General features: G+C 45.6%; 2 protein-coding genes across 6 annotated transcripts; both read left to right on the forward strand.

Annotated features, from left to right (window-relative positions):
- The first annotated feature begins 5480 nt into the window (after positions 1 to 5480).
- Znf746 (zinc finger protein 746) lies at positions 5481 to 30619 on the forward strand. Of its 2 annotated transcripts, none has more exons than XM_021164621.3 (7): positions 5481 to 6167; positions 8869 to 9168; positions 9300 to 9381; positions 10205 to 10318; positions 25484 to 25675; positions 26288 to 26413; positions 27892 to 30619. In XM_021164621.3, the coding sequence occupies exons 1-7, from the start codon at positions 6144 to 6146 to the stop codon at positions 29001 to 29003; spliced, it is 1950 nt and encodes a 649-aa protein (XP_021020280.1). In that variant the 5' UTR covers positions 5481 to 6143; the 3' UTR covers positions 29004 to 30619. The 2 variants fall into 2 exon arrangements, with proteins under 2 accessions (XP_021020280.1, XP_021020279.1); XM_021164620.3 differs by having other exon boundaries at positions 5483 to 6167; positions 27889 to 30618.
- Positions 30620 to 44357: 13738 nt separating this feature from the next.
- Positions 44358 to 69329, forward strand: Znf777 (zinc finger protein 777). Of its 4 annotated transcripts, XM_085840634.1 has the most exons (7): positions 45195 to 45328; positions 47714 to 47816; positions 48624 to 49481; positions 51323 to 51449; positions 55793 to 55906; positions 64100 to 64351; positions 67595 to 69327. In XM_085840634.1, the coding sequence occupies exons 2-7, from the start codon at positions 47763 to 47765 to the stop codon at positions 68782 to 68784; spliced, it is 2595 nt and encodes an 864-aa protein (XP_085696760.1). In that variant the 5' UTR covers positions 45195 to 45328; positions 47714 to 47762; the 3' UTR covers positions 68785 to 69327. The 4 variants fall into 4 exon arrangements, with proteins under 4 accessions (XP_029334793.1, XP_021020274.2, XP_085696760.1 ...); XM_029478933.2 differs by lacking the exons at positions 45195 to 45328; positions 47714 to 47816 and adding an exon at positions 44358 to 44650; XM_021164615.3 differs by lacking the exon at positions 47714 to 47816 and having other exon boundaries at positions 44679 to 45328; positions 67595 to 69329.
- The last annotated feature ends 1931 nt before the right edge of the window (positions 69330 to 71260 follow it).

Below are 71260 nucleotides of genomic sequence, written 5' to 3' on the forward strand. Positions count from 1 at the left end.
TACTTGCAGTTTCTCTGGGCCATATGGTTCTGTTCCATCTTCCTTCCACCTCCTCTTCCTGTCTTCTCTGTCTTTCTCTCTTTCCTCTCTTCACCCCTCTCTCTAAAACCTCCAGCCCCACCTTTCCCTTCCACTGCCCAATTACAGGCTCCAGTCTTTATTTGACCAGTTCAAATGGGGAGAAGGTTCACATGAAATCATCTGAGAACATGATCCATTTCTTGTCGGGGCCATCTCTTGAGGAAGCAAAATTAACATCAGAATACAAACAGCACCAGGGAAACCCACAACATTTTCCCCTTTTTGTCCAATTAAAGGGCTCTTTCATTTCAGATATAAAATGAGCACAATTATTATCTTATATTATATTTATCCATATTATTGTATGTGCAAAATGTTTTGTCTACATGTATGTATGTGTACCATTTGTGTATCTAACACCCAAGGAAGTCAGAATACAGCATCAGATCCCCTAGAGCTGGAGATAGAGATGGTTATGAGCCACCATGTATGTGTCGGGACTCAAAGCTGGGTCCTCTCCAATAGCAACAAGTGCTCTTAATTACTGAGCCATCCCTATATACTCACTTTTCTAGTGCACTGGCATAGAATGCTTCCTAGCTACACAGCCACAGACATCACACCCCCAGCCTCTCAGATCCCTATAGTTTGGAGATTAAATGTCCACTAAAGGCCATGAAGTTAAAGGCTTGGCACCAGAATGGTCTAATTGAGAAATGGTGGTGCCTTTAAGAGGTAGAAACTAGCAAGCTGGAAATTTTAAGATCAAGGGTTACTACAGCACCCTAGCTCTCTCCTCACTCTGATTTCCTTGCCATGAGGTGAATGGATTTACTTCTCTGTGAACTTCCATTTTGCCTAAAGCAGCAAATCTTCCCAGTCATGAAGAGAAACTCTAAAATTGTGAGCCAAAGGACCAGAGAGGTGGCTCATCTGATAAGAGCACTTAATTGTTTTTGCAAAGGACCAGAGTTTGATTTATAGGACCTGAAAGTTCAGTTCCATGGAATCTGGCACCCTCTTCTGGCCTCCACAAGCAGGTGTATGCACATACATAAACATACAAACATACATACATACATACACACACATACATACAAATACACTCATACATATATACATGTTTGTGTGGATATATGTATATATTTGTGTGTGTATATGTATATATTTTTATGTGTTTTGTCTGTATATATATACATATATATGTAAATATATATAGCACACATATATTTCCACACAAACATGCATACATAATAAAATTAATTAGGACAAAATAAACTTTTTTCTGTGATAAGTTCGTCTTTTCCAGTATTTACTTATAGTGAAAGTTATCTAGTGGCCCATATCCTCTATTGTTCCAGTGTTAGCCACCCTGGACTTTTCCCCTTTTCTAAAATACTTTCTTTCTTTCTGCCTTGAGTTTTTCCCAGGCTCCGACCATTATTAGCACCCTCTGGTCCGAAACTCTTGCTACTAAAACTCTGCCTATCCTACAAGATACAGTTCAAACTTTATCTATTCTATAAAGTCTTACCTACCATTTTGAAGAAAAAGATATAAAACCTTCATTTATTTTTAATTTTTATTTTACGTGTGTAGGTGTTTTGCCTAGATGTATGTCTGTAATACCACATGTATGCTATGGGGTGAAAAGAAGGTGTTGGACCCTTTCCAACTGGAGTTACAGATGACTGTGAGCTGCCACGTGGATGATGGGAACCAAACCCAGATCCTCAGAGAGAGCAGTCAGTGCCCTGTACCACTGAGTCATCTCCACAGCGGCAAGACATAGTTAAACTCGTACATCTCTTACGTATTATCAGTTATGCTATACAGTTGGCTAGTCTTGGGAGATAAAAAGATAAGCACGTTGTGGTTCTTCCATAACTTAGCGAAATATCCATCCTCAACAGGAGAGAGTGAACCATGGGTTACAAATTGGAGGAGGTCTGTGAAAGTTAAAGGATTCCCACGCCCACGGCTCCCTTTGAAAGAAAGTAATTTAAGGTAATTTTCTCTATATAAAGTTACTGACCATGTATGCAAAGTACCTGACTGCTATTCTGGCCTCCCACCTGTTGAGGACCTTGCTTTCAACTGCCCAACTGCCCTGCACTGGTTGGCAAGAACTGACCCAACCAGATCCCCTCCTCCATAATTCCTTTGGAGGACTCAAAAAAAAAAAAAAAAAACAAAAAGTCTTTTAAATCCAAGCAACAGCCTATCTGGATGCTATGTCCTCAAGGAAGCAGGCAATTACTAAGGAAGCAATGGGATGGAGTCCTTAGACTAACACCTCTTTGTCCTTAAGCAGAAGCATGGCCTTTTCTCCAAGGCACTATGAGCAGTTACTTCAGGCAAAATGAACTGGACTGGCCTACCAGGAATGATGGTGTACCAAGCCTGTAATCTTAGCACTTGGGAGACTGAAGGAGGAAGATCATGAGTTCAAGACCAGGCTGTACTACACTGGGGCAGGGCTGGGAGGGAACATAAGATTATGAGCAAATAATCATACGGAGTGACCACAACTGGGCCACAGCTTCCTAAAGAACAGATATGGACTCTCTACACGGTTGTCACTGACTGAGAGGCTCTTGAAACTCAACGGGAGGTGCTCAAACATTTGGCAACAATGAAAGGTCTCTGAGAGCTTGAAGACAAAAAATTAATTCAGAGTCAAATGTGCAGCCAAGAATACTGGCCTGTAATGCCCTCTTCTGGCCTTCGAAGGCATCAAGCATGCAAGTGGTGCGCAAATACACATGCAGGCAAAACACCCATATATGTAAATAAAAATGCTTTTAACTTTTAAAAGTTTAAGAAGCCCTGAATTAAGCCACCATAGAAGGAATGAAGTACTAGGCTTCAACTGGGCCAAGTATTAAAGCAAGTTTGTATCTCTTGAGTGTGGTGACATAGCCTTTAACCCCAGAACTCTGGAGGGAGGCAGTGGATTTTTGGGAGTTCCAGTCCTTCATAGAAAGACTCTGTCTCAAAAAGAAAAAAAAAAAAAGCAAGGCGTATCAAGTATGTTTCTAGGGTGACATCTTACACATGAGACAAAGAGACCCCTGGGAGACTGGCTGACTTGATCAAGAATCTCTGGCAGTTAACAGCAGAAGCTGCAGGTTTCCAGGCTCTCGGGTCTCCATGAATTAATTTTTTGGTCTTCATGCACTCAGAAACTGTTCACTGTTAAAAAGGTTTCAAGATCCCCACATTCAATTACACAACCCCATAGAGGTTTGCTACCCACAGTTGAAGCTCTTGGTCACTCTGTGTGGTTATTTGTTTACATTCTCATAACCACTGTGAGACCCTTGGACTTTACCTCCCAGGCTAACGGGGCTTGTTCTAAAATATTTGCTGACTTTGGTTGCTTTAGATTTATTCATTTTATATGCATGAATGTTTTGCCTGCATGTGGGTATGTGTACCATGTGCACACCTGGTGTCTTTAGGTAGGAAGATGGTATCAGATCTCCTGGAACTGGAGTTATAGACAGTTGTGAGCCACCATGTGGGTGCTGGGAACTAAACCCAGGTCCTGGAAAAGTGCAGACAGTGCTCTTAATTCCTGGGCCATCTCTCTAGCCCTGGCCCTTTGTTTGTTTATTTGTTTGTTTTTTAAAAAGAGAAGAGTTGGAGTTAATAAAGATATTTAATATCAGCTTAGACACAAAGGTTAGCAGAAGGATAGATGCTCAGGAAAAAGCAAACCACAGCTGAGAGCGTGGCTGTGGGCTTCTCCAAAGAAAAGCTGAAGAAAGTAAGAACCACATGTGGGCGTGGCTCTTCAGTGGAGAGGTGTCTTGGCTTTTCTTTTTTAATCCAGGACTTTGCAACAAAGCTAACAACCATAGGCCCTGATCGCCTCCTTTGTGCTCACCTCTACAATGGTACTCTTGCCAGGTGTTTTCCTTAAAAACATTCCTCTAGATCATAAAACCGGTTCCACTTATGGGCTCACCCTAGCAGAGGGGATGCGTTGGGGTGTGTGTGTGTGTGTGGAATTCCTCCTTGGAAGAAGTACCAAAAGAAACAACAGGAAAGGAGCTGGGGCAGATGCCAGAGCTGTTCCCTGTAGTAAGGGTAAGAGGTGGACTTCATCCTTTGAAGAACGGACTCTATGTCAGGGGATCCAGGTAATTCTTTTGAGAGGCAATCCCAAGACTTTGGAGATCTCAGAACACAGCTGAGCTAGCAGGAAGAGAAGAAAATTAGATTTGGGGAAGCAGCCTCCTCAAATATTAAGAGTAAGTGCTCATCCAGGGCAGTCCCCGGGGTAAATTCAATTTTTACACAATAAGAAGGATGTATTCTAATGGCTCTATCTCTTCTCACACCCCTTACAGACCATGCAGGCTGAGGAGAGGATAAAGGAAGAGTTAAGATCTCAGTCCGTGACTTAGAGTTTCTCTTGCCACGATGCAACACACCATGAGAAGAGCTTGGGGGAAGAAAGGGTTTCTCCTCCTTACACTTCAAAGCACCATTCACCATTGAAGGAAATAGTTCAAGAACTCAAGCAGGGCAGAAACCTGAAGGTAGGTGCTGATGTCAAGGCCATGGAGGCATTTGTTTTTCTCAGTTAGGATTCCCTTCTCTCAAATGACTATAGCTTGTGTTAACATAAAGTTAGCCAGCACAGTCAGGGAGCTGGGGAAGGAGGGTCAGTTATTAAGAGTAAGAACAAAACTTCAGTTCCCAGGTTGCTCCCAGGACCTGCGACCCCTGACCTCCTGCACATGAGTACACATATTTGCATACATATGTGTGCATATACATAATCAAAAATAAAAGTAAATCATAAAATAAATAACGAATGGCAACAACAAAAAAGATCTCAGGCACTGGTTTTGCAGGCTCCCGCTAGGGGGTGGCATGGAAGGCGATTCTGAAAGGCACTACATCTTCTTTGCCACACGGGGCTCCACACTAGGCTTCTGGAGAAATTTTACATTTTGACTTTTTTTCTTCCTTTCCTTTTTATTAAAAAACAAAAATATGAATTGAAAAAAATTAGGAAATCCCCCCCAAACAGTCTGGGGTCTACTGGCACCACGTTAATGGACATGCTTCCAAACCTACCTAAACTTTGTTAGACATAACCTTTTATATGAACATGAATAATACACATGATAACACACATCTTGTTATACATTTGTTACGCATTTTAACGCCAAAATGGAGTAGTTCTGGACTACTCTCATTCAACATCATTCCACGCTTACTTGATATATCACAAGAGGGCATTGGATCTGCGGTAACTACAGCTTGTTGTGAGACGCTGGGAACTGAAACCCAGCCCTCTGCAAGAACAGCAAGTACTTTTAGCCGCTGAGCTGTATCTCCAGCTGCATTCAAAAAGATTTTAAATGATGGCATTTTAACCCATTTTTCATGTCATTAAAATGTTTATTATAGTATACATACTATAGAAAACCCCACATTTTTTGTGTCATTAAAATGTTTATTTTAACACACATACATAATCCTACAGAGACCCTACTGTGACTTATCAAGCCATATTTCTATTGTTGGAAGTATTCATTCCATTTCAAGGCACAAATAGGCGTACTACAGCTGGCCAGCTGCGGAAGTGACCGTGCCAGGGGTGCGCACTGCCTGCCGAGGCCGTACCCCCAAGTTTTATACCGCCAAACCAGGTGGCCACTACTGCGTGGACACTGCTGGTGAGCACTGGCGCCGCAGGGGGCGTGGCGACATGCGGGGGCGTGGTCGGAGGTCGGGCCAAGGCGGGGCCTCGTGAGGAGGGCGGGGCCAAGCGCGGCGGCAAGCGGGTGCCTGCGCTGCCGTTCGCCGCTCGAGCTGCAGGTGGAGCTGTGCCGCCGCGCTGCCTCCAGGAAGCCTCACGGGCCTTCGTCGGCCTGGCCGCGGCACCGGCTCCCAGGATGCAGTGTGGAGCGGCCGGGCGCTGACGGCGGCGGTGCGGCTGCGGGCGGAGCGGCAGCAGGCCGGCCTGCGAGGAGCGCGGCGGGGAAGGTAGCGGCAGGCCCGGGCGGCGCTGCCGGCGGAGAGGACCCGGCGGCCGGGCCTGCGTGGGGCGCGCGCCGCGGCGTCGACTTCCTCCGCGCCGAGCAGGACAGCGCAGGGCCATGGCCGAGGCGGCCGCGGCTCCGGTAAGAGCGGCCCGCGCGCTTGGCCTGCGCGGCCTCGGGCCCCGGAAGGCCGGGGCCCAGCACACTATGCCGCAGGCCCCAGGAGGGCTTCCGGGCCAGACCGGGCCTGCGGGTCCTGTGGCTGCGTCGAGCGGCCGCGAGGTCCTCCGGGGCCTACCCGACCGGGTGGAGCCGAGCGCAGGGAACGGCCGTCCGCGCCCGGGAGGCCGACCTGCGCCAAGTTCCCGGTCTGCGCGTCCCCGGGCCGGGCTCCTTCCTCAGCGCCGGGCCGGTGCTTCCCTCCCCCAGCTCCCCCCAGCGGCCTGGTGGCACCTGGGAGGTGTCCGACGTCGATTCTGTAGACTGTGAGCACCCACTATGTGCCCAACCCTCCCTGGGCGGCACGCAAGGACTGCTCGTATTTGTCCAGCCAGGCTGGCGCTGCACTCAGCCCGGTTTAGGCACGATTTTGTCTGCACTGCAAACCTGTGGGGTAGTAACTATTATAGTTATTATTTCGTACAAAAGAAAAGCCGAAGGCCTAACGAAGTTAACTTGCCAAGAATCTCAGCGAGAAAAGTGTGGGAAGACAGTGCTCTCACAGTTCAATGTCTGTAATAAGGAAAGCAGTCCAGGTACACGAGTAGCCTATGGTCGAACAGAAAGAGGTCGTAGCCAGCCTGGTGGAAACGAGGTTCGAATGCAGGTGCTTAGCAGACTCTGGTGCTCCTCCCGCCCGGCCAGGTAATCTGTGCTCCTGTGAGTTGAGTTAGCTAGGGTTTCTATGGCATGGGCAAAGAGAGGCAAGGGCCAGACACAGGACAGTGCAAAACTGGTCCACAAGCCTGGAGATATGGTTTTGGATATGAGGCTGCAGAAATGGAAGGGGCTGGGAAGGCTTGGGCTTCGTCATATGGGTAGGAAAGAGTTGAAGGAATTGGCATCAGTGACTCCGCTCTCAGAGTTCTGGCTTCCCTGGCTGTTTGGCAATTGACTATCCCACCTTCGCTTTAAGTTAGCAAGGTGCTAGGTTTCAGCAGAGCACAACCCCTACTTCCAACTACACAGGTCAAAGACCATGGACCCCATTTAAAAAAAAAAACATTAAACAAGAATGACATCAACAAGATAGATGTTTGTGCAAATGTCTTTCTGTAACACACAGATTGCAGCAGAGAGAATGGGTGGCAACGTACAAGGATACGTCTGAAATAGTCTCTAGTCTGGGGTAATCCCAGTCAGGGCTGGTCCTGAGGAGTAAGAGACCAGAGGTGTCCTCCACAGCACTTGTTCCCTCTAACAGTTCTGCCAGTCAGAACCCATCTGAGACCCACTGAACGTCCCAGAGCCAGTGTCCTTCCTTCTGTACAGCCTGAGAAACTCTTGAGCACCACCCAGGCAAGCTTTTCTGCCTCTGGTCAAGCTCTCTTGTCCCCATTTTCTCATGTCTTCCCACTTTCTGGTTCTCAGCAACTCAGATGAGTCCACACTAGTTTCTAGAACTTGTTTGGTTTTGGTTTTTGTTTTTTGTTTTGTTTTGTTTTTTGCAAACAGTCACCAATCTCTTTTGTTCAAGAATATTCTTATATTCTTCTAGAATATAAGAAACATCCATCTTCAGGCACTAACCAGAAATGGCGCCCATGACAGGATCTCTGATCTACCCTGTGGGTTGCACCTTAGATGTACATGGAAGAGCTCCTCCCATTCCCTACCCAAATGTGTTCTTTATCCCCAGTAGGTAGTCACTAAAGCCTCTATGCCACTCCCAATGACAGGGATGCATCAGTCTTGTGATTGTTGTTGCACATGTGAAAAGTATGACTGTCTATCTGCCTTCCTTACCAGATTATAGTTTATCCCTGATCTCAGGACAGCTCATGTCTGAGATGATTCTTACTTTACAGGAAGTTCAGGTGGTGTAAAGAGTCCAACTCAGTGCCAGGCATAGCAACACACTTGTCACCCCAGAACTTGGGTGGTAAAGGCAAGAAAAACCAAGGGTTCAAGGCCATCCTCTGCCATTTAGTAAGTTCTAGAGCAGCCAAGGCTATGTGAGACTTCATCACAAAAACCAAGCAAAATACTCAGTTCTTTGATTGGTTAAAATCGGCAGTAATGGTAATTTTAGCTCATGGGGGAGGGGCAATTAAGAAAGGACCAAATCAGATTGTCCCAGAGGAAGGGGAATTAGCCATTGAGCTTATCTGTCTGTTAAGTGGGGACATGAGATGCTTTTTTAAAAAAGCAGTTGAGCAACCCCCTTGTTTGTGCCTCTCAGTTGAGCAGCTGGAGTTTTTGCTGGGTCATCATCATGCAGTTCCTGTGCGATTGTGACAGGAGTGCAGGCTGGGCTCTAGTAAATCTGCAGTGTATCGTTTATCCACGAAAACACCCCAGCAATGCTAAGTCACTGTTTATTTTGCAAAAGTGCGCTGTGTGTTTACCATGTGTTTAGCACGGTGCTATGAAAAGACACAGTGCCCACCAGAAGAGATGCTCACTGTAGCGACATACAGGAAATGACTGAATAAGGTGGAAAGCACCAAGATAGGAATCTACACAGTGTGCTCTGCGGTCCTGAGGCAAGGTACCTGCCAGACTTCTGTTATACCCAAAGAGGCTATCACTCCCCTATACGTGAGCTCCCCTAGGCCTAGGGGTCTTGAAGGCTCAGTGCAACAGTGCAAAGAATGATGCTGGTCTCTCTTCTTTCTCAAAGATTTCTCCATGGACAATGGCAGCTACAATTCAGGCTATGGAGAGGAAGATTGAATCACAGGCTGCTCGACTGCTCTCTCTAGAAGGTCGAACTGGGATGGCAGAGAAGAAGCTGGCTGACTGTGAGAAGACAGCTGTGGAGTTCAGCAACCAGCTGGAGGGCAAGTGGGCCGTGCTGGGGACCCTGCTGCAGGAATATGGGCTGCTGCAGCGGCGGCTGGAGAATGTAGAGAATCTGCTACGCAACCGGAACTTCTGGATTCTTCGGCTTCCCCCTGGCAGCAAGGGCGAGGTCCCCAAGGTAGCTTTTGGGAGCCCTGGGGTGGTGAGCCTGAGGGTCCATGCCTGAAAGTGTGTCGGTGAGCGAGCGTGACACTGTGGTTTCAGGTGCCTCTGACCTTTGATAATGTGGCCATGTGTTTTTCTGATCAGGAGTGGGGCAAGCTGGAGGACTGGCAGAAGGAGCTCTACAAGCATGTGATGAGGGGCAACTACGAGACACTGGTCTCCCTGGGTAAGCATAGTATACACCTCTGTAAGGTGGGATTTTATGAGTCCCAGACCTCTCATTGTGACATGGTTGTTGTCATGTCAGTGGTGTACAGACCCCTAGGTAATCCAAGCAGGAGACTCCTCTTCCCCGACCTTCCTTTCTTGCCTCCTCATGCTGTTCAGTAGAGTCAGATATTCCCTTCTGCTTATCGGAGTAGCAGACCAAGGAAAGCGGTGACCTCTGTCCTCACTAGGCCCGGAGTACTGACATCTCCATTTTGGCTGAGACTGGAGTGCAGGTGTGCTGGCAGCTCTGTACTGTATTTTTAATCAACTCCACTGCAGCAGAGGAATTGTTCTCTTATCATGGATTGGGTGGCTTTTATGTGACACAGCACAGGGTCTGTGAGAATAAGAGTAGGAGACTTTGCCTCTCAAAGCAGATATTCTTTCTCTGCCCCTGCCCCTGCCCCTGCCCCTGGAGCTACTGTTCTGAAAGACCCTCTTGATAGTGTTCCTTCCTGGACAAGAGTATTTGGTGCAATTCTGCTTTGCAGACATACTGCTGCTGCTTAATGAGGCCTTGTCCAGCACCGTGAGCTCTGTGGACAGATGAACAGTGGGTGGGGTCTTTTACTTGCATTGTTGAATGCGCAGGAGCATCTCTCCCACCCTCTGGACTCTACACAAGACTGTTCAAAGACTTTGAGCAGAATGCCTACCATTGACAACTGCTGTTCTGCACCAGTCAAGACATTTAGTTTCTAGGCTGTTAGTGATTTTACAAATGCCTGCCCCAGCTTCTGATGAGAATGTGGCAAGATTAACCTCCTGTCTTTCCTCAGACTATGCCATCTCCAAACCTGAGGTCCTCTCCCAGATTGAACAAGGCAAGGAGCCATGCACCTGGCGTCGCACTGGGCCCAAGGTCCCGGAGGTTCCTGTGGACCCAAGTCCAGGTGAAGGGTTGGGAAAAGGTCAGGGACACACCAAGTGACCAAATGAACACATCAAGAGTAAAGGTCCAGGGGTGGTGTGACTCTTCTTTCTAAAGAGACAGACAGAAAGTTTCAAATCTAAATCTCTCATGGTTGAGTCATAATTCTGAGTTACTCAGCTATGTTGTAGAAACTGGTAATTTTCATCCTGGACATTGATAGCAAAGCCAGAAGCAGGGGCACAGAATTAGAGGATGAGAGAAGAGGGAGTGAGAGAGAGTTGAAGACAAGCTTATTCCGAACTGTGCAAGGAGTCATCCAGCCTTAAATACACTGGGAGTTTCTGAACCCGTTGGCAAGCTGTATGGGCCAGTGTAATTAGAGTCAGGCATTTATTTCAGCTGAGTGCATACACTGAGCAGTGTCTCAGATTTCCCTGGAGCCAGCACCTCGATGTGCTTAGGAAGGACTGGATGCTGCAGGGAAGACCTTGTCTCTGCTCAACCTCCTGCCTCCGTCTTTGCCTGTCCTTGACGCTGTCACTCAGACTTCCTGTGGTTAACTCCTGTGTTGTACATGTGCACTTGATGTGAGTTAGGCTTCGTCTCAGTTAGACAAGGCCAGAAACAAGACCAGAGCGGAGCACATGGCCACTTTTCATACATCCACCAGTGTGATTCAGCAGATGCATTTTCAAAGTCTTGTTTGTACCGAGAACAGTGTGCTCGCTGAATGGTGGAAAGGTGCCTGTTGAGCTCGCTTCCTGGAAGAGATGGGAGACACACATGGCCTTGACTTCCAAAGCCAAGGGCGAGAGGTTGCTGGTATATGCTTTTACTTAATGTTTGTAACATGAACCAATAAGGTCCAAGAAATGGCTAGTTGCTAGTCCTCATAGCCCATTGTTCATTGGAACCTGTCATCAGGCTCTTCTTCCCTCCTCAGTCCAGTCATCTCGGGTTCCTGCCCTCCTCTCACTCAGGATAGCAAAGATGGTCCATGCCCTTATCAGTCCGCATCTCTTCTCTTCGCCTCCTATGATCTCCGTGGTGCTTTATAGGACCTAACATACAACAGTATCCTGGGCCCAGGGTATTCCCATCTGTCTTGCTCAGGCTGAGCCTTGGCTCTTCCCAAGTGCTGCGCCCAGCAGCTGTTTTGTCCTCTTTCCCATGTCCTTTTGACATTGGGTTTTCAGGTGACCTTACTCATCACTGACCCTTGCTAATCAATAATCTCTCTCTCTCTCTCTCTCTCTCTCTCTCTCTCTCTCTCTCTCTCTCTCTCAACCCTGCCTTAAGAGCTAAGACTGCTATATCCATGTGGTGGCTTTACTCCCTTCACTGTCCTGGCACTGTTGGTTTCCTTATTCCTTCCACATTTCTAGCATGGACTCCACAGCTACTTCCTGCTCCTGATTTTTCCAGTCTTTAGAACCTCCAGTCCAACAGGTCTTCAGTCTATAGGATCTTCAAAGCCTTCACACTCTCCTCATCCTCCTCTCCCTGTGGCCATCATTAGTTGCCCCCTTCTTATACACTCTCCTTTCCCTGTATTCACTGTACTTGGCGAAACTGTAATCCCGAGAAATTGACTGTCTGCTCTGCACCTGCACCCAGACAGCTGCCAGTGGCAAACCCATAAACCTACAGCCACTCACCTGGTGTTCCTGACCATTTAGTGGGAGCTCATTATCAGCCAGTAGTCACCAGAGCATCAGTTCCCTCACTAGCTCAGAGGTCGACAAAGTATGGCTCCTAGGCCAGACCTAGCCCTGTTTATATTGGGCTCATAAACCAAGAATTCCAGTTTAGTACTAAAAGACCATTTTTAATTTTAAAAACCTACTCTCAGGGACTGGAGAGACAGCTCAGTGGTTAACAGCATGTGTTGCTCTTGCAGAGACCCCAGGTTCTGTTCCCAGCACCCACATGGTGTTTCATAACCATCGGTAACTCCAATTGTAAGAGATCTGACACCTTCTGACAACCTCAGGCATGAGACACACATGTGGCACACATACATACGTATGGGCTGAACATTCACACACACAAGATAAAATAAATCTGCAAGGTGACAGTGGTGTGTGCCTTTGACCCCACCCTCAGGAGGCAGAGGCAGGCAGAGTTCTGTGAGTTCATGGACAGCCTGGTCTACACATAAGTTCCAGAACAACAATATTCTTATGGCCCTCAGATTCCTTTTTTTAAAAAAAATAACTTTTTAAAGATTTACTTATTTTATGTGTATGAGTACACTGTACCTGTCTTCAGACACCCCACAAGAGGGCATCAGATCCCATTACAAATGGTTGTGAGCCACCATGTGGTTGCTGGGAATTGAACTCAGGACCTCTGGAAGAGCAGACAGTGTTCTTAACCGTTGAGCCATCTCTCTAGCCCCAGCCCTCAGACTCCTATTCTGGCTGTTCTGTGTCTGCTGCTCTGCAATCATGCCTGAAGCTCTGCTTACCTAGCCAAGGACATCCTTTCTGCCTGGCCCTAAGCTCTGCCCTATGCTACCTTCTCAAGGGCAGCAGACATTCCCTCCCTTGACCCCACTCCCCTCTCAAAATGGCCTCACCTTTCTGGCCTCCATTTAGGCTCCAGAGAGAACATGTACTGTCTAAGTCGTCCCTTTAATCTGGGTGCCTCTTCCTCATTAGGAGTTTGTCACCATCCTCAGTGTTTTAATCTATTTTCTGTTATTACTGAATACCACTGACTGGATCATTTTACCCTATCTGGAGGCTGGAAAGTCCAGGTCAAGGGACCATACATGGTGAGATCCTTCTTGCTGGACTCAACAAAGAATACTCTGGGAGCAACAAGTCTTCCTTCTCCTTGTTAAAAAGCCACTCAAGTTATTATGGGGGATCCCATGCTCATGACCTCATTTAATCCTGATTGCTTCTAAAGACTCTGCCTCTAATACCAGTAACAGAGATCAAGAGATTAAATTTACAACCCAGAGCTTCCAGGGACACACCCAGTCATAGCACTGCTTCCTGAAGTTATGTCTTTGGATACACAGGACACATTCCTCTCCTGGGATTCCTGCTCCACTCCTGTTGCCCTTCCCTTGCTGTTTCCTGTAGCATTGAGGCCTTTCCAAAATAGTGTGCCCTTGATTCTCACAGTCCCTTTCTCCTTCATAGCAGGTTAGGTCTCAGTACCCTTGTCTAGGTGTGTGCCCCACCCCTGACTTCTGCCTGAATTTTTCACACCCCATAGCCATGGCCAGTCCACTCCTGATAGGGAGGCTATCAGGTAACCTCCCTTTGAAACCCATTCTTCCCTCATTCTCCCTGGCTGCTCCATCTGTCCTGCTATAAGCCAAAAACCCAAGTTCTCTAGTCTTCTACACACACACACACACACACACACACACGCACACACCTTATCTCTTCCTAGTCCTCTAACTGAGATATCTAGACTCCTTCCACACCCCAGTCCCTTGCTGAGATGGTTGCCATCTTTGGTCCCGTCCTTAGCCCCTAGTCTCCTTGAACCCCTTAAAATATACTTCCTAACTTTCCATCTCATCTCCATAGCCCAGTCATCCTCCCATGTTCATGTCTTTCTGCTCTGGTCCCACTGTCCTCTAAGCTATTTGTTTAGCATTTGGGGCCTTCGGAAAAGTGCTCTTAACCACTGAGCCATCTCTCCAGCCCCTCAGAATATTTAATAACAGATTAGGATTTCAGGTGGTATAGAGTGTATGCTCAGTCTTTTAAGATGTGTCTCTAGTACCTTTGTAGACTCAGCCCCATTCCTCATGCAGTAACCTTGCTTGCCCTTCATTGCTCTTGCGTTTTTGAAAATCAACATAAATGTCATTGTATTTTTACTCTGTATTTCACATTTGTCTACTAACTCAGGGGGGTGCTGCTGTGGGAGACAGAGCTGCTCTCTTAGTGCAGGCCTCAGTTCTGAGGTTAAAGGCGGGGCCTGGTGCACCTGGTCTAGGCTTTTCAACAGGTGGATTGATACTTGAAAAAGAACTATATAACTGGGTATGACACATGCCTGTAATCTCAGCATTTGGAACACAGGAAACTCTTGAGACAAGCTAGAAGTACAATACTGAAATCCTCTCTTAAATATGATCAAAGAAAAATCCATATGTAGTAATATATGCTAGTGTTTTGGAGGCTGAGGCAGATGGAATTGCTATGAGTTCAAGGCCACCTAGAAGACATAGCAACTTTCAAGCCAGCTGGGACTACACAGTAAGATCCTTATCAAAACAAATCAACAATAACAACAAAGAAAGGAGAAGGAAAAACAACTGTTGTAGTTTATTTTCTAGTAATGTGGCAGCAGCATAGGGCAGACCCTAGGTGCCTCCCTGTGCTGGGCCTGAGTGTCACCACCTCTGCCAGCACTACCACTCTCCCAGAGTTAGAAGCTTCTCCCATCAGCATCGTGAAATGTTTCTGGTGTCTTTTCCCACTTTTCATAAGAAACATCTGCCAATGAGGCAGGGAAGAAATGGTATCTCAGTTTAATTTCTATTTCTCCAATAGAATATTTTATCATACATAGAGGAAAAGTCTGCTCGCCTCAGAGCAGACAGGAAGCAGAGACAGATACTGTCTTAAATATTTTTTCTTGAAAAGATTTTTATTTTATGTATATGGTTGTTTTATCTGTATTTATGTAAGTGTGTCATGTGTTTACAGTACCCACAGAGGCTACCATGAACACCCTAGAACTAAAGTTGACAGAGTGTGGGGAGCCACTGTATGGGTCCTGGGAACTGAACCTGGTGACTCTCCAAAAACGAGTGCTCTTAACAGCTGAGCCATCTCTGCAGTTCTTTTAAATATAAATATTTTTAAATTACACTTTAAATGTAGGGACGTGTGTATGTATGTATGTATTTGTTCACATACATATATGGAGGTTAAAGGACAGCTTGTAGGCAGCTGGCACATGTTCACCCATCTCACTAGTCCATACTATATGTTTTAAATTCATATTTTAAAGGTTTTTTAAAATTTTTAATTTGTTGATCCATCTAGAATTAATATTTATATAGGCTGCAAAAGAGAATTTAAAGTTTTTCCACTGGGCATGGTGGCACACACCTTTAATCCACTGGGGATTGGAGGCATGAAAATCAGAAACTCAACATCATCCTTGACTGCAAAGCAAGATGGAGGGATGGCTTAAAAGCCCCTTCTCGAAAAGCACTCACCACCAAGACTGATAACGGGAGAGAACCAACTCAGGAAAGTTTCCCTCTGACCTCTGCACATTTGAGCCCTAGCGCTCAAACACACACATACACAATAATAACAAATGTCTAAAAAACTAACTGGAGACCAGCTTAAAACACATGAGGCCCTGGCCGAAAACATATTAGTAAATACTCCTGACTTGGCTGGTTTGTAATGTCACCTCCAGCTAGAACCCATTTCTGCATATACTGGAGGCTGTTCCCAGGCTCTTTGTTCTGTTTGTCTCTACCAAGGCCACACAGTTCAGCTGCCTCACAGCCTTAATGCCTCGTGTATCTATCAAACCTGCCCTTCTTGCGATTTAAACTGTTCTTTGCTATTCTTGGATCTTTGCTCTAAAGTGTGCATTTTGGAATCTCTTAAGTTGTTGATGGAATCCTGTTGGGAGCATGGATAAATTGCACTCACTTTATAATTAAACTATAGAGAACTGCCATCATTACAACTCTGAGCTTTTTTTGTCCACAGAAAGATTCATTTATTGGCAGTTTCTTAGGTGAGTAAGTAAGGATTTTCTTTCAGACTTAAATTTTGTGTTTTATGTACTTGTAACAGGTATATGTGTGGTATGCTTTGACTTCAGTTCAGGCTTTTAAAAAATGCTGCTCTCTTTAGGTATGGTGAGTCATCTGTTCAAACACCCTTTGATTTTTTTGATCCTTTAAAAAAACAAACTCATGAGTAGCCCTTTTGACAGGGCTAGGAATAAAACTCGGGGACTTGTACATCCTTTTTTAAATTGTATAACATTGTTTTTCTTTGGCAATTTGGCTAAGATGTTGTAAAATAGACATCCTTGCTGCTGATATACGTCTACTAGAGTTTCCATATGCATTACGATTTTATGAGGTTGGTTGTTTTGTTTTCAGCACTGAAGATCATAACAGGCGAGCATTCTGTTGCTGAGCTGATGGGCCCCAGCCTCCTTTAAAATGTATCCATTCACTTTGATTTCGAGACAGCATCTCACTGTGCCCAGGCTTGCCTTGCACTTGAAATCCTGCCTTGTCTGTAAAGTGCTGTTAGTTACCTGGGTGGAAATTGCTTGGGTTCTTGTCTTACAGAAAAGAATTCAGCAGAGGGGCTTATTTAAGCAATGATTTTCTTAGCAAAATGAAGCAAAGACGTACACTTTAGAGCTAACCCAGGGGTAGGTATCTGGAAAATATCTTGCACTTGCTTTTTTAAGAGGTCTATGAATATTTATGAGATAAGTAGCATATTTGTGGGGAAAGGTAACCTTTTTCCCTCCCAAATCATGGTACATTCTAGGACATTTCTTCCCATGATCTTTTTAAAACACCCACTAAAGATATCAAAACCACAACATCAACACTATTTTGAAGCCTGGGTCCTTATAGACCTTTTTATTAGTTCACATATGTGACAAATTAGGAAAGTCCTCCCTCCCCTTAGTTTTAATACAGTAGGAATAACATAACTGCAGTTTCAGAATGTTCACCCACAAAACAACATTTTCACCATAGACACAGTGTCAAGATAATAGCTTCCATTTCGGGGCTGGTGAGATGGCTCAGCGGGTAAGAGCACTGACTGCAACTTCCGAAGGTCCTGAGTTCAATTCCCAGCAACCACATGGTGGCTCACAACCATCCATAATGAGCTCTGACACCCTCTGCTGGTGTGTCTGAAGACAGCTACAGTGTACTTACATATAATAAATAAATAAATCTTTAAAAAAAAAATAGCTTCCATTTCCTTGGTTACCTCATATCCAAATCTTGCCTACTGAGTCTCAGGATTACAGGTGTGTGTCACCAAATCTGGCTAGAAATTTTCTTTTAAAGTACCTGCTAAAGGACCAGGCATGGTAAAGGATGCACGCCTTTAATCCCACCACTTGCAGAGGCAGGTAGATCTCCAAGTTTAAGGCCAGTCTGGTGGTCTACATTGCAAGTTCCAGGCCAGCCAAGGCTACCCTGTCTCAAAAACAGAGTATCTTCAAAAGGAGCCAGAGAGCCAGCAGTTAAGACCATTTGCTGCTCTTCCAGAGGATCCAAGTTCTGACCTATCTATGTTAGGCAGCTCAGAACTATCTGTTAATCAAGATCCAGGGGACCTGGTGCTTCTAGCCTTTAAGCCTTAGAGTCTAAGGGCACCTATACTCACTTGTACATACCCACGGACACACACCATATAAATAATAATTTAAAAATCTTTAAAAAAGATTTTCAGGCTGTCCTATTAAGTCAGTGATTTAGTATATAACCTTAATAAAATATGGTTTTAATGGCATAGCTGTGCATACCTATAATCATGACATTCAGGAGACAGAGGCAGGAAGATCAGAAATTTGAAGATTCATAGTGAGGTCCTGTCTCAAAAAACAAAGGCTGGGTGAGGATGAAACTCAGTGATAGAGCTCTTGCCTAATACGTATCAGGTCCTGGGTGCTGCCTTTGGTACCATATGTAGGCATAAATTTTTTTCAACCTATTTTAATAAGCACTTAGTCTCTCCTAGCCTACCACCCACCAGAGGTAGCCAAAGAGACAAGTTATTAGGACATGGAGGAAGTAAACCTGTTTAGAAATAGTTCTTTGGGGGCAAGTCCAGTCTTCATTGCCAGGATCTCAGCAGTTCAGTCCAGTAGCAAACACCAAGTAACAGTCAGCTGCTGCAGTCCAGTCCACTTAGCAGTCACCACACATGAACCAGCAAGGCCGTTCAACCCTGAAGAAACTGCCAGGCTCACCAACCAGCCTGAGTGACAAGCTACCACAGGAACCTTGTGAGCGGGCGAGTTTCTCTCAATATATCACAAGTTTAGCGCAACAACATTATGTAAGATGAACCAATACATACATGTCATTAGCAAAGGTTAGTGAAGCAGAGCAAACCAATGCTCCCAGTGTCTATGGGGTCATATTTATATTCCTTCATCACAAGTCCTTTCACATGTTTGCTATAGCAAAACATCCTTTCACCTGTGACTGTTTGAGGAAAACATTCTTTCATGTGTCTACTTTAGCAAAACATCCTTTTGTTGCATGTAGTTTTAAAAGCAAGCTACCATCTTAGACCTGAAGCTACCAGCTCCTCCCAACAGCTTAGCTCTGCAACCTTAGCTCCATCAGCTGCTGCCAGCCCCAACCTGGCCTCTCTCTTTATCCACTTTATGCTCCAGGAGTTGACCACTACACCAGCCTACTCCCAAGGCCCTAGAATACACTGATAAAGGACAGACAGACAGATTTATTATTTTAGAACTTGCTGGATAGACACAATTACTGGGTGCAGAATCTCTTGCCTAGAAAAGCATGCCCTCATCAATTATTATCAACGTTTCTCCTCCTGTCCTAAACTTAGTAGCCTGTATCAGCTAGCCCCCACCAACCTCCTCAGCCCCCGCCCATAGTGGAGGCTGCAGGCCCTAGCTGCCCCAAGACCTTACATGACTGCTGCTTTCTTCTCATTCCAAAGCATGGGAAAAACAAAAACAAAACAAAAAACCCTCTTCTTTGCACTTGCCTTTTCCTCCGGGGACCCAGAAGTCCCACCTATACCTTCTGCAAAGCAACTGGCTCCTTCTTTGTTGACAAATCTAAGAACCAATTAGGAAACTAGACCTTAGCATTAGCATCTCCCCTTACATCCTGTGTGCCCCAGCAAAACATCAATTTGACATAACCGACTCTCCAAAGAAACCAGATGTTTGCACTTCAACCATGCCCACGTGTATATGCACATTTCCTTCTGCTTGTATCTAGCCAAAAGTTTTGGGTAGTTTTTGTACAGTTGTGTGGGAATCCACAACATGTGTGGTTGTGAGAATTCTGGAATTTTGGTTTCTTTAAAGACAAAAATATTATGGGAATATGTTTTCATTTTAATACCAAGTGTGGGGATATAGGGCTACTTCAGACTGTCCACAGCAGCTGATTGCTTGCCTCTTGCTCTAGCAAAGGTATGGTTTTGCCAACTGCATACTTTCTGCGATTGTGTGACATTTTTTAACTTTAGGAACTCAGAAGAATCCAGGGAATTCAGAGGGTATATAAATGCTAGGGCCCCAAGGGGTGAGGTTGGTGGTTATTGGCCATCTGGGGGCAGGGGGTTGGTTGCAGTTTGTTGGTAGTTGTGCTCAAAAAAGAAACAAGAAGAAATTAGATTCAAGGACCTTTGTCTCTCCCCCTTCTTTCTCTCCTATGGGATGAAACTGTGGGAAGGAGGTTTTTTTTTTTGGGGGGGGGGGTGAAGGATAAAGGGTGGGAAAAAGGAGAACCCACAAAGTAGCAAAGACCAGCTACACTCTATCCCATCAACCCAGAAGTTTTAATTGTAGATGGTGCTATTATCAAACATTGAAGGTTGCTTTTGTTCTTTAACAGCATATAGTTTTCTGCTACTCTGCATCACACATAATGGTAAGAGAATACTCAGGAACAAGGTTGATGAAGTGTCTAGAGTGAAATCAGCATTTCTATGTCAAACATCCAGCATAAGAAATGAGCACTGCCGGGCGTGGTGGCGCACGCCTTTAATCCCAGCACTCGGGAGGCAGAGGCAGGCGGATTTCTGAGTTCGAGGCCAGCCTGGTCTACAAAGTGAGCTCCAGGACAGCCAGGGCTATACAGAGAAACCCTGTCTCGAAAAACCAAAAAAAAAAAAAAAAAGAAATGAGCACCACCAGAACCTTCCAAGTCCTAGCCCTTTCCTTCTTGTAAACAAATAGAAATCAGGAAACTGAACAGATCTTTCCCTGCCTGCCTTCCTTTACATCGTTATTTTCTCTGTTTATGACCAAAAACTTGTTTGGTTTTACCTGGTTTTCAACTTTTTATGAATAGAACCATGGTACAGATTTCCTTCTTTTTTCATTTGACATCTGTGCTTGAGCCCCGTGTTGATTAAAAGCGGAAACAAAACAACAATTTGTTCATTTCCATGATTTTCACTGTAGTTTTATGGCTAACACATTTTATTTATTTATTTATTTATTTATTTATTTATTTATTGTTTTTTTGAGACAGGGTTTCACTGTATAGCCCTGGCTGTCCTGGAACTCACTTTGTAGACCAGGCTGCTGTAGAAATCTGCCTGCCTCTGCCTCCCAAGTGCTGGGATTAAAGGCGTGCACCACCACCGCCCGGCTATATTTATTTCTTTTACTGTTAGTATTTCCGGTTTTTTTTTTTTTCTAAGTTTTGGGTTATTTGGGATTAGTCGTGGATTTTGGTTTGGTTCAGTTGTTTTGATTTAAAGATATGCTGCTGTAAAAATTCTTAGACATTTGTAAAGGTTTCTCTAGTATAGACCTAGCAATGATCCAGGACTTGACTTTAACAGGAGATGTCAAAGTGTTGCTGAAGTGGGTTGCCAGCAGGTCTTAGGGCTCCTCTCCTACCTCTTTTGAAAGGTTCTTTTTGTTTCTGACCATCATGTGAGAGTGAAGTGGTTTTGAATGTACATGAGATGAAGCCATTGTGTGCCCATTGTTTGTGCCCTGTTCTTCTATTTGTCTTTTTATTATTTGCAAGTTCTTTACATGTCATAATATGAATCTTTGTGTGTATGCTGATACCTTCTCTAGTTGTGGGTGGTTTGTTGGCTGTTTTGTATGCTGGAGATGGAACTCCAGGGTCATGTATATAATAGGCAGTGCTCTACCGCTGAGCGATATGCTCAGTGCTATATTGAAAAGCACAGGTGCTTCTCACTCCACTGTACTTAGATTCGGTAGTCTTTTCCTTTGTGAGTGAACTTCTTTGTGTCCTCAATTAAGAAATGTTCCCAGTCTCCATATCATAAAGCTGGTATTCCTACTGAAAATGTTAAGCTTTGTTTTACATGTTCAAGTCTTTAACCTAGCAGGATTAGGTTTTGTGCTGAGCAGCAGACGGAACCGTGATGCTTTCTTACCAGCTAGCATTTTGTTTTTTCCTTTACTCTTGGGGGGAAAACTTCATCTGCCTAATCAAATACCATGAAAAAATGTAAATGGGGTTTTGAAACTGCAAGGTATTAACACTCTTCACTCTCGTTGGGCCATGTTGTCCTTGATGATCTTTGTTCTGTCTATAGTATCTCTTTGAAGCTTCACAATTTTATGCCCAAAAGGTCTTTACTTTTTTTGTTTTGTTTTGTTTTTTTATTAGATATTTTCTTTATTTACATTTCAAATGTTATCCCCTTTCCTAGTTTCCCCTCCGAAAATCCCGTCCCCTCCCAGGTCTTTCCTTTTTACTTAGTTATATTTCTGTGTTCCTTTGTACTTACGGTTTTTTGTTTTGTTTCTCCTAATTGCTGTGCTCAATGGTATCTTGTTTTAGCTGGCAGTTTTTGTTTATTGCTGATTTATGGAGACTAGGGGCAGGAAACACCCTTCCCACGAAGCAGGAACTCTGTGAAGGTGCTGTTTTCAATCCAGCCTCTGATAAGTGTGAGGAGCCACACCATTCTGAAGAGGAAGGGATCAGGAGCTAGACCAGCAAAGTACCTGGGCCACTGGCCACCTCCAGACATAGGTCCTCAACTTCCCTGCTAGGAACAGGCTCCAGCCCAGCCCAGACTAACTTCTGATATTAGGGTCATTATAAAAATTGTCCTTGTTCGTAGATAAAAGCTAAATCCTGAATTATCACACGAGAAAATAACTTAGCCTCACTGGCTTTTCTGTTTCTCGGGTTAAGATCCATGACCCAGAAGAAAAATAGCAGTTGATCAGCCCCTCAGAACACTAGCAGTGTATTAAAAAAAGTATTTTGTTGAAGTTTTATCTAGAAACTTTACTAAAATTCTCATTAATACTAATAACTTTCCTAATAATTGTCTATTCTCAGGTTTTCTAAGAAATTAATCACACTATTAATAAAGATGTGCTGACTTTGGTTTTCAAATCTATAATGGCTGTTTTTCTCTTGCTTTATTCTGTTAAGAAATCCCAGAAAATCCTTCAGTAAAAAAGGGGCACCCTAATGGCACAGAGATGATAACAGGAACCCTAGTGAAATAGACATAATAATGGATACCCTAGTGATACGCATGATAGTCTGCACACTGGCAATTCGTGATTTCAGAGAAACGGCTTTGAACTTTCCACATTGAGAATGCCACTAAACAGTTGTTACAGTTCTGGGTAGCTAGGGGTTTACTACATCCAATAGGAGGGACTACAGTTGTATAGAACAGATTTGTTGTTGGCTTTGGCATCTGTTAAGATGATAGTTTTTGTTTGTTTCCGTTAGAGTAACATATAAGTTACATTATTTCCTAAAGTTGAGCCAACTTTACAGTATTGTAATAAACCTTATTGTGTCATGATCATTTGTGTACATCATAGATTATTGTTTGTTCTAAAACTGTTCAATCTGCCTTTGTTCTTCAGTTAGACTGTAATTTTCCTTTTGCAGACTGCCTTCTCTTGCTTTAATATTAAAGATATAAGCCATTATGTGGCCTCTAATACTGTTTGCTCAAAGAGTCTGCTTGATGTTGGAATGATCTATTCTGGGTGGTCCAAAGACACCACTGAAGCCATGTGGGTCTCAGATTTTCTTTGTGAGAAGGTTTACACACAGATTTATTTTACTTACAAGGTTATTTAGGAATTGTGTTCCTTTTTTGGTTGATTATAGAAGCTGTAATTTCTCTAGGAATTTGTCCATTGCCTCAGACATTTCAGGTTTAAAATACTCGTCAGTGTGCTCCTTAACCCCAGCTGCATCCATGTCCACTTAACTCCTTTTGTTTTGTTCTCAGGCTGGTTATAGATGGTCTCTCCTAGGATTTTACTAGAGTTGAACTGGCTTACTATTCTTTTCAGTAAACTAATCTCTTGTTCTTTGCATTAATATATTCATACTAATATGCTAATTTCAGTCTCAAATCAAACCCCCCCCATTGGTGACTAAACCTAGCCTTCACCCATGCTAGGCCACTGCGCTGTGTCCCCAGCCTTTTGTCACCCATGCTAGGCCACTGCGCTGTGTCCCCAGCCTTTTGTCACCCATGCTAGGCCACTGCGCTGTGTCCCCAGCCTTTTGGTTTGGTTTTTTCCTACTTCTTATATTGAGACAGGGTCTCCGACTGTTGCCCAGGCTGACCTTAACTATGTGCTGTGGAGATCCCCTCCCACTGCCTACCAAGAAGCGGGAATTAGAGGCATAAGCACAATGTTACTTCCTTCTGTTCTTTAAAGGCTTTTGTTTCGAGGCCAGCCTGGTCTACAGAGTGAGTTCCAGGACAGCCACAGCTACACAGTGAAACCCTGTCTATAAATAAATAAACAAACACATAAATGCTTTTGTTGTTGGTATTGTTCTTTTATGATACCTTGCATTACCTGACTAGCCCATTAATTCTCATCCTGTCTTTTCTACTATAAAACAGTAAGATTTCATGTATGTACCACTGTCACTCCAGCCCACACATTTTGATATTTTCAACTCTAGCATTCAGATACCATCTTCTAATTTGTGTTTCAGTTTTCCCTCAAGCCCTTGGATACATACATATGTATGTATCTTTTCTACATACCTATGTGGTTTCTATTTAGCTTTCTGTTATCTTTTTATTTTATGTGTATATGTTCTCTCTGCATGCATGTCTGTTTACTACTTGTAGGCCTGGTGCCTGCAGAAACCAGAAAAGGATGTTGGATGCCCTGCAACTAGGGTTATAGATGGTTGTGAGCCACCATGTGGATTCTGGGAATGGAACCTGGCTCTAGATCTTCTGAGCAGCCAGTGCTCTTAAGTGCTGAGCCAGCTCTGCACCCCTGCTCTTCCTTTTCTAATTTTGCTACTGGAACACTTCTGGAGATATTGGGTGAACTGTGCCATCCTGTAAGGTATGACTGGTCCAGACAGGTTGCTGACTTTGGCCACCCTTTGGATCCTCTTCTATGTTCTCTTGGATGCCAATCTTATTCCTGTCTCTTTTGCATTATTCCACTCTTCCTTTGAGGATTATTTATAGTGCCCCCCCTTCAGACTATTATTTAATTAGTTTGAAAGCTATACTTTGCTTGGCAGGGGTGGTGCATGCCTTTAATCCCAGCACTCAGGAGGCAAAGGCAAGTACATCTCTGTCAGTTACAGGTCAACCTGGTCTACAGAGGGAGTTCCAGGAAAGCCAGGGCTACACGGAGAAATCCTGTCTCAAAAAACAAAACAAAATTTTAAAAAAAGAAAAAAAAAACAACTTTGTATTTTTCCCAATATTTTAGATGCTAATACTAGAAGGAGTTTCTCTGGTTCTCTCCATGTCTAGCTGCCATTCTCCCCAAACAGAAGCTCCAAATGCCACTGTTAACATCCACTGAGATGATTGCAGCAACTTTGCTATTAATCTGTCAAGAACTCTCTGGGTCATTTACCATCCATTCTGATGACTATACACAGACAGACAGACAACACACACGCACACGTACACCTTTTTGGAAGATCGAGGGTGGGGGGGTGGGAGATAGGGCCTGAAGTATCCCCAAGCTGGCTTCAAAGTTTCTGTGTAGCTAAGGATGATCTTAAACTTCTGACCCATCTACCTCTACCTCCCCAGGGCTGGGATTACCTGAATAGGCCACCATACCTGTTTTGTGCAGTGCTGGAGATTAGACTAATGGCTCTTGAGCTATGTGGGCACTCTACCAACTAAAGTACATCCTCAGCTCCTTACAGTATCTGCTAATTAAATTGTTTTCCTTTATCTCTGGACTCTTTCTTTAAACTTATGTGAATATACAAGAATGGAGGAGATAAAATAGGCTTGAGTTCAAGCTGGCATTCCTATATTACATACAAGTAAGAGCAGGACTCCAGGGCAGCTAGGAGTGCCCTTGGTCCATCCCTAACCCTGAACACGTTGGCATGTTCTTCCTTCTCACGAACCCAGGAATTTACTTCCATGGATTCTTATACTGTTAGACCCTAAGGGTTGCCCTGAGGGCCTAGGGGGCTCAAGTACTCTCCTTTTCCTAGGCTCTGGAGCACCAGTTCCTGCCCCTGACCTCCTGATGCAAATCAAGCAAGAGGGGGAGCTGCAGCTGCAGGAGCAGCAGGCTCTGGGTGTGGAAGCCTGGGCAGCTGGACAACCAGATATTGGGGAAGAGCCGTGGGGCCTCAGCCAGTTGGACTCTGGAGCAGGAGACATCTCCACAGATGCTACCTCTGGTAAGTAATTGGGGCAGGAAAGCAGACTGAGTCTAAGGGACAGAGAGCAGGGCTTGGAAAAAAGTGCCTAAGAGCATATGAGAACTGTGTGTGCTCAGAAAATATAGCCTGGGGGCTTCACAGATGGCTCAGTAGTTAAGAGTGCTGGCTACTATTTCAAGGACACAGGTTCAATTCCTAGCACCCACGCGGCAATTAACAACTGTCAGAAGGGGATCTGATACCCTTTTCTGACCTCTGAGGGTACAGTGCATACATGTGGTGCACAGATATACATGCAAGCAAAACACCTATGTATATAAAATAAAAATCAGTCTTTTTAAAAAGAAAATCTGGCCTAACAAGTTTTTCAAACCTACCTTGAGGTATAGGCTCAACTCTTAATGAAGAAAGGTGAGCGAGTTTATAACATCTGACTTTCCAGTACTTCAGAGAAGGGTACAAGAGACACTGGCTTCAGAGAGACCAAGGCACATGGCCATTCAGAACAGTCCACTGGGGGCTTTCAAGGAGCCACCGCCCTGCCCTTCCCTCCCTCCGTTTTCCTATTCACTATTCTTACATGTCCTTGTCCTTCCCTAACCCTCGGGCTGCAATTTCTCTTCCTTACAGGTGTCCATTCCAACTTTTCAACCACCATCCCACCCACTTCCTGGCAAGCAGATCTCCCTCCCCACCACCCCTCTTCAGCATGCTCAGATGGGACACTGAAGCTCAACACAGCAGCATCCACAGAAGGTACAGGAGTGGCAGGAGAAGAGAGTGACTGCCTGGATGGGCGCTCTGTTCTTACTGGTGATTGCCCCATGCTCTCGTCCAGCATGCACTTAGCTTACGGCTCTCTGTGCCTTCTGCTCTATCTCCTTTAGAGCTCTCTGACTTAAACAGCCTTTCTTGAGAATACCCATGTTTCTTACAGACAGTTCCTTGTTAAAATAAAATAAAAATCCATATTTTTCCTCCAGGCCCTTGCTCCCGGGATGACAACTGTGAGACTAATTATTTATTAATAAATGTCTAGGCCACAAGATTTGGCTCATTCCCTGACTAGTTCGTAACTGATTTAACCCATTCAAACTGTTCTATGCCTTTCACATGGTTAGTTAACTCACCTCAGCTTCATGTATCCAAATCCAGGTCCAATCTCCCTTTATAATAATCTGAGTTCAGCTACATGGCTGGTTTACCTCCATGTCCTCTGAGTTCCGGTCGAATATCCCGCATCCCTCTCTCTTTCCCAGAATCCTCTCTCTTCCTGCCAGTGTCCCACCTCCTATTTCCTGCCTCACCTTATTGGCCATAGGCTTTTTTATTGACAGGTATTGCTTAAAAGAGATTCTCCCTATAGTTCTTTCCTCAGAGTTAGCCATTCTATTCAGATAAGCTGAAGTCTTAGAAGATAGGCCTTCCCCACCCCACCCCCAGGCAACCTGTGGCTTCCAGGCACAGTTACATACAAACAGAGCTAAAGCCACTTCCTAGATATCAGTACTACCAAAGACAGCTGAAGCCAGAGTTGGGAAGAACAACTTTCACATTCTTGTATTCGTGTTCTTTTGTTTGAAGGCTAGTATTCTGTTACCTTAATAAAAAATTTCTGTCTTCTTACCACCCCCCACCTCAAAATATGCTAAAACTCTGAGAGCCCTGTTATGGGGCCTTGAGGTTGAAATTCAATACATTTCTATAAAGTCAAACAGTTCTACTTGTTCATTAACATTTTGGTCATCAGAATAACTGCAGTTACTGTGTACCAGATGGTATGCCCAGGGACCTTTCCATGTGTCGTCCTGGCTAATCTTGCAGCCCCATGAAGTTGGGCATTCGCAGTGAAGCTGTGGCAAAGAATGTGCCTGACAGCTGTACAGAGTCCCAGACACCTCAGAGTGCAGGCCCTATTTTTAGTACACGACGACCACACTCAAAATCTTTTTTAGAATAAATTTGTAATTTACTTTAATGGCCAAAGAAAGAAAAAACAGAATCTGGGGGCCAAATTTGAGGGCTACTTTTACTGTGAAGTCACCAGACCAGATGAAGCTTTTGGCTAGCCTCTTCCAGAATGGGGTGCTCATTTTAGTACGGTAGTGAGGTCCCAATGTGGTGCTCCATAGGGCTGAGTAATTGCCGAGTTTCCAGATGAAGGTGTCTGATCCATTTTGTCCTTTAAAAATGTCCAGAATGATCTCTGTCCTACTCTCTCTCTTTCTCAGCAGATGTAAAAATTGTTATCAAAACAGAAGTCCAGGAAGAGGAGGTGGTGGCCACACCTGTTCATCCCACGGACCTGGAGGCTCATGGGACTTTGTTTGCACCAGGCCAAGCCACAAGATTCTTCCCTAGCCCTGTCCAGGAAGGAGCCTGGGAAAGTCAAGGCAGTTCCTTCCCCAGCCAGGACCCAGTGCTGGGCCTGCGGGAGCCCACTCGGCCAGAGAGGGACATTGGTGAGCTCAGTCCTGCCATAGCACAGGAGGAGGCTCCTGCCGGGGATTGGCTCTTTGGCGGAGTCAGGTGGGGCTGGAATTTCCGATGTAAACCTCCAGTGGGCCTGAACCCGAGGACGGTGCCCGAGGGGCTCCCTTTCTCATCTCCAGACAACGGAGAGGCCATCTTGGACCCCAGCCAGGCCCCAAGACCCTTCAATGATCCCTGCAAATACCCTGGCCGGACAAAAGGCTTCGGCCACAAACTGGGGCTGAAGAAGCACCCGGCGGCACCACCCGGAGGCCGGCCCTTCACCTGTGCCACCTGCGGAAAGAGCTTCCAGCTGCAGGTGAGCCTGAGTGCCCACCAGCGCAGCTGCGGACTGTCCGATGGGGCGGGCACCGGGGCAGCTTCCACCACTACTGGAGGCGGAGGTGGTGGCGGCGGCGGAGGCAGCAGCGGAGGTGGGAGCAGTGCACGGGACAGCAGCGCTCTGAGGTGTGGGGAGTGTGGTCGCTGCTTCACACGCCCTGCACACCTCATCCGCCACCGCATGCTACACACTGGTGAGAGGCCCTTCCCCTGCACCGAGTGCGAGAAGCGCTTCACAGAGAGATCCAAGCTCATCGACCACTACCGAACGCACACGGGCGTGCGGCCATTCACCTGCACAGTGTGTGGGAAGAGCTTCATCCGCAAGGACCACCTCCGCAAGCACCAGCGCAACCACCCTGCAGTGGCCAAGGCGCCCGCACACGGTCAGCCACTCCCACCACTGCCAGCTCCTCCCGACCCCTTCAAGAGCCCCGCAGCCAAAGGACCCATGGCCTCCACAGACCTTGTGACTGACTGGACTTGTGGCCTAAGTGTTCTGGGACCCAGTGATGGTGGTGGAGACCTGTGAGGACCCCAATCCTCCTGTGGCCCTTGCGGGCCACGAATGTACAGTCCTGAGTGCAGATAGCAGGATGGCCTGAAAGCTCAGAAGCAAAAAGGGAGACTTGGCAGAGAACCAAATTTCCATGTTGCTGAACTGATCACTGGAAAGGACTATCAATGCAGCCTCCACCTTAAAATAGAATTCCAACTGTGAAACTGAACACCGTATAGGATCTTAAGTAATTTAATTACCCATTTTTTGTTTTTTCTCTTTAATTCTTGAGGAAAAAGCTGGAAAACGGTAGCAACAACCAGTTAGATTTTGAGGTGTGGCTTTCAGAGGTGTATGTTCACCGTGTCTTACCAGTGTTAGAAAGATGGTCAGTGGGAGAAACAGGCAAGGGCACTCCCAGCCGTGGACCACACAGCCCTATGGCAGGTTGAGTTCCAGGTCTGTCCAGGCATGTTGGGGCTTACACTCAGCAGTAAGAACCCTACTAGAAGCAGCCCTTACCTTCTGAAAAGACCCTTTAAGCCAAGGCCTGACTTTTTCCTGTTTTGAGCCATCTGTGGTACCTGTCCAAGGTGGTAACTCCACTATAGTAGTGACTCCTGGGCCTGGCTAAGAAGAATCATATGGAGCTGTAGTAGTGTTAGATCTGAAGTCACAGGAAGCCAGGGCCTCCCATCTTGGGCTATCTCCATTACCCGCAGATGCTTCTGTTGGCTGCCCGTTGTGTAGTATGTTCATTTTCAAAATGGCTTCACTGGTTCCACCTCACATCTCATCCCACCATTAACCATGACCTTGGAAAGCAGACAGGCAGTTCTTTTTAGAGAATAGGAAATAAAGGGCTCAGAGGGGACACAACCTCTCTCCAGGAGTACTGTGTTGTAGGAGCTGGGAAGAGCCGCAGCTGATACCCAGTTCTCCTGGAACAATGGTTTGGAAGGAAAGGTTTTGAGATCTTGCCCTCTTAAAAGATTTGTGCCACACCCATGGATCAGGCCATCAAGACACAGAACTCCTGATTGAGCAGCTCGAGCTGGACAGCCCCCCGTGTGTGCTTATGCATCACTAGACATGCAGGAGGTAGTTGGATTGCCAGGTAACGGTAAATGGCTCTCAGGTCTGCCTGGAGTATCTTCACAGTGGAATTAGAGCTAGGTCCAAGTTTCTGTCATAACAGTGCTGTCCCCATCACACATAGCCATTCCCATTTTGTTAAAGCAGCCACTGGTCCTCTTGCCCAAATGGGTAATGACTCCCTGAAGAGGGCAGAGACCATGGTGCCCATTCAGCTCCTTCTGCATACTTTTATTAGAAATAGACTAGTTAAGAAAATTGTTTCTATGTACTGTATATTTTGTACCTGTTTACACTTCTAATATTGATATAACTGATATTTTGAAAAACAAATGAACAGAAGACATCCTGTTAAAATAAAATCTAACCAGCACCAAGGCTGTTTCATGGATTCCATTCTTAGATATTCATCATTTCTCCTACTGCTTCTAAACACCTCCTCCAGGAAGCCATTTCTCAACCCCCATAGTGCTGGGCCACCTTGGGAACAAGGGGTGGATGATTTCAGGGAAGTTTGGCTTCCTAGAGATAAACTGGCTTTTGGAGAGAAAATCAAAACATACTAAATCTCTTTGCCAACAGACTATAGACAAGGTTTATATAATTTAGTTTGAGGTGGTATTCGGGAAGATAGGAAATTCTTAGAGAAAACAATGAAATATCAAGGAAATGGGTGTAAGTTATCCCTTCCTTTCTGGGCAGGTGTCAGTACCTCTAGCTGCATCCTGGCCACACTTCCATCCAAGGGGGTGGATCATCTAATCATCTTGCTCATAATTTTTTAAGGTTAGGAAAAAATATTTGGGGGGGGCTGGAGAGATGGCTCAGCAGTTAAGAGCATGTGCTGTTCTTGCAGAGGACCTGAGTTCAATTCTTGGCACCTGTGTTATGCTGTGGAATGTACCTCCTGCCATTCTAGCTCCAGTGAATCTAATGGCCCTGGCCTCTGAATACACCTGCACTCATAAGCGCAAGCACTCCCACACAGATACACATAATTAAGAATAAAGATCCATTTAAACTTTATTTTTCACTTATTTCATATTATGTTTCATGAAGGACATAAGAATGAGACAGAAGGGAAGGTTTCTCCAGGCCCATGGTGGAAAATCATGGCAGTGCCTAACTTCTCAACAACTTGATACCTTCCTTCACTTCTGGTCATCTCCTTCACTAGATGTCTCCAGTATTTAAAAGCCAGCAAGGAGTCCTACCCAGTTCACTGTGCCCTTGCTCTACCCCAGCCCCTCCACTCCTACATGTATCCTGACTCTCGATGAAAGACTAAAGCAGATCCTAGCATGGCTCTCTAAATAAAGGATTTCTCCATCTGGGGCTAGGTGCCACTTGACAGGTCATGGAAGACAAGATGGGCTGTATTTTAACCATATCAGTAATATCAAGTACCCTGAGCCAGGTAGGATGGCACATTCCTATCATGCCAGCAACTGCAATTCAAGGCCAACCTGGTCTACATAGTTTCAAGCAAACCAGGGCTTTTTATGAGACCTTGTAAGAAAAACAACTGGAGTAACTTTTTTTTTTCATGTGCATTTGCTTGTGCGAGTTCATGTGTAACATGTATGTGAAGCGGCTCTCTGAAGTCAGAAGAGAGTATTAGATCCCCAGGAACTGGAGTTGCAAGCTGTCGTGAGCCCCGCCCTGGTTCTGGGAATCAAACCTAGGTCCTATACAAGAGCAGCAAATGCTTTTAACTGCTAAACCATATCTTGAAACCCACTATGATTTTAAAACAAAATAAAGCACTTAACTCTTCTATATCACTGAAGGTCTTCTGAGTCTCAAAATCTGTCAAATGATGGAGGTCTCATTCCATCCCTTACATTGCTCAATGGTGATTCTTCTGCCTGGGAAACCTGGTCACTACTGCTCCCTAGCTGAAAGGATTCCCCATTATCTGCCGGTTAAAATCTAAAGATCAGCATAGTACTTCTAACCCCTCACATGGGGGGAGGAGGGGTTCCTTGTTCTTTCCCATGTTCCATTTTCACCTCACCCTAGACAAACTGAGCCACGGGCTCTCCCCTGAACTCCATGCTATAGCTACTGCAAACAATATCCCCCTTCCCTTTGTCTCCAGTCCACCTGGCACATCCCTACCTCCCCTTGGGTCTTGGCTCAAAGAATCATCCACCCTCCCTAGATCGCTGCAAGTGGAACTGACACCAGCCCTGCCTTTCTCCCAGACTCCCGTGTAGACTCCATCTGTCACCTTATTCAACCCTTTCCTACCTTGTAGATGTCTATGAAAGTTGTCCATTTAAAAACAAGGCAAGAAGCTTAGAAAACAAGGCGTTTTTTCTTTGACAACTGTAAAACAGAGTTCCTAATTTGGGTGCAATTGTCAAATTATCCTACAATGTACACATGACTGTTTAAAAATATTATGACCATTTATATATTAATATATACTCTCAAATAATTTGTTATTTTTAAAATAGTGGGGGAAATGCTAGATGTAGTGGCTCACAACTATTTATCCCAGCATTTGGGAAGCTGAGGCAAAAGGCTGAGTTCCAGGGACGCTAGGCTACATAATGCATTTTCAAGCCCATCTGGGTTGCAGAGTGAGGCCATTTCAAACAAGGGGAACCGGGAGCCACTGGAAAGATGGTTCAGTGGTTGGGAGCACTTGGTACTGAAAAGGACCCAAGTTTAACTCCCAGAATGCTTGTGGTAGTTCACACTCATCCGAAACTCCAATTCTGGGAGATCCGACACCCTCTTCTGACCTTTACAAGTACCAAGCATGCACATAAGACACGTACATGCAGGCAAAATGCAAATAAGTCTAAAAATATTTAATAAATAATATACTGTTAACTGTATAACCGAAACATATTGCTGATATACACATCTTGAAATTCTGAATAAAACTTAAACATGCTTTCAAATACAAAACTATGACAATAAATAAATAAATAAATAAATAAATAAATAAATAAATGGAAATCCTATATGCCCAAAATGAAGACAGCTGCATGCTCAAGTTATAATGGCAGAAGTCCTTGTTGAGCCAACCTGGTATTTTTGTTTGTTTTTTGTTTGTTTGTTTTTTGGATTTTTCGAGACAAGGTTTCTCTGTGTAGCCCTGGCTGTCCTGGAACTCACTCTGTAGACCAGGCTGGCCTCGAACTCAGAAATCCGCCTGCCTCTGCCTCCCAAGTGCTGGGATTAAAGGCGTGTGCCACCACTGCCCGGCAAGCCTACCTGGTATTGACTGGTTCTAAAGAAGAACATAGCTGTAGGACCAAGGCAAAACACACTGGACTCCACAAACCTTGAAAGCCTTGTCATCAGCACATGCACAGTTCCAAACCACATCCTGAACCAATCTGGCAGTTTCTCAGAAAAGTGGGACTAGATCTACCTCCAGACCCAGCTATACCACTCCTGGGCATATAACCAAAGGATGCTCCGGTCCAGCACAAGGACACTTGCTCAACTATGTTCATAGTAGCTTTATTCTTAATAGCCAGAAACTGGAAACAACAGTCTGTCAACTGAAGAATGAATAAAGAAGACGTAGTTCATTACAGAATGGAATACTACTCAGCTATTAAGAACAATGAGGTCATGAAATCGGCAGGCAAATGCATGGAACTAGAAAAGATCATCCTGAGTGAGGTAACCCAGATCCAGAAAGACAAACATGGTGTGTCCTCACTTATAAGTGGGTATTAGCCAAAAAAGGAAAGAATAACAATCCATCAACCCAAAGAAGCTAAGTAACAAGGAGGGCATAAGCGGGCATACTTGAATCTCACTGAGAAGGGGAGATAGAACAGACACCATGGGTAAGTGAGGGGGTGGGAGATGGGGGACAGAAACAGGAGGGACCGGTGGAGGGAGGATGGAGGGGGAAAGTACAGGGAGAGACAACTGGAGTAAGGGTATCTCTGTAACAAGCTAGAAACCTAGGGCAGTGGGAAAATCCCAGGTATCTGTGAGGGTGAACCTAGCTAAAACTCCTAGCAATGGAGGATAGAGAGCCTGAAACAGTCACCTCCTGTAACCAGGAAAGACTTCCAATGGAGGGACTAGGACACCAACCCAGCCACAAAACCTTCAACCAACAATTTGTCCTGCCTACAAGATATGCAGGGGTAAAAGTGGTGCAGAAATTGAAGGAATGACCAACCAATAACTGGTCCAGCTTGAGAGCCATGCCATGAGAAGGAACCCACCCCTGACACGTTGATGATATTTGGCTATACTTGCAGACAGGAATCTGGCATAACGATCAGCAGAGAGGCTTCACCCCACAACTGATAGAAACAAATGCAGAGACCCACAGCCAAACATTAGGTGGAGCTTGGGGAATCCTGTGGAAGAGGAGGAGGAAGGGTTGTAGGAGTCAGGGGGTCAAGGACAGCACAAGAAAACCTATAGAACCAACTAATCTGGGCCCATGGGGGCTCACAGAGACTGAACCACCAACTAGAGAGAATGCATGCGACTGACCTAGGCCTTTTGCACAGATGTAACAATTGTGTAGCTTGGTCTTCATGTGGGACTCCTAACAGCAGGAGCAGGGATTGGCTGTCTCTGATTCTGTTGCCTGCCTTTGGGGCCCTTTCCCCTAACTGGGCTGCCTTGTGAAAAGATGCACCCAGTCTTAACAGAACTTGATATGCCAAGGCTAGTTGATATTCGTGGGAGGCCTCCCCTCTTCTGCAGGAAAGGGAGGAGGAATGAAGAGGAGATAGGGAGAAAAGGACTAGAAGGAGAGGAGGGACTTCCTGGAAACTGAGGTTAGGATGTAAACAACAACAACAACAACACACACACACACACACACACACACACACGCGCGCGCGTCCTGACACCATAGCTCCATGTGAAGGTGGGTCCTCTGGGAAACATGTTGAGACTGTTCGAAATACAAGAAGTTTCAAAGGAAGGGAGATAGAGTTCTGCAGGCTCCATCTCAGGCCACATGACAGGTGAGAGGAAGGGGAGAGGAAGCAGGTTTGGAAATCAGGAACACAGAAGGATGCAGAGTTGGCAGTTTGAGCCAGCCCAACAGGCTCTAGAGCAAATGATGGCAGAAATGACCCAGCCCTGATCCCCAGCTACTCAGTCCCTGTCGATCAGAAATGAAAACCAAGGCATTCCCCAAAGGTGTTCCCAGGCAGAGCCATAGTCTTCTGTACTGCAGCTGACCAAATGGCAAGCGCTTAGCTTACACTGAGATCCAAGTGGAAGAGTAACAAGGCTGCCACAGATGACAAAAGCTTGTCCCTCTCAAGCTGGGCTCGCCATGGCCAGGGCAGTATCCTCCCTGAGGATTTAAAACCAAAGCTGGCACCTGCTAGTAACATACCTACCCAGTGGGGCAGGGTTTCAGTTTTACATTATTTGAGGGAATGATAAACAGACATAAAAACTGGACGTAGAGCAATGACAGAAACTGAAGTTTCCAGGAGAAACACGAGAAACAACCCCAAAATGCAGACTCAAGTCCTGCTCAATATAAACACACAACCATACATTACAAGCCCAGACATCTACCATTAACAAGGAACAGTAACAGCATGCGTAAGTATCCAAGAACTCAAATTTATATAAACATATTCCTAAAGATAATATGACATATTTACAGTGTGTGCCCTTCCCCCAGTCTTGAGTAGGCTAAACAGACCTTGAGTCCTTGCCACAAAGATTTTATGACCTGGGTCGGCCTCACTGCATTTGAAATTTCCTACAGGAGCTTTGAGGAGCAGACTGCCTGCTGAGCTTGCTTTGCAACATAAGCCAGCTGAAACAAAGGAGGGGGGGTGTCTGTGGGCTTTCCCACAGTGCTGAATATTAAACTTTGAGCCTTGATCAGAAACTTTGTCTTGGCTTCATCCTTCTCTCGAACTCCATCCTTTTTCATTTCCAGCCACCCTTTCAGTTAACCCATGGCCAATGGACAGCTACAAGAGTATATAAAATTATCAGAGGCAAACAGTAGAAAATATACACTCAATAGAAATCACGAAACCTTAATCATAAATCGTATGCAATTGTGAGCCCTACAAGCTACAATAAAAGTCAGTCTGGTAAGATATGGCCCCTGGTGCAACAATGGCATGGATGTCACGGGGATAACCAACCTGCTGGATGCAGGCCTTCTCCACAGGATGAGACCTATTCTCCTCACTGTTATTAGGATCAAGTATCAGTGGCTAAGCCAGGCAGTGGTGGTGCACACCTTTAATCTCAGCAATTAGGAGGCAGAGGCAGGGGAATCTCTGAGTTCGAGGCCAGCCTGGTCTACAGAGTAAGTTCCAGGACAGCCAGGGCTATACAGAGAAACCCTGTCTCAAAAGAAAAAAAAAAAAAAACCACACACACACACACACACACAGGGGGGAAGGGGGAGGGAAGCTAGACAGCGCCTGTGGCTAGACAGCTCATAGGCTCTAGGGGAGAATCTAATATTATTCTGCTAAAAGGATATGGTGTTAAACTGATTCCTAATGACTTATATTGTTATTCTCATTGATTAGTGTGTCTCTCAAACCTCATCAGAGAAATTTCTTTTTAAAGAGTATTGCAATTAACACAGAGACCCACATTTGGTCAAAATGCAGTGAATAAGGAACTACAAAGTGTTCAGCCCTAAATGGGATATCTTTATCACATTCTTCTCTTACCAAGGCTCAGGAATCATGATGTGGGTGTGTGGGGTGTGGAAAGACTCTAAGAGCCAAAGGCAGTAGATGACTGCAAAAGAACACAGCAAGGCACATATGAACTCACAGCAGTAATGAAAGCATGTACCAGACCCGTGCAAGCTCAAGCCAGACAGGCACAAAGCTACCGTGTGCTGACTTGCTATTCATAGTAGATATTGGTCAAGAGATGGAGAGTTAGTTTTCTTTAAGGGTATGGTCTCTGGTAGGTTAAGCACACTACAGTGGATAGCCACATGCCCAGAAGGATAGAACCAGGGTTACATAGGTTGGTTTTTTTTTTTTTTTTTTTAAATCAAGGATACAATGTTGGGCTAGCATGTAATTAGGGATGAATCTGAAATGACTTGGGGGTGAATACAATCAAAATACAATGTGAAATTATCAATTGCATGCATATATATATATATATTTATACATATATATATGAATGAGTGTATGTATATATGTGTATGTATTCCCCAAACCTTTAGAAAATTGACATACTATGAAAAACAATGTACCATTAAAAACAAAACAAAACAAAAAAAAAATAGTATTTCTAGTCAGGCACCATAAGCCCACGACTTTAATTGTAGCAATTAGGAGGCAGTGGAGGTAAATCTCTCTGAATTTGAAGCTAGCCTGGTCTACATACAGAGTTACAGGCCAGCCAGGACTAAAGAGTGAGAACCTGTTGCATGAACAAATACATTAATTAACTAATAAGGTATTTCTAGAAGTAAAGGAATAGTTTCTTAGGGTTCCTATTGCTACAATGAAACACCATAACTAGAAAGCAAGTTGAGGAGCAAAGGGTTTCTGTAGCTTATACTTTCACATTGTAGCCCATCATTAATGGAAGCCAGGACAGGAACTCAAAAAGGGGGAGGAATTTGGAGGTAGGAGCTGATGCAGAGGCCATGGAGGGGTACTACTTACTGGAAAGATGGTTCAGTGGTTAAGAACACTGACTGCTTGTGGCTTGCTCAGTCTGCTTTCGTCTAGAACCCAGGACCACCAGCCCCACAATGGAGCCCTCCCACATCAATCACTAATAAAGAAAATGCAGGAGGATCCTATGGAAACATTTTTGAGGTTCCCTCCTTTCAGATGACTTTAGCTTGTGTCAAACTGACATAAAGCTAGCCAGGACACATGGTCACAGAACTTTAAAAAAAATTAATGAGCTGCTTATACAACAGAATCACCAATAGTTGAAAAAAAAAAAATCATGGTCATTCATCAGTATGGGGGAGGGGGACTCATTCCAAAGCCCTTATCCTATAGCATTTGTATATTTCCTTTGCACATCCTTCTAGAAAGCTTAAATCACATCAATATTACTACTAACATCTAATATGATATAAATACTATACAAATAGTTGGTATAGTACATTATTTAGGGAATAGTGACTACTTTTATAGAGTATTTTATTTCTAAAACCACAAATACTGAGAGCTTCATCAAAGATAGATGAAGAAAGAACCTAGAATGAAAAATAAAGAAATGATAAATAGGGGCTGAAAAGATGGTTCAGTGGTTAAGAACACTGACTGCTCTTCCAGAGGTCCTGAGTTCAATTCCTAGCAACTACATGGTGACTCACAACCATCTGTAATGGGATCTGATGCCCTCTTCTGGTGTGTCTGAAGACAGCTACAGTATACTAGTACAAGTCTTTTAAAAAAAAAAAAAAAAGACAAGTGGAAATATGTTAGAAGCAAAGGACTAGAGAGATGGCTCAGTGGCTAGGGCGCGTGGTGCTCTTGTAAAGGACCCAGATTCTGTTCCCAGCACAGGCAGCTCAGAGCTCTCCATCTATATATAACTCCAGGGCCAGCGCTGATGCTCTCTTCTGGCCTTTGCAAACACTTGCATGCATATGCATGGAACATAAACTCACCCAGGCACATACATACACATAAATAAGTATGTAAGAAAACAAAGCAAAATTAAAATAATGGATAACAATAAAATATAAGATGGAGGCGATTTAGATGAAAGCATTTTATAGTATGATTTCAAGCAAGGGTCAGCGATGTCCGGAGTAGTAGTAAATACCCCTGTAATATCAACTCCAGGAAGGCAGAGGCAAGGAAGGCAGAAATTTAAGGCCATTCTTAGTACAGAGTAAATTTAAGTCTGGCCTCAGCAAAATGGGCCTCTATCCCAAAACAATTTTTTTAAATAGAATTAAACTTTTTAAAAAGAAAAAAAAAGATACCAATTTCATTTAGATATTTTTGAGACAGGGTATCACTATGCAACACTAGCTACCTTGGAGCTCACCATGTAAACCAGGCTGGCCTCAGAGTCATAAAGACCCACTTGTTTCTGTCTCTGCTGAGTGCTAGGGTTACTGGGTATCTACCAGCATACCCAGTGAAGCAGGTTTTTAGACATCCTAAGTCAACTATAAAATTTAGAATGCTCATTCACACCACTGAAAGAACAGCAGAATGGCTCCTCGCAGAGGGAGAAAAGATGATGATGAAAACCTGCTCCATGAGCATGGTTGTATATTCATTTAATCCCAACACCCAGAGACAGAGGCAGAGAGAGCTACTGAGCCCCAGGCAGCCTAGGGTACATAGTGACACTGTCTTAAAGAAGAAAGAAGAGAGAAAAAAGAAAGAAGGAAGATGGAGGAGGAGGAGGAAAAGGAAAAGGAAGAGGAAGAGGGGAAGGAGCCGCTGCCACTACTAGCTGCCAGGGAGTGATGGCACGTGACTTTAATCCCAGCAGGTCTCTGTGAGGCCAGCCTAGACTACAGAGCTAGTTCTAAAATGTTAAATCTGTGGATGAGGAGAGAAGACATCAGCTAACATGCACTAACACCACTAGATAAAGCAGGTTTTGATGCCAGAGGCTCTAATTTCTAGGCTATAAAAGGTGACATTAGCAAAGGAAATATAAGTTTAATGTATCCAACATGGCCTCAAAAATATATAAAGCAAAAGATTACAGAGCTATGAGGGAAAAATGAAATATTTTCACATACTTACTTCAGTAACTGATAAAGTAGTAAGGCTATAAGAAACTTGAAAGGCATGGTTAGTTTTTAATCAAGAGATTTTCTTTTCAGTCACTTACAAAACGAGACTGGATGTAGTGGTACACACCTATAATCATTCCAAGCCAGCCTACATGAACCCAGCCTCAAAAAAATAAAGGACCAGCACAGCTACAAAGCAAAACACATTTCAAATCCCAATGCACTAAAAAGTAAATAATAAAATTACATATATAATTATATATAATTGGGAGGGGACTGAGAATTTGACGTGGAGCCTTTTACATGCTAAGCAAACATTCTACCACCCAGCTATATCCTGACTGTATGAACAGTTTTGTAACCAGGCATGTTGTGGATGCCTTCAATCTTAGTGAAGGCAAGCAGCTCTCTAGGTTCAAGACCAGCATGGTCTACATATTAAGTTCCAGGGTAGACAGAGATACACAGTGGGACCTGTCTCAAAACCAAACAAACAAAAAAACAAACAAACAAAAAAATTTGTAAAGAGAATAGTCATTTATTGACAAAAATGTAAAATATTTAATATTGTTTAGGGGAAGCAATCCTTCCATCCAAGTATTAACCAGGCCTGACCCAGCTCAGCTTCTGAGATCAGACCAGTTCAGGGCAGTTTGGACACAGACTAGAGCAATTTCTTTCTATGGGAATTTCACAACAGAATTATATGTGATTATAGAATATATGACATTCATGTTGGTAATCTTGAGGGGAGAAATAATAAGAATGCATACAATTACAGAAACAATTCAATACGCCATTGCAAGACACAAAATACAGAGAAACGTACAGTCCTGCGAGATGTGCAGTGGAATACAGTCCAAGGCCCTGGTGAATCCCCGAGGCTAACGCGAGCATAGCACCATGGCACCTAGGATGGCTGAGTTCAGGGCACACACACACCCGTGCATACCAAAAACCCATGGATGTTCAGGCTCATATCTAATACGTGCAAATAATCTGAAAATACTTGTTATACAGTATTGTTCGGGGAATAATGGCAAAAAAAAAAAATCTGTAGAGATACAATTTTCTAGACTTTTTTCCACATGTATTTATTTTGTGATGGGGCTGGGGGAGTGCCATTAGTCATGTGTGGAGGTCAGAGGTTAACCTGTGGGGGCTGGTTCTCTCTTTCCACTGCATGGGTCCCAGGGATCAAACTACACTCACCAACCAGGCTTGGGAGCAAATGACTTCCTTCCTAGCCCCGGATATCTATCTTTTTTAAAGAGCCTCTGCAAGAGCAGCAAGTACTCTTAAGGGCTGAGCCACCTCTCCAGCCCCTGTGAGGTAGAATAAGTGATGCAAAGCAGGCTGTTATAATGAAAGGCATACTGCTGAGTAGTGATACACTCCCTGCGTCCCAGCGATTGGGAGGCAGAGGCAGGCAGAACTTGAGTTCGAGGCCAGCCTGGTCTACAAAGTGAGTTTCAGGACAGCCAGGGCTACACAGAGAAACCCTGTATCGAAAAACCAGAGGGGGCAGGGGAAACATAGCTGGATGACTGTGTGGTGGCTGTGTTAGTGGTATACTTACCGACCTTAGCACTCGGGAGGCAGAGGCAGAAAGATACTGGGTTTGATACCAGGGAGTGGACTACATAGCAAGAAGGTTCTAGTTTGTTTGTTTTTTTAACTGCTGTGATAAACACCATGACAAAAAGAAACTTGGGAACAAAACAGTTTATTTGGCTTATACCCTGTTACAGCACCTCATGAAAGGAAGCCAGGGAAGGAACTCAAGGTAGGAACCTGGAGGTGAGAACTGAAACAGAGAACTTCTGCTTACTGGCTTGCTCAGTCTGTTTTCTTACACAACCCAAGACCACCTGCCCAGAAATGGCACCACCCACATCAATCATCAAGAAAATGTTCCACAGCCTTGTTGCATTGCTAGCAGGCGGTTCTCAACCTGTGACTCCTGACCCCTCTGGGGATTGAATGACCTTTTCACAGGGGTCACCTAAGTTTCACAGAAAACATGATTCATAATAGTAGCAAAATTATAATCATGACTTAGCAACAAAAATAATTTTATGGTTGGTGGTCACCATAATATGAGGAAATCTATTAAATGGTCAGACCGTTGAGAGAGAGAGAGACAGAGAGAGACAGAGAGAGACAGAGAGAGAGAGAGAGAGAGAGATTGAGATTTGAATATCCATAAGAAGTAGAAGATGGCAGGTAGCGGTGGCACACGCCGGTAGGATTTGCTGAAGGAGGCAGAGGTAGAGGCAGTTCGAGGCCAGCCTGGGATACTCATTTTAAACCGGGCATGGTGGCGCACGCCTTTAATCCCAGCACTCAGGAGGCAGAGGCAGGAGGATTTCTGAGTTCAAGGCCAGTCTGGTCTACAGAGTGAGTTCCAGGACAGCCAGGGCTCTACAGAGAAACCCTGTCTCAACAAAACAAAACAAACAAACAAACAAACAAAGGAAGTAGAAAATGGAAAATGGCTTATAAGCTGGTAGATTCAGGTAGAATCCTGTTAGAATTCTTACAGCAGACAGAGTAGCACACCGTGGCTATGGTTTATTGGAAGGGCTGGGGTGCTCAGTAGTGAAGTGCTTGCCTAGCATGCCTGACACCTTAGCCAAGAGGATCTTGGGTAATCCAAACACTAAGAAATGGTAAAGGTTTGAACTAATGAATAAGCCAGTTGTCCTGACCTATGCTGTATAGACATACTGAAATGCTGACATGCCATACTGTACTTCACTAAGAGCTCAATCCCAGGAATTCACATGTTGAAAGGGGAGAACCTTAAAGTTGCCCTCAGGGGCTGGTGAGATGGCTCAGTGGGTAAGAGCACCCGACTGCTCTTCCGAAGGTCCAGAGTTCAAATCCCAGCAATCACATGGTGGCTCACAACCATCTGTAATGAGATCTGACTCCCTCTTCTGGTGTGTCTGAAGACAGCTACAGTGTACTTACATATAATAAATAAATTAAAAAAAAAAAAGTTGCCCTCAGATGTATGGATGACCACACCCCACCCCCACAACTCACACATAAATAAGTAAATAAATACATGTAAATAAAAAAAAAATAAGGGCTGGGGATGTAGCTCAGTGGTAGAGCTGTACTCTAGCATGCAAGAAGCCCTAGTTCAATTCCCAGTCTCAGTAATTCATTAAATAAATAATAACTGCAACTGCATAATAACTGCAACTGCATCAGTTATTACATTAGATGTTTGGTGGGTAGCCGGGTGTGGTGGCACATGCCTTTAATCCCAGCACTCAGGAGGCAGAGGCAGGCAGAGGCAGGTGGATTTCTGAGTTCGAGGCCAGCCTGGTCTACAAAGTGAGCTCCAGACAGCCAGGGCAATACAGAAACAAAACAAAAAAACAAACAAAACAAACACCCCCACAGAAAAAAATGTTTGGTGGGTGATAGGATTAATAACCAGACTGTGTTTTTTATAAAACGCTATAAACCAATGGAAGAAAAGCTATCCAACAGTGCAGGTACAGACTACGAAGAGAGCCTTGCAGGGCAAGAAAACTAATGTTACTGCAGCACATTTTAAAAAGCAATCAACTTCTTTAATGATGGCAACATAAATATATGTCAATAAGAATAAGGAGTTGCATTTCTCAACTTTTTGACAAACTTTCTAAGTCCCTTACCAGGAAATGTTGGCCAGGACATGAAAACAGGAAGTTATGCATGGTGGTAGGGTATGTGGGCACCGTCTCTGCTGAGCAGTTAAAGCCTAGGAAAGTTGAAGGTACTCTATTCCAGAGCTGGTGAACAGCACAATGCGCTATGTATGTCTGATGTATATGTGGCATCCTGGCAGCAGGTTTGGATTCATTTCCCCCTGAAGGATAATGAAATACTATATAGGGGTTAGAATGAATAGATCAGGTAGATAGACTTGTTTACACATACTGTATCCACCCAGATAACAAAAAGTTGCAACAGGATATGGGCTGAATAAATACAACTTATGTAAAACTTCAAGAATACAAAAGCCAGTAGTGTGCACTGCATGTGTATGCACACATGATACGCAATGCATAGACATATGGGGGGGCGCACGTGACACTTCACGAATACATGAGATGTCCTTGGCCTGGTGGTCTCCGTTTTTTACTGAGAGCTTCATATTGCCCGGTTGCCTTCTAAGACAAGCTCCAACCCAGACACCCCCAGGGTTCCATGAAGTGATTTATTCTGGCTTTTCATCTAGGTTCCAGTTGGGGGTTCATTCATCCCTAACTATAACCAGGACACCTGCTCAGACTTATTTTTCTTTTTTCATTCCGTTCCCAAATCTTGGCAGCTCCTGCATATTCAGTAAACGTGCGATTCACTGAACCTGTCCAGGAAAGAGGGTTCTCTCTCATGGTTGGAAAGAGTACAAGGGGGAGAAAACTGCAACTTGGGATCAGCAAGCCACTCCCGTTTCGGCCTCAGTTTCCTCCTAAGTAGCCCGTCTAGCCCCTTCCAACCCGTGCCCTCAAAGATTCCAGGAATTCTGTCCTTTCTGGCCGAAAACAACACTGAGGCTTTTCACAAAGCACTCCCACCCCCACCCCTCGCTCCCCTTGGATCCACAGCCCGCGTCCCTGGAACCCGGGCTGCACTGCGCTGGTCACATGAACTCCGGCTTTCTGTGGTGTGACGGCTCTCTCCGATCCCTTTGTGAGCGCAGGTTTTGAAAGCCAACGACCGGGTTCTGGGTTTGAGACGCGCAGGCGGCCGCGGGCGGAAGGCTGTCGGAGCCCATCGGCCCGCCTCCAGACCCAGCGCGCCGCGCGGGCCGCGCGCCCCGGATTCCGCTCCGCCGCCTCCGCCGCCGCCGCTGCCCGCCGCGGCCTGGCCCGAGGGCGCCGGGCCGCCAAGACGCCAGGTGAGCCGCGACGGGCTCAGGGCGTGTCCGGCGCCGCGGCGGCCCGCGCCTCACTGTTCGCTCCTACCGGCTGTAGATGGAGCTGTCTGGGTTCCGGCCGCCTCCGACGAGCCTCCGAGCGCTCCTCTTGAAACGCCTGAGAGGGACATGCCTCCCAGGATGCAGTTTGTAGCAACATGGCAGCTGCGGTGCAGCTCCCCTGCTGAAGAGGCGCCGGGACGGCCGCGCAGCTCGCAGCCGGGACCCGGGCCGCAGCCGGGGTCGCAGCGTCGGCCGCTCGGGGCGGGCGAGCGCGCCGGGGGCGGCCGCAGAGCGCTGGGGCCCAGCTCGCCGCCGGGGCGCAGCCCGCACAGCCGCGCTCCGACGCCGCCACCGCCGCCCGCGCCCGCCCGCCGAGCGCAGCCCCGAGCAGGCCGGGGCCCGACGGTCGCGCAGCCCCGGTGGGTGAGGCCAGGCCGCGCCGCACTGCCAGCCCGCCCACGGCGCCGGGCCTGCGTGGGGCTGCGCGCGGCGGCGGCGGCGGCGGGGACTCGCACGGCGCGGGCCGGGCGGCGCGGGGCCATGGCCGAGGCGGCCCCGGCTCGGGGGAGGGCAGCCCGCGCGCGCACGGACGCGCGGCCTCGGGGCCCCGGGGACTGCCTGCGTGCTCCGGGCTCGGCGGCCCGGCCTGGGGTCTCGGTAAGGGCCGGGCGCGGCGACGTTAGCGGGGAGGGGGCGCCCTGGCGGGCTCGCGCGCCCCCTGGGGGGGAGGACGGCCGGGGCGGGCGGGAGCGGCGGCCGTCCGTGCGAGGCTGCGCGGCCGCACGGCTCTCGGACACGCGGCCCGAGGTGGTGCGCGGGCGGCGCGCTCGCTCCCTGGCTGCGGAGCCGGCGCTGCGTCCGTCGGGGTGGCCAGCGGCACGTTTTCCGCAGAGCTCGGCCCCGCGGAACGGCTCCCGGCCTGGGCGCGGTGCTGACGCGGCTCTCCCATTTCGCAGAGCGGAGACACTGAGGCACGGACACCCGGCGGCGACCTGCCCTGCCTGCCCCAAGGTCACGTAGCGAGTCGGCCCGGGCTAGGTGCCCGCAGTCCCGTAGAGGCCTGCCCAGCGTGCTGCGGGCCTGGACGGGGAGGGGCGGCGCTGGCGGCGGCTTCACCAGGGTGGGCGGCCTGGACTAGCCGAGCACTGGCTGCGGCCCGTCGGGGGAGGAGGGGAAGGCCGGGCAGCGCCCAGCCCAGCGACTCCGGTGTGGGGAGCAGTGTGATCCATAGCCTCTGCGTCAGGAGCACCCCGAGTCAAACTTGGGGTACGGATAAATGGGGTCTGGCGAGTAAGAGCCAAAGAGGTTGATGTTCTTCCGAGGGCCATTCAATAATTAAACGCCCTCCCACCCAACGTGCTCTCTGAGGCACCCTGGCTGTGCTAGGCGGGTTTGCTGCATGGGAGTCCGTGCCTTTGAACCTGTTTCCATGTATATTGGAAGAGATGGGATAGATGGCTTCCTAAAAACCTCGCAGTCCTTAAAATAACAATAACAAAACACCTGGGAAATACAATGAAGATTTTTTTTTTTTAAACATTCCTGCCTCTGGGCTTAGGTCTTCATGGCATGTAATTCTGAGTGAACCATCCTGGGTCATGTAAGAAAATGGCATAGCTTTTGTAAAAAGTCAGATGTGTGTCGTTATGCATGTTTCTAGTATGTTGGTATGGATCCTGGAGCCCCTATTCACTTACCACACAAGGGTGGGGAGGAAAGAGAGACAGGTAGAAGCTGTGAAATGTGGCGCAGAGGAATTCTAACGTTCCTCTCCTGCTAGCAGTTAGCAGCTTGAGAATTTGAGCTTATTCGGTTTAGCTATCTTTGCTTGAGAGTAAGGTCAAGCCACAGGTTTGCTGGAGCTGATGGCATTGTATCAGGACTGGGGGGGGGGGGGGGGGGCGGCGGCTATACCTTATGACCCTTCACCGCTTTCCAGTATTCCAAATCTCTAAATGGAGAAGGAAAAAAAATACCACTTTCCTTTGAGCTCTGTCTGATTCAGGTGGTTAGTAAAGATGTTTTGTCCTGCTGGCTTTTTTTTTTTCTTGTCTGAGGTAAACCTCTGGCACCTAACCTGCCCTCCAGGTATTCTTTTCCCTCTTCCTACTAATTATAAGCAGATCCCCTAGTCCTCCCTCAGGCAGACTGCCTTAATATGCCCATTGTGTTGGCTCTTGGTTCCTTTAGCTGTGTGATTGAGGCTTCCACCTAAGGGGGCTGTCTAGTATGCTACCAACTTAATAGTGAAGGGTTGAGAGTAAAGGGGTCTTTGAACTCTTTCAGGGTTTGCAGGATTTTGTGTCTGTATGTATTTTGAGACCTCATAATTTGCATTAGGTTTCCTAGGGGGCTCTTGACACTACCATAAACTGTATGTCTTTAAGGGATAGGGCCCTGTATCCCAACATGAATGCCTGTAGTAAGCCTCCCATAGGTATGTTTAATCACCAAGCCTTTGACTCAGGACTCAAACCTATCAGCTGCCTCTGTCTATAATTGAGGCCTAGAGGTCACCTACAATCTGTGGAGTCTGTGTTACCTGAGGCAAGGTAGATAGAGCCTCTCCTATTTTCAGTGTTTTCATAGGCTAATTGTGGCTAATAATTCTAGTAATAGAATTTCATCAGGTTTTGTGAGGTTTAAATGAGATAATCCTTGAAAATGCTTAACACAGTTTATGGCACGTAATAAATCCTACATATTTACTCTGCTAATGAGTCCCTGTATAACAGAGGTATGGCTCATGCTTTCTCAAAGGTCTTTGCTGGACCAGGACTCAAAATCTCCAGTCCTAGCCTTAAAAGTAGGATGCTGCTTTTCTGGGTCACCTGTATGTGAATCAATGAATAAACTAAGAAAAATAGCTCTGGAAGGTATGAAGTGGGTTTAGATAATTCTCTGATGGATGACAAAAGGAACCTCATTACTACCTTGATAATCTTTCAATAGGCATTTACTGAGCACACACTAGAAGACTGAACATAAGGGTTATGCTAATTTTCGAGTGAAGAAAACAAGTTTTAATTACCTTCCTTACAGAGCACTCATAGAGAGCATAGAAGCTGAACAGATTCCTTAAAGGAATATTATGAAGAAAAGAACAAAAATTGTCATGGAAAAATTCCGCTCAGATCCAGTAAAGGTATTGACTGGCTAGGAAAATGAACTGGGCACTGACAGAAGAGTGTGGCGTCACCTCCATGGTGGTTTAAGATTTTAACATGGATATCAAGATGAGGACCAGAGTGCCAAAAGAAAACACATCTTTCTTCTGCTTCTAGTCCCCAACACTCTTGTCATACTCAAAACTAGGTTAATGTCTCATGGCGTCAGTCACCACAGGCCTTTCTTCCTAGTCCCTACCACAAGAACCACAACGAGGGGGTCCAGCCCAGCAATGTACACCTGTCCCAGCGAACCATCTACCTAGGAAACCTGGGCTCCTGAGGAGGCTGAATTGCCGTTGTTAGCCGTCACCATGTCTGACTGTCCGTTACTCGTAACAAAAGCCAGTTGCAGTACCCCAAGTCCATCCAGCCTTTGCAGACCTTTCCCGGCACACGAAGGCAGTAGTCACGTGAGCAGGCTACAGAGAGCAGGGCAGCAATAGGTATTAACAGAGCCACCAGCTGAGTGTTCTGATTTCTTCTCAGTCCCCTTCACCTCCTACACGCCATTCATCACTTTTGAAATGTAGGGGAAATATGGCTCTGTAGAAAACAGAAGGTAGCATAACCATCTTTACATAAAAGATGTATGGTTGTTCCTAATAGAGTATCATTGATGTCTAGATCAGTGACACTTTTGGAAGAGATGTGCTCTTTTGGAATGTGTCTTGTTGCTTCCAAAACTGAGAACCTTTTAGTGTGAACGCTTGTCTCTTGGATTTGTTTTGCCATCTGGAGACTGTGACCTTCAATCCTGTCTTTCCTTCTCTCCTTGAACACAGGTCCAGCAGCTGGACATGGAGGACGATCGCTCGTCACCACTGTCATTCTCCAGTGTTCCACACGAAGAGTCTGTGCGTCAGGCCCCTGCTCGACTCCCTAGAGAAACTGTGTTCCCTTCTTGCATTCTTCCCCCGAAAGAAGTTCCTCCTTTGTCTCCCACTGCCCCCCGGCAAGGTGTCTTGCCCCAGACTGATAGTACTACTAAGCAAGAGACATCCAGTCAGATGTCACATGTTCTCCAGAAAGGACCTTCACTCCTGTATCCTGCCACATCTGAGCAAGACGCACCTCACCAGGTATCCCTGGCTTCCCAGGAAGAAACCCAGTACTCTCCTTCAGCAGCTGCTCAGGGGATCCCCTTCCTCTCGCACTCCGCCCACCATCAGGAAGCTCCACTCCACTCTCCTGAAGTTCCTGAGAAAGACTCGCTGACTCTGTCACCCACAGTTCCTGAGACCGACATGGACCCCTTGCTCCAGAGTCCCACTTTGCAAAAGGACACTCCCTTCCATACCTCTTCTGCAGCCCAGAAAGAACAGCCACTGCCCACCGCAGAGATCACTCGATTGGCTGTGTGGGCTGCTGTCCAAGCAGTGGAGAGGAAACTGGAGGCCCAGGCCATGCGACTACTGACTCTGGAGGGCAGGACAGGGACAAATGAGAAGAAGATAGCAGACTGTGAGAGAACGGCTGTGGAGTTCGCAAATCATCTGGAGAGCAAGTGGGTTGTTCTGGGGACCTTACTGCAGGAGTATGGGCTGCTGCAGCGTCGCCTGGAGAACATGGAGAATCTGCTGAAAAACAGAAACTTCTGGATCCTGCGGCTACCCCCAGGCAGCAATGGAGAAGTTCCCAAGGTACACACATTTCACTGGGGTCTTCCCAAGGCATCTGCACGGAATGTAGTTTAGGGATTCTGTCAGTTGAAAGAAAGTGAAAGTGGTAGTTGGGAAAGGAAAAATAAGAAGCAAGTGTCCCTGCCTTCCAGTATTGCTTCACCGAGATCAGGGCACCCAAAAGCAAATTATCTTTCCTGTTGGTAAAAGCAAAAACTGGCAGAAAAGTCCACTTAGAAAGGGGTGAGAAAAGCCCTTCCCAGAGCCTGAGATAGGATGCAGAGAGCTTACACAGAGCAGGTCCTGCCAGTCTGCCCTCCACACTCTGATCTGCATGGTGGTTTCTGACCACTCTGTTACTATTGTGTGGCCGGCACTTGCTACCTTGTGGGTTCTTTATTCTTCTACCCTTCCCCACCGTTTCAACCTCTAACCCTAAATAGGAGAGGAAAAAGGAGAGAGGGAGAGAGGGCGATGTTATCGTTAGACTCCTTCCTGCTGTTAGGGTTAGTGAGTTCCTTGGGGCAAGTTTGATCATCTTCACATCAGGATAGCTAATTCTTGTTTCTTCTGTACACAACTTTTTAACAAACTGAGACCAACAACAAGCAACACCCTGCCCCTCGGAGCCAGCATTTATCTACCCTGTGAAAGATTTCCAGAGCCTCAAACTCCACACAGTTGCTGGCACTAGGAAATCACACCCCTGCACGCGGCAAATCATGCTCAGCTGCTGTGGACAGCCTGAAGCAGCTCCATAGTCCACACCTGGGATTAAAATGAAATCACAGTCCGATTTCTGTGGGTTTTTTAAAAGAAACCAAAATCCTCACTGCAATACTGGGAAAACAGAAAATTATGTCTCCACTGAAAATGAACCCTAGAGCTGGGCGTGGTGGCGCACGCCTTTAATCCCAGCACTCGGGAGGCAGAGGCAGGCGGATTTCTGAGTTCGAGGCCAGCCTGGTCTACAAAGTGAGTGCCAGGACAGCCAGGGCTACACAGAGAAACCCTGTCTCGAAAAACCAAAAAAAAAAAAAGAAAATGAACCCTTTTTCTAGCCATCCATCCCCTGAAGAGTGCACTCAGGATTCACCTTGAGGGGACATTGCATACCATCATTGGATGGGTTCAAGTGCTGGAGGTTTTGTATAGGTTTTATGCAAAAATCTGTGCCGCTTTATATATAAAGACTTCAGCATCTGCGGACTTTGGTATTCTGAGGGTGCTGGAGCCAATTCTTTGCAGGTACTTAGGGCCCTATGAGCACTGCTTAATGGCTTACCATCAGACTGGATAGGGAGAAGAATATACTTTAACTCTTAGGTTTTACTCTTTCTAATCTTTTTGTCAATTTACTTATAAATCCTGAATTTCAGTAAAATTGATTTTAGGAAATATCCTTAGGAGCTAAGAAATGGGTTTTAATCTTATTTTCTAGAAGGTTCTAAAGGAACATGAGTGTGGACCAGTTTTCTTTTTATTCCAAACAGACTGAGTCTGTATACCCGCCAGTTTCTCTTGGAAGCTGTTGTGCATTAGAACTCCAGGGTCTCACTAAAGGCTTACTGATCTCTGAAGTTCCGGGGTGAGGCTTGAGAGTCTACACTTGCAGCAGGTTTCCTGGTGTTCCCGGTGCTCCGTGTTTTAAAGCTGGGGAAGAGCCCAGGCAAGATGAGTCCTCCACTCCTTAGCCAGGGATGTGGCCAGCAGAATGTTGATAAGGCTCCCTACAACAGCCCCCCCACCAGCAAGTGCAGGGGCGGAAGGTCCCCCTCCCTAGTCCTGAATAGAGGGATTGGGGTTTGGCCGTCTATGGCATTATCACTTCAGTCTTTCCTGATGCAGTTGTTTGGTTTCAGGTTCCTGTCACATTCGATGATGTCGCCGTCCATTTCTCTGAGCAGGAATGGGGAAATCTCTCTGAGTGGCAGAAGGAGCTCTACAAGAATGTAATGAGGGGCAACTATGAGTCTCTGGTCTCTATGGGTAAGAGCAAAGGACTGTGACGTGGCTGTGAGGCCTGTGTAGACACTTAGGAAATGTGAACAGCAGCTCCTGTATTGGGGAAAAGGCAAACATTTTGTTTGGCTTTGGTTTTATTTGAGTGTTTGGAGTGTGGCACTTGTTTGGGTTTGGGTTTGTGTGTATGTGTTCTTTTGTTTTGAGATAGGACTGTCCTGGCTGGCCTGGAACTTGCTGTGTAGACTAGGCTGCCTCAAACTCACTAGGATTCTCCAGCATCTACCTCCCCAGTGTTGGGATTATAAGCGTGCACTACCATGCCCAGCAGATGGTCTTAACAGGATCTTAGTAAGGCTGGCCTTGAATTCAGAATCCTGCTGCCTCAATTTCCTGAATGTTGAGATCATAGACATGCTTCACCTGGCTTCAAACAGAATTTTACTTGTATTGTGTGTACATGTATACTGTAGTGTGTGCATGTGTGTATGTGTGTACATGTATACTGTAGTGTGTGTGCATGTGTGTGTGTACATGTATACTGTAGTGTGTGTGCATGTGTGTGTGTACATGTATACTGTAGTGTGTGTGCATGTGTGTATGTGTGTACATGTATACTGTAGTGTGTGCATGTGTGTATGTGGAGCCAGAGGTCAGTGTCAAACTTCATCTTCTATTGTTCTCCCAAACTTCATCTTCTATTGTTCTCAACATCTCTATTGTTGAGATGATTAGACTGCCTAGTCAGAGTGCTTCTGGGACCTGCCTCCCTCCCCACCACTCCCCCCACCTCCACTTCCCTCAGTGCTAGAGTCACAGATGGGCACCACTACCCCCAACTTTTATGCAAGTGCTGGGCACCAAACCCGTGTTCTTATACTTACCAGCAGGCACTTGACCAACTGAACCATCTCCCTACCAACAGAATTTTAGAGTGCCACAACAGACTAGAGGTTGCTCAGTGGTTAAAGGTTCCCATCTTAGACATCAGGTGGCCTACCGCCACCTGTAACTTCAGCTCCGTAGGATCTGAATCTCTTCTGAACTTCATAGGCATCTGGAATCACGTGCACAAACATACATATACATGTAATTAGAAATAATTTTTTATTTTAAAAAGACTAACACAGATGAAGAGAAAAGCCTCTTGTGTCCCTTGTATGTCAGCACAGCACAAGCGGGCACAGTCTGACCATGAAGACACCACACTACGGAGAAGCGCTTGGGACAGCAGGTGGTGGGCTCTCACTGTTGGCATTTTCCTTTGCACCCTGCTTTCAAAAGTCATTTGTCTAGCAAACAATCATTGAAAAAGGAAAAATGACTAGAAGAAAACAAATGTACTGAGGACCTACTGTGTGCCAGCAGGGTGTGAAATGCTTCCCAAGAGTAATGTATGTAGTAGGGACAAAGGAAAAGATCAGAGATCTAGTTTTCTTACTCATACACATTATCACTTAGGCCTGTGGCCCCAGAGCCCTGGTCCCCATCAGGAAGTCATGATCTCACCAAAATCTGTCTGTGCCAAAGTCTGTTGATTCTTGTTTTCATTTAAAAATATGAAAGGAAGCCGGGCATGGTGGCGCACGCCTTTAATCCCAGCACTCGGGAGGCAGAAGCAGGCGGATTTCTAAGTTCGAGGCCAGCCTGGTCTACAAAGTGAGTTCCAGGACAGCCAGAGCTATACAGAGAAACCCTGTCTCAAAAAACAAACAAACAAACAAACAAAACAAAACAAAACAAAACAAAACAAAAAAAGGATAGAAAACTGGAAAGTTGGACTTTTTCTGTTGTGTAGAATTTTTTGACATAGACAAAAGAAAAACCTGAGGGTACTGGGGAGGTGACTCAGTAGATAAAGAGTTTGTTGTGCAAGCACGGGAAACCTAAGTTCATCTCACTGCCACTCACATAAAAGCCAGACACCTCAGTGTGTGTATGCAATGCTGGGGGTGCAGAGACAAGCAGGTGCCTGGGGCTTTGCTGTCTAGCCAACTAGTCAAAACAGCTTCAGGTTCACTGAAAGATCCTATCTCAAAAAAATACGCAGGAAAGTGAAAGATTAAAAAAAATGCTGTCTTCCATGTATGTGCACAAGTGAGCACACCTGCATATACTCTCCCCCAACCCCATGAACGCACAAATGAAAGAGAGAAAGGTTTAAACGTTGAGTGCACTGTTTTTGCACATAAGATACAAATAAATATGGGGCTAGAGAGAGAAAGCTCAGCATTTAAAAGCACAGGCTGCTCTTCTAGGGGACCCACCTGTATTTGGTTCTCAGCACCCATGTGGTGGCTCACAACCATTTGCAACTTCAGTTCCAAAGGATTTAATGACTGTTACTTACCTCTGTAAGCACTGCTGGACAGACAGATGTGTAGGCTAAATGCCTGTAGACATTTAAAGTAAAAATAAAACCACCCAATAATGAAATTAAAAATATAATTTTTTTAAAAAATAATTTTGACTTAGGCAAGAATAGTTAGTTTTAGATATAACTTCCCATAGACTAACATTACTTTTTAGAACTATGTGGTTTTTTTAAAATACATATGCAATTATGAAAGCTTAACAATTTATAATAACATAGTAAAGAGCAAGTGCTGGGCATTCACCACTGCTACCTCACAGAGGAGCCACCCTATAGAGGAAGCCACCAGGAGCGTCCATCACCCAGGTTCTGTATATGTGTAAACATATGCACAGTGTATATCCTGTTAGACATGCAGTGTGGAGTTTGCATAGAGGTAACCATTCACTTCCTCATGTTAGACCAGGGGACCTTTATCAGCAGCTGTGGGCCACAATCCCTGAAAAGAAAGTACAGTATCCAGGCAAACTTCGTTTGTTTTTGTTTTTTTAATGTTACGTGTATGAGTGTTTTGCTAACATGTATATCACGTGCATGCCTAATTAATGCCCATGGAGACCAGAAGAGGGTGTTGGGTCCCCTGGAACTGGAATTACAGATATTTGTGAGCCACCTTGTGGGTGCTGGGAACCTAACCCAGGTTGTGTACAAGAGAAATAAGTGTTCTTAACCCCTGACCTTTCTCTGTGACCCCCTGAACTCTGGCTTTTGACCATACTGCTGCTGACCTGTGGGTGCTTCTGTCTCTCACTGCAGAATGTTGTGGTAAGCAGCCCTGTATATCTGTGCAGTGGCCCAGTGTTTACAGAACAGACGTGAAGTGGGTTGTGGAGCCTCCTAAACAGCTGAGCCAGTGTCTTGTCTGCATGTACATGAGAACACGGTTTCTCCATGCCCTGGTTCAGTCTGTCTTAGTATCTTTGTGTTTGGTTTGGTTTGTTTTTCTCAGACAAGATCATGTAACGCAGCCTGGTCTCAAACGTGCTGACCTTGAACTCCTAATCTTTCTACACCCCGAGTACTTAATCTAAGCAAATATTTGTCCTTTTGATAGATGAAAGAAATTGTACTATTTTTATTTGAATGTATTTCTTGGATGATTAGTAAACTTGTGTATCTGTTTTATATAATTAGCCATTTGTCTATCTCCTACAAATTACCTATTTATACTTTTGCTCTTGTTTTCTACTGATTATAAAGGTTGTTTTTACAGAATTATGAATATTAACCATTTACTATATGTGAATATGTATTTTTCTAATATTTCCTCTTATTTTTATTCAAAATAACTATAAACTTTTTGAGGAGTATTAAGGATTTAACCTAGGGTCCCATACATGTTAAACACATACTCTGTCACTAAGCTACATGCTTGTTCCTCTCTTCTTTTCTTTCTTTTTTTTTCCCTATTTTTAATTTCTTTTTCTTTTTTGAGACAGTGTCTCACTATGTAGCCTTGGCCAGCCGGAAAGTTACCAAGTAGCTCAGGGTAATCTAGAACTCATAGAGCTCTGCCTACCTCTGCTTCCCCAGTGCTGAGATAAGGGTGTGTGCCACCACATCTGAACTCTTGTTTTTTGGAACAGGATCTCAGTCTATGGCCCAAGTTGGCATTGGATTCACAGAAGTTCTCTTTCTACCTCCCAGGTGCCGGTTTCGCAGGCATGAGCCGTCATGCTTGGCAGCCCTTTTTAATATAAGGAGCTTTTATCAGTGTTTTGTTTTATGAAGTTTATACTTTATCAGGATTAAGTTTTTACTTCATACAATTTCAACTTTGTCATGAAGCTCTGTGCAAGTTTTAGTGTCTGCCAGCAGCATGAGACACAGACCTAAAGGGCCTTGGAGAAAGAGGTGAATACTTGCCCGTTTCTTTGCCAGCATAGCCAATCCCCCGGCATAGGGGCTATTCTGAGCCATGTCCCCACGGGTGATACCTTACAGCATACAGTGCTCCCTCTTAGACAGAATATTTTCTTTCCTTCCTTCTGCCCAGACTATGCAATATCCAAACCAGACCTCATGTCACAGATGGAGCGTGGAGAGAGGCCAGCCATGCAGGAGCAAGAGGACTCTGAGGAGGGTGAGACGCCCACAGATCCCAGTGCTGGTGAGTGGCAGATGGGTGCCCAGGACCCTGCATCCTGGGCCTTTCAGTATTCTGGCAGCTCCAGTGTGGAGCACTGCTGAGGTCCAGAGAGGACCTGAAAGACTGATAAAGTATCAAGCTATGCAGGAAGGAGGCCTGCAGGAAGTTAGTTTCCCATAATCACCAGTAGCCCAGGTAGCTGATAAGTGGAAATGCGTAAAGTTCATTGGGTTTTTTTGTTTTTGTTTGTTGACATGACCCATTCTTAATCCCTTTTGCAGGAAGAAACACAGAAAATGCATTATTTTTTAAAGATTTACTTATTTTATGTATGTGAATACACTATAGCTGTCTTCAGACACACCAGAAGAGGGCATTGGATCCCATTACAGATGGTTGTAGGCCACCATGTGGTTGCTAGGAATTGAACTCAGGACCTCTGGAAGAGATCTTAACCACAGAGCCATCTCTCCAACCCAGAGAATACATTCCCCATAGAAGGGCCATATTCCTGCAGAATAGAGGACAGGCATGCACGTGACTAGAAACTCCCTGCAGCACAGGACTCCAGCAGGCCTGGTTGAGGCAGTTAAATGAGATCAGCAGATAGGTCTCATGGCCAGGTACATATACTACTAGGTATCAAGGGCTTGGCATGAGGTTTACATGTCGTAGTGGCTCAGTAAATACAGCTCGAGCCAGTGTCCTCTTCACAGTGGTTGGAGCAGCAGCCTGCACACATCCACTGTGAGTGCTATCTTGGTGCGTCAGTTTTGTAGGCTCTATTTGGGGTTTTCCTTTGGACTTGCCTCATTTTTCTGTGTTTTTTTTTTTTTAAGATTAATTTTATTTATCTTTTTACTAGATGTTTTCTTCATTTACATTTCAAATGCTATCCCAAAGGTCCCCTATACCCTCCCCCTGCCCTGCTCCCCTACCCACCCACTCTCACTTCCTGGCCCTGGCGTTCCCCTGTACTGGAGCATATACTCTTCGTAAGACCAAGGGGCCTTAATGCCTCATTTTTCAATGGAAACATGCCTTTGTCCTTGGTAGACATATGTAACATTCAAGAATAATAGTACATGATTAGGGATCTTATTGATCGCAGAAAGGAGATGATCCTGCTAGGGAACTCAATTGAAGACCAACAGACAGACATTATGATTTAATGTCATTGATTTGAAGACTGTATTAGCTCAGAAACAACCCAAGACAGGGAGGGTTGGTCCATGGCTGCCTGGGTACATGGTCACTTCAATGCCAAACATCAACTGGAGGGCTGAGGCTTTACCCCCAGTATCCCAGACTGGCACGATGACTCAACAGATAGAGGTGTTTGCTGCCAAGCCTGAGTGGCTGAGTTCAGTCCCCAGGATGCACACGGTAGAAGGAGAGCCAACTTCAACAAGTCCTCTGGCCTCGACATATATATTATAGTATGCTTGCACACATGAACACACACACATACACAGCACAAAAATATAGTAAAAACATTTAATAAGACAGATCTTGGAACATGGAAATCTTAGTAGAGACCTAAATAACACATAGGTTCCTTGATCCTCGAAGAACTGATTGAAGGGAAGATACTGGAAACTTATAGACGACAATACTTTAAGGACTTGGCTCAGCCCAGTGGGAGGGAGCAGATTTGTACTGGCTGTTGACCAAGAAAAACTGGTGGGTGTGAGTTACGGGAGGAGAGAGCCACGGATGACTCCTAGCCTCAAGTAAGATGGACTTGAGGCTCAGATGGTGAGAAACAGTAAAAATGCACCTGTGAGCTCATGCGGGTTGAGACACTACAGAGAAAGCTGCCAAATAAAGTCCAGAGTTAGAAGCAAAGCTCTGAACTAGACGGTTGTCATTGGGACATTAAGTGTTAATGGTGTAGACAGGAATTGGTCTGTGAAGAGCAAGCTGGAAGATTTGGGGTTGTGGAATCTGTTGATCAGAAGGAACCCAAGTCTTGTTTGTTTTATTTTAATTAAGGTTTGTGTGTGTGTGTGTGTGTGTGTGTGTGTGTGTGTGTGACATCAAGAGTCTCTGCAGTTGCTCCCCACATATATTGAGGCAGGGTCTTTGCTGATATGAGTAGTCTAGACACCCCTGTCACTGCCTTCCTTATGCTGGGATTATAGGTGGGCCATTATACCCAACCAGCGTTTGCACAGGTTCTTGGGATCCAAGTGGTTGCTTACATAGCAAACACTTTCACCATTTAGCCATCTCCCTGGCCTACAGAAGTTAGTCTGGTTCTTCTTCCCAGCTCCATGCTCCCAGAAATAAGACTCAGTCTCAAAATATATTTACACATACTTTGGCCATATTGCCAGGCTCTTCTCTGAATAGGTCAAAACTCAAATTATCCCATTTATTCTAATCTACATTCTGTCACGTGGCTGGTTACCTGTGCTCATGTACCATGTAACCCCTTCATGTCTTCCCCAGGCAGGGAATCTCCTGCCTGGCATTTCTGCCTCCTGGATGTTCCACCTCCTATTTCCTGCCTAAGCAATAAGCCATCAGATTTATTATTGACAGGTGCCACATCCATACAGACATTAAGATGTTCTCTCTATACCAGCTTAATTTTTAAAAAGTCTCATTTATTTTATTTTGTGTGTATGAATATTTTGCTTGAATGTAAGTCTATGCTCCACATACATGCCTGGTGTCCATGGAGTTCAGAAGAGGGCACTGGATCCCCTGGAACTGGAGTTATTGACAGTTGGAGCCACATGTAGGTGCTGGGAATCGAACCCAAGCCCTCTCTGTAAGAACAACCACACACACACCTTTTTTTGTTTTGTTTTATTTGAAATAAGGTTTCTGTATGTAGTATGGGCTGTCCTAGAACTTGCTGTCTACCAGGCTGGCCTCAAACTCAGATCCTCCTGCCACTATCTAACAAATAACAGATAAAACAAAGTAGGGGACAGGAGAACTGAAAACAGAGTGGGAGCTATGCAAGATCCTGGTACTCCAGAACGTTCTAGAATTTTTACAAGTAAATAAAACTAAATAAATACCAGCTGGGGTTCCCTCAGCTGAGGGAACTGAGGAGAATTTAGAGCTGATGTGTGGCCATTAACAGTGGGCCAGCAAAGGTAAAGATGATCACATCTAGGGGAAGAGCCAGCTGCAAGTGTTAACTGTCTCCGTGCCTCCTCATCAGGTCACTGAAGCCTTGAATGTGGTGGCTGGTGAGGGATGGTCCTGTCTAACTAGCTCAAGGAGTGGCCATACAGGTGTGTTAGAGACATGAATCTTTGGACTCCCTTGCTGCACAGTGAGTTTGAGGCCAGCCTGGGCTACCTGAAACCCTGCTTACGGAAAAGGTAGATTGGGGTGGGATGATGATAGTAAAATCTTAAGAGTCACCTTTTTATTTTTTTTTTTCCAGTTTTCTATATATATGCCACACATACGTTGTAAATTATAATGAATGCATTCTACTGCAAACAAGTTCACATAATGCAGAAGCACACCACTTGCCAGCTTTCTTCGGTAAAGTATCTAAGCCAGTGAAATAGTTCATATCTTCAGTCCTAACAGTCAGAAAGCAAGGCAGGAGGATTAATACCTGACACCTTTATCCAAATATTTAAATGTAGATTGTTCTTACTAGCAGATTGTAGTGTTTATGGTGGTGTGTACTCTCTCCTGTTGATACACATTTGGGGGGCTCTGTTGAGGTTATGTTCAGTTCTTCCTCCCAGCCCCATGCTCCCAGAAATAAGACTCAGACTCAGATATATTTACAGATACATTGGCCATCTAGCTAGGCTCTTCTCTGACTACATATAGCTTAAAATATCCCATTTATTTTAATCTGCAGTCTGCCAAGTGACTGGTTACCTGTGCTCAGGTGCCATGCATCCATCTCATATATTCCTGGGTAGATCTCTTGAGACTCGGTCTATCCCAGAATCCTTTCTCCCTCCCACACGTCCCATCTTCTATTTCCTGTCTAAGCCATAGACCATAGACTTTTAATTGACAGGTGATGCATCCGAACAATATACAAGATATTGTCTCCATAGAGCTCAAAAGTTTTAGTGCATCAGTAAAGACCCTTATAATTAGATCCCTACAATGATCTAAACGCTGGGTTTTCTAGATATACAAACATTTACTAGATATTGGCAAATGCCCTTCAACTACTACCCCAGTCTATTTGCCTTCATCTAAGCGTGAGAATCAAACCATATACCCTGGCCAATAATCAGTTTTTAGCTTTGTGTGATTTGTAGGAGCTCAGGGTATAAATCAGTGCTTATCATCCTTCCTGATGCTGCGACCCTGTAATGCAGTTTCTCATGTTGTGGTGACCCCCAGCCATAACATCATTTTGTTGCTGCACCATAACTGTAATTTTGCTACTGTTATGAATTATAATGTAGCTATTTAATATTGCAACCTCTAGAAAGGGTTATTCAACCCCAAAGAGGTCATGACCCACAGCTTGAGATCCACTGGTGTAAACAGAAGAGTGGTATTCATGTAGTCTCACCTTTGTGTCGTCCTATTCTGTTCTGACCTTGAACTCCTGACCTTACTGCCTCTACCTCTCCCAACCGCTACTATGCTAGGTTCTAAAAGCTATGCTGGGTGTGGTAGTCCTTAAAAAATTAATGACATGCTAGGCATGGTGGTGCACATCCATCCCAGCAGTGAAAGACTGAGGTAAACAGATCTCTGTGAGGTCCAGGCCGGACTACATAATTAGACCTCTCTCTCAAAAAACAAACAAAACCAAAAGTATTATCTCTTAACTGTCATATCTATAAAAAAGATTTCCCTAATTTAGGGAGTACTTTTGTATAGTATTATATTTGTGTTATCCATTTCAAGTTTTTAATGTATTGAAATTAATCAGTCATTTTCTTTATGGTATGTGGGTTTCATATCAACTACAGAAATACTGGGACATTTTACTCAGTAAATATTATGAACACAGTACTTAGGACTATGGGCTTCCTAAAAACTGTTAGAAGTTAGTTAGGAAGATGAGGGAATTGAAGTTCAAGACCAGGGTAAGCAACTTAGTAGCTATCTCAAAAATAAAAGAGGAGCGGGGTTCAGTGGAACACACCCTTAATCTCAGCGCCTAGAAAGCTGGCAGACAGATCTCTCAGTTCAAGTCCAACCTGGTCTACATTCCAGGATAGCCAGGGCTACCAAGAGATCCTGTCTCAAAATAAAAGAGGGCTGAGAGCCAGGCGTGGTGGCACACACCTTTAATCCCAGCACTCGGGAGGCAGAGGCAGGAGGATTTCTGAGTTGGAGGCCAGCCTGGTCTACAGAGTGAGTTCCAGGACAGCCAGGCCCGAGAAACCCTGTCTCGAAAAAAAACAAAAACAAAAAACAAAGAGGGCTGAGGTTACAGACCAGTACTCAAACATAAAAGTCTCTAGATTTAATCTTCATTCCCGAGCCCCCCCAAAACAAAAATATTTGAAATATAAACAAGTTTTTGCCCTAGAGAACAAAACAAAAAAATACTAAGCAAAGAATTTTTTATTTTAACTAACTTTCTTCAACTATTACACTGCATAAGCTCCATTAACAAGTGATCCTTGGGCTGGAGAGATGGCTCAGTGGTTAAGAGCACCAACTGTTCTGAGTTCAAATCCCAGCAACCACATGGCTCGTAACCAGCCATAATGAGATCTGATGCCCTCTTCTGGTGCATCTGAAGACAGCTACAGTGTACTTAGATATAATAAATAAATCTTTTAAAAAAAAACAAAAACAAAAAAACCCAAGTAATCCTTTATATATTTAAATCAGGATTGAGTTTTTCTGTCTCATAACAGTTTTTATGAAAACTGATTACAGAGATAGAAAATCAGTCACAGACAGGTACAGTGACACATGTGTCCCAACATTTGGGACACAGGCAGGAAGGTTCCCTCAAAAGATCCCCACTTAGGTCCTCACAGATGAAATGATGTAGCTGTTTGGTCTTTCTCTATGTTCGTCCCAGTTCCTGAATAATGACATGGATGCTTGCTTGTTTATAAATGTTTATGGCCTTCAGCTAGGCTTGCTCCCCAACTAGCTCTTAATTTATATTAATTAATTTATACTGTTCTTTGTGTGCTATGTGGCTGGTTAGCTACCTCTCCTCAGTTTTATACATCTTCCGAGTCTCAGTGGCAAATCTTCCCAAGCCTGGCTCGTTTCCAAAGTTCCTGTCCCACCTTCTAATCCTGCCTCAGCTTATCTTCTATCAGCTTGTGTCTACACAAGAGTATGCACACAGACAGCTGTGATAAAATAACAAAATATTGGCATAGCAGCACAGACCTATAATCCCAGCACTTAGGATGCTGTGGCAAGAGAACCTGAAGTTCAAGGTGACCAGCCCGAGCTACGTTGCAAAAAGTTTAACAGCAAAAGCTAAGTTGATGTGGACCTAGAGCATTTAGTAGTTTGTGTGATTGACCACCCAGCTTCTCACAGCAGCATCTGAGGCATCGAAGGCCTGCAGACAGCCTGTTCCTCAGCTCAGAGCTAGTTGTAAAGTTTACATACCCTGACTTTTTTCTAGTACAGAACTAACATGATTTCATTATTCACATATAAGGTATATGTTTCAAAATTTAAAAGTCAAGTGCAGGCTGCGAGCACAGCTTAGTGATAGACACGTCTGGCTTTCACAAGATCCCAGGTTCCACCCCAAGGACCACAAGAAGTGAAAGGGAACCCTCTGTAGTACCAGTCTTACATGGAGATTTCTGAGGTGTAAACCTTTGGATCACCACAGAGATCATCCAGGCTGGCAGGGCACATGTCCAGAAGGACATTGCTCTTGGACCTGTATGGCAGTCCTATTACAAGTTAGGTTTTTTACAATATTTTGCTTTTTTGTTTGTTTGTTTGTTTGGGTTTTTGTTTTTTGTTTTGTTTTGCTTTTTTGTTTTTTTGAGACAGGGTTTCTCTGTGTAGCCCTGGCTGTCCTGGAACTCACTTTGTAGACCAGGCTGGCCTTGAACTCAGAAATCCGCCTGTCTCTGCCTCCTGAGTGCTGGGATCAAAGGCGTGCGCCACCACGCCCGTCTAAGTTGCTACTTTTTACATGAGCACATTCGAACATTGTTGTCAGGAATGTGGGCAAGGGTTCTCTTCCACAGCTTAGTGGAAGGATAAACTGTCATAGCCTTATTGAAAAGCAACCTTGTAACATCCACCAAAATTAAAACTATTTAAACTTTGGATTCTGTGGTCACATTGCTAAGTGACTCATAGAAATGAAACACTTTTATAACTGGGGATGTAAACAAATGTTGTAGTGCTGTTTACTATAGTAAAGGGTGAGAACTCAAAGGTTTTCCGTTTGGGAAACTTAGTAAATTATAGCATTTCACGGGATGTGACATTGCATCATTTTAAAGAGTAGTTAGCACCATAAGAAATCAGCTTAAAGGAATTTCTATATTTAATCACAGAGGAGAAAAGGAGGCTGTTTTATTTTACCCCAAGTAAAACAGTGTCCCAAGAAAAAATAAATGTATGTATGCTGCTATGACTATATCTATATAAACATGGAAGTAATTTTGGTTAATTCCTGGAGTTATCTTCATGGTCCTAATAGAGAAATGAGAAGAGAAAGCTAATTATGAGAGAAAAAAAAAACATTGTACTGAAAAGCAAATATGTGTGTGTCGCCATTTGTGTAGAATGATGCAGTATCTATAAAGCCCATCTGAAGTTGATCTGTAGACTTGAACAAGAGAGCACAAATGTTACAGCTGTGTATCTAATGATGTTCTGTCTAACAGACAAAACCCACACAGCCATGCAATATGCTGGAAAATGATGTGGTCCAGGAGAAGGGCCTTCTGCAAGTGTGCCTCGCAGAAACAGGCCAGAGTGAGGGGGCAGCTCACCTTTTTATGTGCTTTGGTACATGAATAGACCAACAAGAGGAAAACTGGGTTTCGATTCCCTGGCGTGGAAAGTAAAATGGTTTTCTAAACAATTTGTAGAGAATAAAGTTTTAATCTATTGTAACTTGACTCCTGTTTATATTAGCATTCAAGACTACTACGAAGTGTCCAGAAAATTCTTTCTGCTCACCATTAACTCTATTGTATTTTTTAGGGTCTCTTTTAAAAAAAGACCAGTTGGAATGTAAATGCTAGGACTGTAGAAACCTGGGGATGTGCCATGACCGCTCTGTGTGTCCTCACCTTCCCTCAGCACATGATGGCATCGTGATTAAGATCGAGGTGCAGACCAACGATGAGGGCTCAGAAGGTCTGGAGACACCAGAGCCACTGATGGGACAAGTGGAGGAACATGGCTTTCAGGACTCAGAGCTGGGTGACCCCTGTGGAGAGCAGCCAGACCTGGACATGCAGGAACAAGAGAACGCGCTCGAGGAGTCCACGGAAGGCTCCAGCGAGTTCAGTGAGCTCAAGCAGATGCTGGTGCAGCAGAGAAACTGCACGGGTAAGTTCTGGGGGGTGGGGGTGGGCTGCTGAGGGCCCTGTCTCCTAGCACGTAATCCTAATAAGCTCAGAATCTATTGGAATCTCTCAGCCTAGCAAAGAAGTTGTTCTGCCCAAGCTTGGCTCAAACAAGAATTCAAAGGCAATGAGGTCAGAAAGCCTTCCAGGGCCTACAGGTAGTGAGTGGCAGAGCTCCAGCCTCCTTCTCATTCATCGAAGCACCATAGTGATTCTGGACTTTGCTACTTTTGTTCTCCTTTGTTTGGGTGGTGGAGTCTGTTTTGAGACAAGAGTCTAAGTAGCCCAAGCTAGCCTCCTGGGTGTTGGGAATAAAGGTGTATGCTAACTAACACCCTGCAAGAAAAGCATGTTTCTTGTAAAACAACTCTGAGCAGTCCTTGTGAGCTGCTACGAGGATCTGCTGGCTCTGCTTGCCAGTCTGAGTCCCAACCTAGAAAGGGTTAATTCTTCCCTTGCACATCCCTGTCCATCTTCCTGCAGCTGGCCAGAGCCTAGGCATGCTTTCCCTAGAGTTCACCTCTCTCTGCTCGTGCCAGCCTAACTCAAGACAGCACAGCTTCCCTCCCTTCTCCACCACCCCACCCGCCTCTGAGCAGCTGCTAAGACTGACAGCCAGCCCTGGGGTTTTCCTTTTAAACTAAAACAAAGACTCCTCCTATACTTCTTTGGTAGACTCTAGTCATAGAGCTTGTTAACTTTTTTTTTTTTTTTTTGGTTTTTCAAGACAGGGTTTTTCTGTATAGACCTGTCTGTCCTGGAACTCACTTTGTAGACCAGGCTAGCCTTGAACTCAGAAATCCTCCTGCCTCTGCCTCCCAAGTGCTGGGATTAAAGGCGTGCATTAGGTGCCCTGCGCTTGTTAACTTCTTAATCCCGTGTCCTCCCTCATTCCAGACCCCATGAGGACAGCATTGCAGTAGGGCACTTGGAGTTGATCCTGGGACAGCCTTCATGACAGCTTTTCTGCTGTTCCAGTTCTCACTGGCAGGTGTTTACTTTTGAGACCAAGGGTTTCCAGTTATAGCTTGATCCTCCTGCTTCAGCCTCCCAAGTGCCGGGAGTACAAGCATGTACCCTCCCCGTGTGGCTATAATTGGTATGTTTTCAATTAATAAAATCTCATGCCAACTTTGGTCAAGTGGTCAGGATCTAATTCCTTACATTTAGATAAGGGCACAGAGACCGGGGTGACGACGGCTCCCTTAGGGCGCTGTGTTGCCTATTGAACGCTGCAGTTTATAGGCTAGAGCAGGGGTTCTCAACCTGCCCAACACAGGCATCTTCTAACAGTTCTTCAGGTTGTGCTGACCCCAACCACAAAATTATTTTTGTTGATACTTTATAACTGTAATTTTACCACTGTTATGAATCCTAACATAAATATCTATGTTTTCTGATGATCTTAGGCAACCCCTGTGAAAGGGCAGCTTGACCTCCAAAGCGGTCTCAACCCACATATTGAGATCCACTACTTTAGAAGTTCTACAGTATGTGTGCCTGAGGAGTCTCCAAAAAACAAAACAAAACAAAACACAAAACTGAACAAGACAGGGAGGGCATGGTGGCCCAGCCCTTTAATCCCAGCATTTAGGAGGCAGAGGCAGGTGGATCTCTGAGTTCAAAGCCAACCTGATCTACATAGGACAGCCAGAGCTGCAGAAAAGCTGTGTCTCTAAAAAAACAAACACACACACACACTGAACAAAAAACATAAGCTCCATCATGCCACACGCATTGCTAGGTTTAGTTAGCCTGTCGGGGTAAACCAGATGGCCTGTGACCTGTTACTTTATTTAGAAACATTCTTCGATTTCTGGGCTTGGATACCCTGGCTGTGAAATGTGACCATACTTGCTTGACTTGGGCCTCTTCCAGTGCTATGTTCAGGTTAAGAGGAGAGGTTAAAATGCTCTAGAAAAAAAATTCGTTAGAATTCAGAAAAAGGGCTGGAGATGTGGCTTGATGGCTAAGAGTATGCACTGTTCTTCTAAAGGACAGAGTTTAGTTCCCAGCACCCACATTAGGCAGCTCAACATTGCTTGTAACTGCAGCTTCAAGGGAATCTGACAGCTTTGGCCACCATGGTCTCCTGCATGTGTGTGTGTGTGTGATTTTTTTAGAATCTGGTATACTACATGGTCAGTCCTAAAAACATACATACAAGTAATATTATATAGACTGAATAGGTTATATTTAAGAATACACTCAGACACACATGTATATGTGTGCAATCATCACAACTTAAAAGGAAGTCATGAATTTGAAAGAGAGCAAGGAGGACTTGGAGGAAAGGAAAGAGAGGAATGTTTTAATTTTCAAAATATTAAAAAAATATCTGAGCTTAGTGGCACACACCTTTAGTCACAGCAATCAGAAGGCAGAGACCAGCAATGCCAGCCAGGGCTACCTAGAGAGAACCTGTCTTTAAAAAAAACTCCAACTGACTGATTAGGAAATGCCAGATTACTGACTCAAATGAGTCAGAAATTGCTTAGGTTCTCAGGGCCCCTGGAGAACTTGGCGTTCTTTAGGTCCATGGGGACAAGTGAGGCTTGGAGGTAAAGGGAGTCCACCAGTCGGGCATGCATGGTACTGCATGTTTTAAAAGGTGTTTTAAAAGCACCTTGTTCCTGGCTGCACAATGAGACCTTCATCTGCAGTTCCGAGTTGCCACAGAAGACCACAGCCTGAGTCTCACCAGAGAACCTCAGTTGGTGTTGAATGTCACTCACAGGTCAGGGACACAAAGGAAGACAGACTGAGAAGCAATGGGGAAGAAATGTGAGAGGTAGGCTCACTGGGTGGGCTCAAGAAGGAAGAGCAATGCAGAGGGAGAAGATGATGAGTCAGCAGTGCTCATTGCTACCACTGCAGAAGATAATGAGCTCAGGCAGGATGTGACGGTTCCTGAGGCTGGTTTTCCCCCACTGGGTCTTGTCCTCCAGCAGCTTCACAGTATGACCACCAGGAGGCTGAGAAGCCTGCTTCTTCAACGAGAGCCCTGTTAAGCTCTGGGTTTCATGGCTAGTTGTCTGATGGTAGGATTTATGGGACAGGAAACTAGATTTGCCAAAAGGAGGAATGTGGACAAATGTATGTATCCGTGTGTGTGTGAGTTTGTGTAGCACAAAGTCTGTTGGTGAGGTCGAAACCATGTTGTACTTATCCAGGATAAAGGTGTTCTAGAAAGTAGATAAATGCTTTCTTTCTAACTTTGGAACAGAGGGGATCGTGATCAAGACCGAGGAGCAGGAGGAGGATGAGGAAGAGGAAGAGGAGGACGAGCTGCCACAGCACTTGCAATCCCTTGGGCAGCTGTCTGGGAGGTACGAAGCCAGTATGTACCAGACCCCCCTACCTGGGGAGATGTCCCCCGAGGGCGAGGAAAGCCCCCCACCCCTGCAGTTGGGCAACCCAGCAGTGAAGAGGCTGGCACCCAGCATTCATGGGCATACGCATGGGCATGGGCACGGGCACGGGCACAGTGAGCGGCACCTGGGTGAGAACCGTGGGAACTCTAGCCAGCAGCAGCGGAATCGGCGTGGTGAGAGGCCCTTCACTTGCATGGAGTGTGGCAAAAGCTTTAGGCTGAAGATTAACCTCATCATTCACCAGCGTAACCACATCAAGGAGGGGCCCTACGAGTGTGCCGAGTGTGAGATCAGCTTCCGCCACAAGCAGCAACTCACGCTGCACCAGCGCATCCACCGGGTACGCAGCGGCTATGCCTCCCCTGAGCGCGGGTCAGCCTTCAATCCCAAGCACTCGCTCAAACCGCGTCCCAAATCGCCCAGCTCAGGCAGTGGCGGCGGCCCCAAACCCTACAAATGCCCAGAGTGTGACAGCAGCTTCAGCCACAAGTCAAGCTTGACCAAGCACCAGATCACACACACGGGTGAGCGGCCCTACACGTGCCCAGAATGCAAGAAGAGCTTCCGCTTGCATATCAGCCTGGTGATCCACCAGCGTGTGCATGCAGGCAAGCACGAAGTCTCCTTCATTTGCAGTCTGTGCGGCAAGAGTTTCAGCCGCCCGTCGCATCTGCTGCGCCACCAGCGGACTCATACTGGTGAACGGCCTTTTAAGTGCCCGGAGTGCGAGAAGAGCTTCAGTGAGAAATCTAAGCTCACCAACCACTGCCGCGTGCACTCCCGCGAGCGGCCGCACGCCTGCCCTGAGTGCGGCAAGAGCTTCATCCGCAAGCACCACTTGCTGGAACACCGGCGCATCCACACGGGTGAGCGGCCCTACCACTGCGCCGAGTGTGGCAAGCGCTTCACGCAGAAGCACCACCTGCTGGAGCATCAGCGTGCGCACACAGGCGAGCGGCCATACCCCTGCACGCACTGCGCCAAGTGCTTCCGCTACAAACAGTCGCTCAAGTACCACCTGCGGACCCACACGGGCGAGTGAGCATGCGCCCCGCCCCTGCCCCGGCCAGATGCGCAGCCAGGTGCAAGGGTCTAAGGCCCCTGGGACAGGTACCTCGGCTGCCCCCAGACTGAGCTCAGTGGGCGGGAGCGGGGCGCCCCAAGCCCTTCTGCTGTGAACCCTCCTTCCCTCCCGTCCCTTCTTCCCCAGGACGGGGTAGTGAGACCAGGTCGCTTCTTGCCTGCTTCCCCAGGGCCCCAGGGGGGAGTGCTTGGGCCTGGGGAACCCCTTCAGGCTGTTAATTTCCTTGACAATAAAATGGATGAAAACAATCTGCACGGGGGCAGTGATTTGGCTGCCAGCCACTCGCAGGCGCGATGCAGGGCCATTTAGTCGGGGATAGAACTTTCTAATTACCTTTGGATACTGTGGTTCTATTTGATAATAATAGAGTAATTTTTAAAAGACGAGTGTTTCCTGTTTGCTGTTCTTGTTTGGTTTGTAAGGGGAAGGGCTAAAGTGGCCCAAGGGACATGTGCCCAATATTAGCTGACAGACAACGAAGTTCCTTTCTCAAACTCATTGTCTGCTGGATGATGGAGAAATAAGATACTGCTTATAAATTTAAAAGGAGTGATGCTGACAAACTTGAAGGAGAGAAATCTGGGGAAGGGTAGAAGCACCTGCCTGCCAGCCTTCCTGTGCCCTCTTGTCTACCTGTGCGGTGGTCTCTCCGTAGGTAATTGTGCCGTCCCAGCTGCCCATGGTGATCAGGGAGAAAGTGATGGTCGGGCTGAGAATGGTCTGAAAAGATGGTCCTACGGCAAAAGCTGGGGGCTTCCAGGGGCCTGTCCTTCTCTGTCCACCCTGGAATGCCACTGGCAGAGGAGTGGAGTAGGAGTGACAGAGCCTCTAGTGTGGTCTGTGGAACAGCCATAAACAGTACCATCAAGACAGCCTCTCCCTCCTCCTCCTCCTTTATTTATGTAGGGGATTTTGTGTGTATATGTGGATTTTGTGTGTGTGTGTGTGTGTGTGTGTGTATGTGTGTGTACACAGAGGGCAGAGGTATCAAAAGCCCCTGGAGCTGGACTTATTGACAGTTGTGAAATAACTGTCCCAAAATAGGTACTGAGAATTAAGCTCCTGTCCTCTTGCAGGAAGGTAACCACAGAGCTCTTCAGCACAGAGCCAGCTCTCCAGCTCCAGGACATTTTTCTCTATTTCAAGTTGCTGAGAGGATGTGTTGGACACAGTTATAATGATTTGTGCATTTCCTGTCACCCTTCTGCTCCATCTCCAAAAGGAACTGCAAGCATATTATTATACTGATTATGAACTGTTTATTTTCACATGTTTTGGGCCTGGAGGTAGCCAGAGAAGATTTTAGTCATTAGAAGGGACAGTGGGCTGAGTCCAGCTCAGCCTCCTGGAAGCCAGGCTTATGCAAGCAAAGACTGGCTTAAGAGGAGAGCCTGTTGAAGCTAGTCATATCAAGTGACAAACTATTTAATAGGAGCTTCAAGGGGCTTTTGGAAGGAAAAGGTGACCCAATGTGGACTTTAAGGTGGCTATAAGTCATCACCAGCTAATATATCATTCTTTATATGTAAAAAATTTTTTAAAAAGATAAACTCAGACACAAAAGATATAACTTTACCATTTCCTTGCACATTTCCAAAATGATAGTTGGATAGCGGAGAGCTACCCAAGAAAGGAGGTAGGCCAGTCCCTAGAGCCAGGCAGAAATCTAGGGCAGGCACCAGCCTGGGTATTACATCAGTGTGCAGCAAACACGGTGTGTGGAACAGAAGGTAGACTGCCCTGCAGGGGTCAGACCGAAGGCTTCCCATCAGGTGACACAGTCAGAACTGGATCTGTTGAATGGGCAGAATTTCTGTATAAGGACTTATAAGTAGGATGGTCTGAAGAACTAAAGCGTGACAGGAAGGCTCTTATGAAGAAGCCCACTAAGCCTGAGAAGGCTTTATAGGAAACACAGTCTAGGTGCTGGCTTCAAGTAGACCAGGGATACGGATCTTGGATCCAAGGCTGTGGAATTGAAACACTGAAGAAATCATTGGACACTTGAACAGGAGAGGGACATGATGTCAGTGGACAATGCAGAGCAGATTGGAAAGGGTCGGGGGAGCGTGTCAGATAGCTGGGAGAGCCTGCTGAGTAACATGAGGAGAGGTTACAAATGATGGAAGTGGATGAGGGGCCATGGGGAGGCAGAGAACATAGTCCCTTTGAACACCTGGGTATTTGAAACGCCAAAGAGAGACTAAGGTCTTTTGGAGGTGTTTGATAGTCACCTAAGATCTTTATTTATCTGGACCCAGGAGTTTTAAAGGTGCTCAGACTCAAGTGTAGACCATGCATGCAGTTTAATGTAGAATCCAATTTAAGAGAGTTCTTTTCATAACCACAAAGTAGCTGAAATGTACAGCAAGTCGGAAGGTTTAAGAGCCTGCGTTCTGAGGAAACCTAGTTTAAAGGAATTCAACCAAATCCT

The sequence above is a fragment of the Mus caroli genome, unplaced genomic scaffold, assembly GCF_978045245.1.
Source record: "Mus caroli unplaced genomic scaffold, Mus_caroli_1 scaffold_7, whole genome shotgun sequence".
NCBI classification, from domain to species: domain Eukaryota; kingdom Metazoa; phylum Chordata; class Mammalia; order Rodentia; family Muridae; genus Mus; species Mus caroli.

What these genes read in the sequence shown, in the direction of transcription:
- Znf746 (XM_021164620.3), top strand. Translation starts at nt 6,144, where the DNA reads ATGGCCGAGGCGGCCGCGGCTCCG. An exon ending in CCGAGGCGGCCGCGGCTCCG is followed by an intron (nt 6,168 to 8,868) that starts GTAAGAGCGGCC and finishes TCTTTCTCAAAG; the next exon opens with ATTTCTCCATGGACAATGGC. An exon ending in CACAGCAGCATCCACAGAAG is followed by an intron (nt 26,414 to 27,888) that starts GTACAGGAGTGG and finishes TCTCTTTCTCAG; the next exon opens with CAGATGTAAAAATTGTTATC.
- Znf777 (XM_021164615.3), top strand. Translation starts at nt 44,798, where the DNA reads ATGCCTCCCAGGATGCAGTTTGTAGCAACATGGCAGCTGCGGTGCAGC. An exon ending in GCAATGGAGAAGTTCCCAAG is followed by an intron (nt 49,482 to 51,322) that starts GTACACACATTT and finishes GTTTGGTTTCAG; the next exon opens with GTTCCTGTCACATTCGATGA. An exon ending in GCAGCAGAGAAACTGCACGG is followed by an intron (nt 64,352 to 67,594) that starts GTAAGTTCTGGG and finishes ACTTTGGAACAG; the next exon opens with AGGGGATCGTGATCAAGACC.